Source organism: Cynocephalus volans, chromosome 6, assembly GCF_027409185.1.
Source record: "Cynocephalus volans isolate mCynVol1 chromosome 6, mCynVol1.pri, whole genome shotgun sequence".
NCBI lineage: Eukaryota > Metazoa > Chordata > Mammalia > Dermoptera > Cynocephalidae > Cynocephalus > Cynocephalus volans.
In genome coordinates this window covers 27,652,076-27,723,829 of record NC_084465.1, presented here as the reverse complement: position 1 = coordinate 27,723,829, position 71,754 = coordinate 27,652,076, and the positions used below count along the sequence as shown (strand labels likewise).

At 48.2% G+C, this 71,754-nt stretch overlaps 1 protein-coding gene across 1 annotated transcript; it reads left to right on the top strand.

The window, feature by feature from the left end:
* Nucleotides 1-41,670: 41,670 nt before the first annotated feature.
* LEP (leptin) lies at nt 41,671-43,812 on the top strand. Its single transcript, XM_063101311.1, has 2 exons — nt 41,671-41,814; nt 43,453-43,812. Exons 1-2 carry the CDS (start codon nt 41,671-41,673, stop codon nt 43,810-43,812), a joined length of 504 nt encoding a protein of 167 aa, XP_062957381.1.
* The last annotated feature ends 27,942 nt before the right edge of the window (nt 43,813-71,754 follow it).

Sequence of the window (71,754 nt, the reverse complement as noted above, 5' to 3'; positions counted from 1 at the left end):
ATGTCAGGATAAAGGACAGAGAAGGACCTATATAGTATGGAGAGATTTGAAATATAGGTCATGGGGTCCTCATTTTCTAAAGGGGGCAGAGGATGGGTTATGACAATTACAGGTGGCTGTGGATTCCCACCCTGCTGATGCCTGGTGACTGGAGGATCACCACTGCAGCAACAGCGAGGCCACAGCAGGTCAGGGATGGCCACACGGGCATCATCTCCCTGTCCGCCACTGAGAGATGCTCTCTGACCAGGAAAAGGTGAGCTCCAGGGCCCCTCTTCATCAAGAATCCTCCCACTCAGCCCTGGTGGCTGTTCACACCGAGGCAGCCCAAGGGGAGAGGTGTGCTGTCAGGTTCTCCCAAGCCCTTTACCTGTTACAGAGCCACAGCTCTCAAGAGACAAAACACCTAAGGCTGGTTGGTTCGCTCAGTTGGTTAGAGCACAGCCTCATAACACCGAGGTCATGGTTTTGGATCCCCATACCAGCCAGCCACTGAAAAAGGGAAAAGAAAGAAAGAAAGAAAAAAGAAAAGAAACGAGGCACCTGGAAAATCCCTTCCCCTTTCAGAATCCTTTCCTATGCAGAAACTGCTATGGGCAATTCTAAGACAGCACGTGAGCTGGTGTATAGCCCACACTGAATTCAAAGGTGCTACCTGAGTGGGGCTGGGGGCTTTCTGTGCAGGTTCAGGAAGGAGGGCTGGGTTTACATGTCCAGGAGCAATTACTGTTTGGTGTGGGAGGGTAACTAAGCCCCTATCTGGGGATAGCCAGACATCAGTTGGAGAAGGCAGGAGAGCAACAGGCAACACCTGTGGGGCTGACTAATGCCTGTGATCGCTGGAGCTCCTGCTCTAGATGCTACCCTGGCCTCCCAATCCCACCCAGCTGCAAAGCAGGTCTTGCTCTGCCACCTGCCACCAGGTGGGGAATGTGTGTGCAGCTCAAGGGTGGCATCGTGTGGTCATAGTCACGTAATGCACCCCCCCCCCACCCAACCCCAGCCCGCAAAGAGCAACAAGCGTGGTCTCACTCCATGCTGGACTCTGTTCTAGAGCTGCAAGTCCTGCAGGTCTTTCCCAGTAGAATCAGAGCTTCTGTGAGAACAGTCCCAAGGGGCACAGAGGTTGAGAGGGGGTGAGGGGGGAGGCAGAGAGAAGAGGAGGTGGGAGGGAAAGGTCGCTGGAGGGGAGGAGCCCCTCAGTGAGGGTGTCTACAGCCCAGACTGCTCTCCCGGGTCTAGGTCACCTTTCAAAGGGAGTTTCCGGGTCCACGTTTCAGGCATTTGACTGCCCTTCACTTGAGCCTCTCAGTCGCAACTCAAATCCCTGCCACCCCAAGAGATCTAGTCCCACCAGAGGGAGAGGGGCTCAGGAGAGGGCATTACTCAGAAAAGGCTCCCGTTCCAATGTAGTTCTTGTTGTTTATAAAGAAACAATACTTATTGCTTACAGTTTCAGAGACTGGGAAGTCTAAAGTCCAGGGGACACATCTGGTGGGGGTCTTCTTTGGTGGTGTCTTTACAGCAATGCAGGGGTCTCACATGGCAGAACAGAGAGAGAGAGAGACTTTCGCATGCTCTCCTTTTAAAGTCCTCAGAACCATGGCCAGGACCACAATTATTAATCCATTCACTATGGCATGGTCCTCAGAATCTAATCACCTCTTCAAGACCCCACCTTTCAATTACCATACTAGGATTTCCCAACCTTGACAGTTACAATGGGGATTAAGCTTTAATGGCTTTGGGGGGCCATTCAATCCTTGGCTCCCCAAAGTTTATGTTCTTCTCACAGGTAAATACATTCATTCCATCCCCAAAGTCTTAACTTATTTCAACTCAAAAGTCCAAAGTCCAAGGTCCCATCTGTGAAATCAAAACAAGTTATCTACTGCAAAGATAGAGTGGCAGGACCAGCACATATTACTGGCATCCGGGTCCCACTGCTCTCTGTTCAGAAACAAGACTCATCAGTCCCAGATGTTGGTGGGAGGCAGGAAGTTTATTATCAGATGTCTGAGGAGACAGACCAGAACTGTCTCCCCACTTTAAGTTTTCAGTGGGGTTTAAAGAGGAGCTGAGGGAATGCAACGTGGGAAATGAAAAGCAGGAGGGAGGGGGATGTGCAAGGGGCCAGGTGCAGTCTCACCAAGACTCGTCTGGCTTCTGTACCTATCCTTGTTGTGATCTTAGGGTCCTGCTGGAGGGGTGGCATAGCCTAGCTTTACTGATGTCTTCCTTGGTTTCCCAGAGTCTGGACAGTACGTTCAAGTCTGCAGCTCCAGGCTCGCTAGAAAACTACGTTCATGTAAATAATGTCATCTTGCCCCATAACCAAGGTCCAGAATATCAAATAACCACGGGAAAAGAGGGAACTCAGAGAAATGCATCCCAAGAAAATAACTGAGTCTTTTATAAACTTTTTAGAGCCCATATCGTTTTAGGTCCCAACATGGCTTCAGTCCTGCTCACTCCAACACATAGAGTATATACTCCCATTCAAAAAGGGAGAAACAGTCCAACAGGAAAATTTTGAGGAACTAGCAAACTTTTTTCCCAAAGCAGCTGCATCATTTGCATTCCCACCAGCAGTGTACAAAGGTTCCAATTTCTGGGCATCCTCATGAACATATCCTTTTTTTTTTTTAATTGCCTCTGGGTCTGAAGGTCTGCAGAAACATTACGTCTTGCTTTGACTTCACTTGCATCTATAGGGTCTGTAATCTTTGTGTGGAGCTCATGAGGCTGGAAAACAAAAGACCCTGCTCTCTGTTCCCCCTTCAGAATTAGGAAATCAGAGGCCGGCCCGTGGCTCACTTGGGAGAGTGTGGTGCTGACAACACCAAGTCAAGGGTTAAGATCCCCTTACCAGCCATCTTTAAAACAAAAAAAAAGAATTAGGAAATCAGTCTCATCCACACTCAGAATGTCCACAGAGCTATTTTTTAGAGATTTTTCCAATATTTCAAAAAGCCTGATATAACCTATACACTTCCTCACAGTAGTGTCCCTAGATTAACTGTAAAGTCAAATGGCTTAATTTTGACTGGAATTATTGTTACCAAACCAAGAGAGGTCCATCATCTGCTGCCCAAATAGCTAAGAATTCTCTAACGCCAAAGTTTGCAGTGTTAAAGATTAGCATTTATTTGGATGGCCATTCAAAGGAACACGATGGCAGCCAAAGGGGCTTAATGACTTCATGCTCCTTCACCACTTAAAATCACAAGCATTTGCAGAGCAAAGTCATGGGTGGGGGGCCCAAGGAGTCATTTGGGAATCCGACTGGTCAACGGTGAGGTCTATGGAATTATTTCTGTCATCCTGACTAGGGTCTTCCTTAGTTCCTTTGAGTCTGGAGGTGTACAGACTTCAAAGCAGGCTTGCAGTTGTTTGTCATCTGCAAAGACAACTCATGGAGAAGGATTACAGATGTTATCTCAAGCCATAAGGCACTCATTTAAGGAACAAACATCCTGACCTTTCAGATCAAGTCTTAGCCTAAGGAAGTACATGTTTAGTCTACACTTATCTTATTGCCTGACTCCCATTTCTTTTTCCATCTTCACGTGACCATCTTCGTTCTGTCTGTCTGTGTTCAAATTTTCCTCTTAAAAACTCACTGGTCATGTTGGATTAGGGCCCATCCTAACCCAGGCCCTGGGGGAAAGAGGAGGGGCACAGGCCGGGCAGGGCTGTCCTGACCTAGGGCCACCAGGGCCTTGGAGAGAGGGAGGAAGGAGATGGGAGGTGGCACAAAGGGGGCGAAGGGAAGTCCAGAAAGAAAGGGAAGAAAAGGGGGCATGCGAGGCAAAGCGGGAAGTCTCTCCAGGTGGCTGATGTTCAAGGTGCCAGCAGCAGACCTGCGCGAGGCGTCCCCTGTCCCCGGAGACCGAGACCTAGGATGGCTCCGTGCTGGGCCACGCTGATGGAGTGGCCTCATCACTCCAGCCACCTGCCTTCTCTGGGCCTCAGTCCACATCTAACTGTAACCTAAGTTCCAGGCTCGCCTAAATGCCCAGGCGCTGGCTGCCACTAAAAGGTCCGAATCAGGAAGTGAACCTGTCCTAACCCTTCGTTCTGAGTCCCTGTCTTTGCAGTCGGCAGCAGGAAGTCATGAACCATGAAATACCAGACCGTGCTCATCTGCTAAAACCGAAATACAGGCCCCAGAGACGAACTCTGGTGAATCTCCATCCACAGAGGAGGCGGGATCACCACACCTACCTGCCCTGTTTTATGTCACAGGTCAGCCATGACAGGAAGTCTCAATTAGCCACCTACGGACTATAACCTGTATTAGCTGAGGGCTCAAGGCCCAAGTGACAACTTCCTGAGGTCCTGCTGTTGCCCAAAGGCCACATTCCTACCCTTGTTCAACTTCAAATTTGGCTTCAGAACAGTTTAGTGAACTATGTCCCATAGTCAACCAATCCAAACTGAACGAGTTTGTATCCTTCCTTTACATGAGAGGACCTTGATGAGAACTTGGGCAGGAAACCAGGTAGGAACTTTGGCTCTGTAAGATGACCCCTTTCCCTTGCTTGGGGAGACACTGCTTTGAGAGCGATCCCCAGTGTTCTCCTTACTTGCAAGTAATAACATCTTTTCCTCCTACCCTGGTTTTGGTGGCGTTGCTGGACCCCATGAATGTGCCGGATGCCTTCCAGCTCTAATGTTAACTACAATCTCCTCCCCTCCCAGACCCACCCCCCACTCAAGACAGGCAGGCAAGGACTGGGCCCCAACAGCTGTCCTTGAGGGTGTGGACTGCTGAGAGCACAGGAAGGAGCTTCTGGGCTCGCCCTCCAAGCAGGGAGGCGGGCTGAGCCGGGAATGCTAGGCTCTGGTAGGGAGGACGAGGAGAAATTACCAGCAATGGAAACCTGCAGGTTTCCCCAAAGTACAATTTGAATAGAAATGTCAAATACACTTGGAGTTATTATACTCTGTAATCCTCATGACATATGATCCCACACACCAACGCGGCAACATCACAAGTGTGTACGGCAATGCCGCCGAGTGCTAATCCTGCCTGTCTCCTGGGACGATTTTTCTCATCCAAGCGGAGCCTACAGAGTCTCCTTTACTCTTCCCGGAGGTGGTCTCTTCCAGGCTGGACCTGCAGGAATGGGCGAGGGGAGAGCAAAAGTCAAAGAGCTTTAGGAATGAAGCTGGCGTGTCACTAGGAGGGGAAGGGACAGGTGTCATTTGGTGCTTTCAGTTTTGCCTAATCTGGGGTATACCCCAAGTCCTCTGGAGCTGGGACCCCCACATCAGCATCTATGTTCTGGGCGCTCCTTCCTGTCCCCACCCCCACCATCCTTTCCTTCTCGCTCATTCCTTTTCCTTTCCTTCTTTCTTTCCTGACACTATACTGTACAAAGAGACCACAGTTCATCCACTCAACTACTCATGGACATTTAAGTTGTTTCCGGGTTTTCGCCATCACAAATGATTCTGCAGTAAACATCCTTAAACGTGTTTCTCTAGAGTAGATCCCCACATGCAGTGCTGCTGGGCCACTGGGAGAGTGTTCCCAGTTACACACACGTTGTCGACTTGCTCACTAGCTTGGCTAACCTAGTTCACACCCCCACCAGCGGCGTGTGCTGCATCCTAAAATGTCCCTTGCTCAGTGTGCAAGAACGTTGTGTTCTCTCCTAAAGGCAAAGTCAATTATAAGAATTTTCTCTAGTTCATTCCCCACCTTTGTTCTCCTAACTCTACTTTGCCTTGAAATCTTAAATTCTTCAGCCATGACTTATGTAGCCACTAGGGTTTTCCAGAATCTGAACCTTGTAGCCAAGAAGGGATGACTGGTATGTGTGTTAAGGGTGGAGTGGTGTGTGTGTGTGGGTGGGTGGGCGTGTATACACGTGTGTGACTGTGTGTGTGTCTGTGTTTGTAGCTTTGTACCAAGGCCAAAAAGGAAGGATTGGGAAGGGCAAGACTTCCCACAACATCTTTTCAACAACGCATCAAACCCAGGAAAGAGAGGGTTCCCAGTGTGACCCAGAATCCACCCTCAAGCTGTAGGTCCTTTCCTCCCCCTTATTTGTTGTGGGTCGGGGGGAAGAATTGTCCCAGAATGGCACCCTATGGTTCCATCTTCCCCGCTCCCCTATCACCACAAATTCCAAACATTTCTGCAGGCTATGTAAACCCACAGAAGAGGAAAAGGGGTGTTGTGTGGAGGATGGGCAGTCCTGTGTGTTCATCTGGGGTAAAGGGCTGTCTTGGCTCCACGCCTAAGAGTTCTCTGTCCACACCAACGACCGCTCCTGCCTCTGGGCCTGCGGGGTTGGGAGAGCTGCCAAGATCCTAGACTGGGCAGTGACAGTGGAGACCCCAGATCGTGGCACTGACCAGATCTCTGGGCCCCAGGGCCACAAAGAAATGCTCTGGAGTTCCTGCCCTCACAGGCCCCAGAGCAGGAAGCCTTCAAGGCCTCTGAAATTGACCTAAGGGGGGCGGATTAAAGAAACCACCGCAAAATTGAAACTGAAGTGAATTAAAAAGTGCAACGCACAGTGAAGTGGGAGCAGGGATGGCCCTGACCCAAGGACTATTTGGGGACGGGAATTCCCCCCCCACCAGCACCTGAAGTGTGGCCTGCAGGAGTGTTTGTTTGGAGGGGGCATCTGTCCTTTATCAAAAAGATTAAGCCCCCAAACCTTAGCTTCCTTGTTCCACGGACTCCTTTTCTTCCAGAACAGCCTGCCCTCTGGGCCACAGATGGTGGCTTCCCCGGGAGGACGGAAACCTCACCTCGAGCCCCACCTGCCAGCCAATGAGGGCGCACGGAGGTGACGTCGCCACAGTCTGTTCCCAGGCTCGCCGGCGACACGCCACGGCCCATGTGGGTAAAGAGCTGGTGGAGGGCGAGTGAGGGGCAGCAAGGTTAAGCAATGAACAATTGCGCCACAGGGTGTTTCTCAAATTCTTGTCTACTTTTAGAAAAAGTATGCAATCCATTCAGTGGGCGCTTTGATTCTTAAACAGCTACAGAAAATGTTAAAAAATGCTGTGGGAGAATATGGACCTGCCTTGGCTTCTTTTTTAAAACAATAGTTAGTAATTGTGCTACGTGTCCTTAAACACCTGCTCGTTAGTTTCCTCATCTGTCATGCCAGGGGAAAGTACGAGAAGCTATCTCTGGAGATTCCTTCCAGTCTGACATTCTGTGATTTGACAATTGATGTCACGCTCACATTCCTAATACGTGGGCTGTGTCTGTGTGCCAACACCACTAGCCAATTCTGTTAGTGTGGACATAATGTTCTCCCCAATCAATTCTTTGGCACGGTGTAGATAAAACAACCGGTTAATTGGCACCATTTTTCATTTCACACCTGGTTGCTCTGGCATCATCTTGAGCAGCAGCTCTTCAGTGGCGGAACCCTGACATGCTTCATGCTGCAGCAGTTATGAGGTGTGTCATAGGCAAGTGGCTAGTAGTAATAAAATGCTGAGGTTTTCAAATGATTGATGACCCTTTTACCAATTAGAACAGATTCAATGTATCCCTGTAATAATGCCCCTGCCACTCGCTTGCATTCCGATGTGCCTCTCTGTATGGAAGAAGCAGCGGTGGGGTTACAGTCGCCAGACAGGGAAGGCTTTTGGCCCTGAGCCTGCCGGATGCCCATGGGAGGGTGTCATGTGTCATGCATGTGAACGTCGTCTATTACCTGCCACACAGCATTTCAGAACGACTGATGGAAGCCTCTGATACATGGTCAGACACCAAGTCATTGGACACCCAGGCTGTGGGACAGTCTGGTCCAGGTGTGGACCACTGCCAGCATCCTATGATCCAGATGCAAGCCAGTGAAGGGAGCAAACATTCAGCCAAGTACGTAATGAAGGGACTGTTTATTATGCCTGTCTTTTGGTCCAAAAATATTATTTCACCTTATTCTGTTCATAGTTGAGAAAGGAAGGGAGCGTGAAGTAGTGTTTGTTGAGCATTTAGGTGCTAAGCCCCATGCCAGACACTCATGGCAGGTTTTAATGCTGCTCGCCATGAACTTTCTATTCTCAGCTGTCCGGTGGGATTGCACTCCCTCGCTCATGTGGTTTGGAAGAGTAAAGTAATCTTCTGGCCAGTGAGTTGTGGGTAGAAGTGACGTGTGTCGATTCAATGCCAGGGCATTTCGTGGCTAGTTTTAGACCCTCCAGAGCTCTCCCTGCGTCTGGCATGGGGACTGGCAACAGTCTGGTGGCTCTTCCGTGGTCAGCCTGAGTCCTGGGGTACTGTGGAGCACAGTGCCCGCTGATTCACACCTGTCACATGTGAGAATAAAGTAAAACTTTGTTGTTACGAGCCACTAGGATGTTGGGGTCGCTCGTAACTGCAGCACAACCTAATCTTGTGCTGACTGATGCAATGTTTATATAACATAGTAACATAGTAGAAAATGTGAGCTTTAGAGTTTAAAAGACCTAAGGTAGAATCTTAACGTTTACTGACCATGGGCAAATCTGTTCACTTCTCTGAGTCTAGCTTCTTCATCTATAAGATGATAGTGGTGATTACTATCTCATAATGTTCTTATTAGGTTTGGAAACAATATTTATAAAATACTTAGCACAGGATGTGGCCCCTAGTAGATGCTCATTATAGTTATTTTAATTTCATGTATTTTTCAAAACAGCCATGCAAGTAAAGACAAAACATGGGAGAGTAAAAGAAATGATAATTCATTACTGATATTTCAAGTGTCATCATACATTACAGAGAACACCAGCCAGAGACCCCAAGGGCAAGTAAACGTGGGAAGTCATCTATGCCTACCCTCCCCTGAGCTCAGAGAAGCCCTAGAAGGGAGAGGAGCCCCAGAAGATGCCATTTACAATTTATCCTAATTCCAGAGGAAAGGCAGATTCCACTTGTGGGAGTCATTACTGACACCTTCAGCATGTAAAACAAGAATATGGTAGTGGAGTAGGTCAGCGTCCCTGTGGGTCTCACTGAAGCTTGTTTTCCTACCAGCGAAGGTCTTTCCCAAAGGTCCAATGAACTAAAAGTCTTCCCTTAAATCAGCCTATTAGTAACAACACGCCCATTCCAGTTGGCTCACCCGGGACCCACGAGTAATCTGGAGAGTGGACTACAGAGGGGGAGAGAGAGGGAGAGAGAGGGAGAGAGGGAGAGAATCTACGAAGCAGGAGGGGGTTGGGGAGCCTTTTGCCCACCTCATCTTCTTCCCTCCCACCCAGCCTGGCCTGATAGAGGAGCAGGAGCACTCAGGGAAGGTGGGAGCACCATTCCAATGCTGTGTGTCTCTTCTCTTACTATGCCAGTTGCTCAGGAAACTGTCAAATTCCAAGGTCAAAGCCTGCTGCAATTCCCACTTACATTTAATTTAGTGGAGTATGTTACCTCCAAGCCCAGTTTTTCCAACGTCTGCTCCCAGATCACTGTTTTTCTCTGAAATGCCACATCCTGGCCATGAACTTGGAATTATGAACATTCTATGGCCTGCCCTGTGGAACTCAATTCTGCCTCTGGGATGAAAGCTGCCTGGACACCCTCACATACATGGAGTGCAGGACCCAAGGAGAAACTGAGCACCACCTTGACCTATCATCAGCAGGAGGTCAGGCAGGAAGCACTTGTTGAGGCCCCCACAACCTTTGTTGAATAAAAAATAAAGAGATGTTCAGTTCTGAACAAAGCACCACATGCTTGGGCAGCTGTTGCACCTGCCATCAGTCTGACCCTGACTTGCTCTTGATTAACTGTTGACTTTTCCCATGCAGATCAAGGTCCCATGGGAACTCCCATGGCCAGTGGGTGACACTGACCTCCAGCAAATGGGTGATTCTTCTAAGTTTGGAAGGTTTACCAGAAGTGTGTATTAGATATACATGGATTAGTGGCTTGTGCTCAGAGATTAAAGCATGATTAGAATGGAAATAACATTGTGAGATTGAGTCCTGGAAGGGCCAATCAACCTCATTTTGATCAAGGTCCCAGTTTATACCCCTGACCCCGATTAAAATCTACAAAATAGAGGCTGCCTGGTTAGCTCAATTGGTTAGATCGTGGTGTTATAACATCAAGGTCAAGTATTCAGATCCCCATACTGGCCAGTTGTCAAAAAAATAAAATAAAATCTACAAAATGTGCTTCTGTGACCATGAGAGGGACAAGCGGTGGTGTGCTGGGGACATTCACAGCGGCTCGTGAGAGCCAAGTGTAAAACGCTCAGGAACTTTATGAGCCAGGTTTTAAGTCTTTGGTAGCTTGAAATCTACTGTGGTGGGAGTATTTACATCATGGAAATTGGTACCCTACAAATCAGAGGGATTTTGGGGGAGTTTTTTTGTTGTTGTTTTTCCTTTGGAAAGTTAATTTATCAAGGTATGTGTGGCTTCTTGCAAAACCATTGGAAACTGCTATTCCTGGGATGGGATCAGAGGTATCAGTTTTGTGTATAGGAAGGACATAGCCTTCTGGAACGTTAGGCAGCTTTGAGGACTCTTAAAAAATAACTTCTATGGGCTGGCCTGTTAGCTCAGTTGGTTAGAGCACGGTGTTGTAACATCAAGGTCAAGGGTTTGGATCCCCTACCGGCCAGCTGCCAAACAAACAAACAACAAACAAACAAAAAAACTAGCATTGACAGAAACTTTGATGAGATAGGAGGCTGTGGCTTTAGTCACTGTGCTGAGATTTTAAATTTAAAAGCTTCAGCTGAAGTGAAAATTACATGTACATGTTGGACTGTATAGAACTATAGGAGTTTGTAGTAGTGTTCCGTAAAAAGCCTTTATTGAACTCTCAGTGGAACCATGGTCTCTTGTTGATGTGGCTTCCAGGGAGGTAGTGTCTGTCCCCCAAACCTTGGAGAGAGGGGCTGACACCTGGACTGCAGCTGACTGTGCCCCATGCTATGGGGGACTGCTGTAGGATGGACGGTGAGCTTTGGATAATCTATGTTATGGGCTGAATTATCTTCTCCCCTCAACTCATGTGTTGAAGTCCTAACCCCCTGTATTTGAAAATAGGGCCTTTAAGGAGGTAATTAAGGTTAAATAAGGTCATAAGGGTTGGACCCTAATCCAATTTGACTGGTGTCCTTATAAGAAGAGGAAATTTGGATGCACAGAGACACCAGGGATAAGCATGCACAGAGAAAAGCCACTTGAGGACACAGGGAGAAGGTTACATCTGCAAGCCAGAAAGAGAGACCTCACCAGAAACGAAGCATACAGGCATCTTGATCTTGGACTTCCAGCCTCCAGAGCTGTGAGAATATAAATTTCTAATGTTTAAGCCACTCGGTCTGTGGTATTTTGTATGGCAGCCCTAGCTAATACAAGCTACTATCCATATTGCTTTTCTTTTCTTTCTTTCTTTTTTTTTTTGGAGGTGGGGGAAGGAGGCTGTAAAACTGATGAACAAATAAGAACAGAAAATAAGCAATCCAGATGGCCAGTTAGCTCGGCTTTACTGAGAAGGGCTCCATTCACACCAAATGCTTTTCCAAGCCCTTCTCAAATACCCAGGATGAAACAGGCTGAACTCTCCCAAGAATGACTCACCGCCAGAACCCAGAGCAACTCAGCAGGGTAGTCCTTCCTGACTTTCTGGTCCTCCTTGCCACATCTACTGATGGAGGACTTGGCTCTGGCTTTCTGAAGTCCAATCTCCTCACCTTCTTACTGTCTTTTCCTGCACCATGAGGAAGAAAGAGCACTTGGTCACCTGGGGACGGAGTAGGAACCATCGCCAAGCGAGACTTGTGACGGGAGATTTCAGACTCTCAGCATGTGCTTAAACTGCAGGGAACAGGGCTTTGCTCACAGGTGGTCTGAACCCAGGAATGAGGAGCCATGTAATGCTGGGGGTTTGCCACACTGAGTCTGTTCCGTGACATTTGGGCAGTGTTTCTTTGTGCCTGGCTCCCCAGAGACCTCCACCTCAATGGACTGAAAGCTCCCTCAGCACTTTTCCATGTTCCCATTCCCTGGGATCTTGCTGAGCACAGCAGGATGCTCAGGTAGAAGTTACTTTGTGCCTCTGTGTGGCCTTCTGGAATGGTCTGCTTTGTACCTGCAAAGGTATAAAAACCTTATCAGGGACCTGGCTGCTAAGGGAACTTTCTGTGGAGATCAGTGATAAACTTAGCAAAGAGCTGAGGCTGAGAAAGGAATTCAGGTAAAGAAAACACTCATGCTGATCCAGAAAACAGCAGTCATGAGTTTCAAACATTCTGGAAACATCACACCTTACTATATTTACTCTGTATTTACTCTCTCTTTCTTTCTGCAGACTACAAGGAAGCAGGGCTGAGACAAGGACACCCAAAAGAAACCAAAGCCTTCTTCAGAGAAGTTGTATGGGGTCAGCAGGGCGTCTTTAATTAGACATCAGAGGTCAAGGCTGGAGAGAGGCTATGGGCCAGGACTCTTGACAAATCTGACCAGATTTGGTACACACCTAAGAAAATGTAAAGATTCAGAGTCAATTAATTCTACCCTAGCCTAAGGAGGAAACAGAATTAAACTAAATAAAGGACAGCACTAGTAATATTGGCTTATGCTAAGATGTTTGTATTTCTTTGGATCTAACTCCAACTACACATCCTATTTTAAACTAATATTTGTTATTCTTTGTTATTGGTTATTTTAATAAAAAGCTCTATTTAAATTTATTTTAAAACTACCAGTGCCGCAAAAAGAATGCTTTAATCACTAAAGTTTGGGGGCCAAGCAATTCAAACCCGCTGACTCCCTGGCGGCTGTTTGTTCCAGGCACAGGCAAGGAGCCTCAAAGGAAATAAACCGTCTGTGGGTACTAATATGAATCTATAAAGTTCTTGTAACTGTCACAATGCTTGATCAGTACTTATTGATAAACCACATCCTGGAAAGAACAAGTTTTAAAAGCCTGAAAATCCGGACAGCACCACTGTCCTAAAGATGAGTAACAATGAGTGGCCGACCAGACACAGCATGTCCCTGGAGTGATGTGGCTGTGCAGTAGGTATCAATGGCAGTAAATGGTTCAGCCTCCATTTGTTTAGATGGAAGAGGAGGAAGGAATGTTCTCCCAAACCCTCACACACTCAAAAAGCACTTCAAGGTCTGCAGTAGTGGAGAGTGGAGGCCTTCTGTGCAATGTAAAGTCAGACCCCTTGGAGGTTTGGAGAGCCTAAGGGGCATCCTTGGGATTTTGAGATATCCTGTGGCTACTCGTTTGGTTCAAAGATGCAGAAAAGGAAACACAAGATCCCAACAAAGAGATGACAAGCTACTCTGTGGGGGAAACTCTTATTTCTCACCGAATATCCATGTGCTCACTCACATTTCTAGTCCTCTCCTATTAATTAAGGGTCATGTGGCTGATAGGAAAAGTGGCAGATGCTTCTGGGCTGCAGCATGTAGGACTGGCACCTAACACACCAACTCTCTTCTCCTGCCCCAGGGGCCATGGGGGCTACATGTCAAGATGTCAGGACAGGATGTGTTGAAATAGTGTTTGGGATCTTCTCCACCAAACTGAGCACAAGCCTGTGAGGTATAAGGCTTTTGAGGGTTCAGAGCTAGTTTGCTCCTGCAGTTTAGCCTCACCTGATCTAGCATATGCAGACCTCATTCCTGTGTCAACCCAGCAATCAGACTAGAAGGCAACAGAACCACTCTCTACCAATAACCCACGTGTGACTTTGAGGGGGTCACTCTTCTCTGGGTGTCGTTTTCCTCATGGAAGTTTAGGGAGTTCAGTAAGTTCACCTTTCTGCCCCGTCATTCTCCAGTTTTGTATTTTTGAAAATTTCAGTCTAATACTGGCTGAGAAGTTACTAGTTGCCAGTACTAGTATCTGTCTATCCCTATCTATTTATCTACCTATATCCCTCTCCATCCACCTATGTATCTACTCGTTGATCCATCCAACCTCCCATTACTCCATCCATCCATCCATCCATCCATCCATCCATCTTTTTTACTCCTGTTTCATTATTAAAGGAGTTGGGACAGCTTAGTGTTTGGGACTCAGCAACTTACCTCCCCTTCCCTGTGTTCTGAAGAGAATCCCAGGGACCCCTTACTGTGATGGTTAATTTTATGTGTCAAACTGGCTGGACCACAGTGCCTAGACAATTGGTCAAACATTATTCTGGCCATTTCTGTGAGGGTGCTTTGGATGAGATTAACATTTAAAACCAGTGGGCTTTTAACATTTAAGCCATTTAAAGCACACTGCCCTCCATAATGCAGGTAAGCCTTGTTCAATCAGTTGAAGGCCTGAAAATAACAACACATTCTCAGACACACCCATTTGTGCAGAAATGTAGGATCCTGCTCTGAACTTCCTAACATAAACATAAAAGGGCACACACCCCACACATTCATAAACACACACTAAAAATGCAAGGTGCCACTCAGAATTTGCCAACACAAAACAAGCAATGTCATAGCACCTGCACCTTGGCACTGTCCCTCCTCACCTATAGCCCTGACCTGCCCAGAGTCACCCAGTGACCCCATGGCCAGTCAGCTTCTCCTGCATCGACCCCACTATCTCCATCGCCGCCCTCCAGGATGGCTCCCCTCCGATTGATTACAAGTAAACACTCAGAGCGTGGGAAGAGCAAGCAGCAATTGTGATGTGCTTTGCAGACCCCACCCCACCCCCTGCCGCCCCCACTCCCCAATTCTTTTTTTCTGGATAACACTTAGCAGTAAAGGCTAATTTATGAAGTCTCTAAAGATGTGAACTTCTGCAGAATTGGCTGCAGCTTCTTGTGGGTTAGAGTCTAATTGGAGTAGAGCAGAAGCCGGGAGCTGTGCTGGGGAGGGGAGGGAGGGAAGAGGCCACAGTGCGGGAGCCACACCAGGCCAGCATCTCCAAACAGCTTTCCTCCCCTGCGGAGCCGAGAGACACAGGGCAGGGACAAGATCGTCGGGGCAGGCAGGCAGAGGGGTCAGGAGCTCCGTGGGGGAGGGATCCCCACCGCTAACACTCTAGCCAAATCCAGAAGCTACTCGAGTGCTGGAGGCTCCTCAAGGTGCTCCGTCCACCCTTGCTCCCTCCTAAGGTGGCAAGATCAAATCCAGCTTAAGTCTGCTCTGCTCTTTGGATTTTCTCGTGTCATGAGTCTATGCCTGCCCCTGGAGCCAGACATTCACATCCCTCCCTTCCTCTCTCTTCCTCTCATGAGGGCCAAAGCTGAATTCTGTAAGGACGATTACGCATTAAAAATAAGAGGCTCAATTCTCCATGTTGAAAATAATGCAAGAGGCCCCACCCCCACCCCATCCCACTCCCTTTTCTTAGAGAAATTACTTTAGACAACTTGTAACTGGAAGTTCTTTCTCTGTTTCTTTGAAATGTACATAAATCTGAGGCTGGCCAGTCAGCTGAGTTGTTAGAACATGGTGCTGACCATGGTCTGGGGTTTGATCCCTGTCCTGGCCAGCTTAAAAAAAAAAAAAGTCCAAGTGTGAAATATATGTGAATCTTTTTAAAAAGCTAAATAAAGGGCCGGCCCGTGGCTCACTTGGGAGAGTGCAGTGCTGATAACACCAAGGCCACGGGTTCAGATCCTATATAGGGATGGCCGGTTAGCTCACTGGCTGAGCGTGGTGCTTACAACACCAGGCCAAGGGTTAAGATCCCCTTACCGGTCATCTTTTAAAAAAAAAAAAAAAAAGCTAAATAAACCTCTTGCCAGTTTTAGTACCTAGGCACATCTTGAGAACCAACCCTTTGAAATGTAGTCATCAAAGAAGGTAACGCCCCATCTCCTATTTTCTGGGGAAGGTAGGAGCCTAACTTCAGCTCCAAGGTGCAAAACCACCTCTTGACATAAAGAAATGAGTTTATTTTTCCTTTGGATAAAGGCAATTAGCAAACACAGGTGGCCACCCCAATATCCAGGTGAACCTAGAGTAAACTACATGTGACAAACGGTGCTGTAAAGTCCTCCTACCTGAAGACTGGTTACTGTTTATCCTGAGAACACGCATGTCATAGGTTGCATCTGGTGGGCTATCTAACAGGGTGGGCTTCCTCGCTGCCCTTGCAGTCTCCTAGCAGATTGCCTGTGATGGACATCACATTCTGGTTGAATGCTTATTCCATAATAATCTTTCTCTTCTACCTTTGTGAAGAGGTTATCTAGGTTGAGAGGAGATTTTGTTTTCAATTATAGTTCCCCAGCAATTCCCACACTTTCCTAAAGAGAGGATGTGGCAATGCCCTGCCCAGGCCCTTCAGGAGGAGGGAGGTCTAGGCAGCACCACGGGCAGGGGAGTGTGGGGGAGGGGTGGGGGAGGGACACGCAGGTCCTGCAGAGGTCAGACCTGCTGGGATAACGAGCCTGGGTGTCATCTGGAAGACACAGGCTCAATCTGTCCTGGACTCAGCAGCTGGTCCCAGTCCCCCAGCCCCCAGCCTGCCCGCTTTCCAGGGCTCTCTCCCTGGATTCACCTGCTGTCTTTTGTGTGTTGACTGTTAAACTTCTTTTGTTTTCCCTTTTAGTAGTTCTTGTCCGCCTTGCATGCAGAGCCTGTGTGTAATGAATGCAGGAACCATGAAGGTCCACAGATTTTTCTGTCTACTAAGTCCCCTTTGTTTCCTCATTCATTGGACCCCATTCATGAATTTTTTTAAAAAATTGCTTTTCTAGGCAAAGACTGAAGTGTACTTTGCTTTTTCTGTGAAGAAATGTTAAGTAAATTTGTCAATGATTTTGCTGGGCAGCATTGAATTGACTTGATGGCAGGAACTCTCTTTGAAGCGTTTGATCTTTTTGCACACTGGATTGTTGAATGTTGATTCTTTTTCTCCTTTATCCTTGCTCTCTGAATGGGAATCCCACAGAAGACGGTCCCTTGTTGCCCTGTGCACTGCCTGATGACCTGGAGAGACGACTTGGTTTAAGCCTCTGAACTAATTATCAACAATGGCTGCACTTTAGAATCACCTGAAGAGCTTTAAAAGTAACTATGCTGATGTTCAAACACACTGGACCCCCCCACCCGAGTCTCTGCCTTAATTGACACAGGGTGGTGCCCCACGCAGCATCTGTCTTAAAAGTTCCACAGTAGGTCTGGGGTGGGGGGGTCCAGGATGGGGGCCCCTGTCACTTATGTCAGGTGCTCCTGTGAGTTCAGAAGCCTTGAGTTGAGGGCTGAGAGGCAGCACAGCACAGGTTGGGATCTCTCCACCCTACCACTCATTACTGGGGGGAACTTTTAAAATATACTGATACCTGGCATCAAATCCAGCGATTCTGATTTTATTGGGCTCGGTTGAGACCTGGGCACCAGGAGCCTCTAACATATAGCCAAGGTGAGACCTACTGGGACATAGGGAAGAGCCCTGCCTTCCCAGTCAGCCTGACCAGGACTAGAATCAGGGCTCTGCTGGGTGACTTTGGACAGGTTAATGAACCTCTCTGAGTCTCAGTGTTTTCATTTCCAAGAGGTTGACTGCAGCTGTCTTCTGTTGGAGTGAGCAGAACTAAAGACATGTTAGGACCTAAAACTGCATGGGCTTGTAGGCAAATTTTAAAAGGACACAGTTTTTTTTTTCTCTCAGCATGCATTTCCCTGAGTTCCCTCTTTTCCCACAGTTATTTGATATTTTGGGCCTTGGTTATGGGGCAAGATGACATTATTTACATGAATGTAAAGTTGTTTTCCAGCCAACCTGAAGCTGCAGACTTACAGGTACTACCCAGACCCTGAGATAAGGACAGGAGCAGAAACCAGACGGAGTCTTGGTGAGACCTTGCACCTGAGACCTTGCAGGAAGCCCTCGCTGCTCACGTGCCCCTCCCTCCTGCTTTTCATTTCCCATGTTCCATTCCCTCAACCCCCTCTTTAAAAAACACCTCCGTAAATCTAAGTCTTTGAGATGGGATAGCCTACTGTCTCCTTCAGCTGAATACATCTGCTTTTCTAACACTAACCATTAGACTTCTGAGTTTTTTCCCTTCCTTCTCAAGAGGATGGGTAGCCAGACCTGAGTTCAGTAACACTTCCACCAGCACAGCCTGGGTTAACTATCTCAATAATTCCCCCTTGTCAAAAAGTACAGATTTGCCACAGTAACTGTGTCACCAAGAAAAATTCAGTTCTTATCAATAAGAACTGCTTTTTGGGATGTGGAAAAGAAGATGCCAGGGCCTGCCTGTCTTTCCAGTCTGTGGCAAGTGTCATGACAGTGGCTCCTTTCCTTGTTTCATGAAATCCTACTTTAGGAGGCTGGCTCTTTTGAATCAAACTGTAGTTAATTAAACCCTCCCTGAAACTCACTAGGGGAACTCTTTACATATATTTAAAGTCATGCATGCTAGATCTTATTGGAAAGAAATTAGCTGTTTCCTGTTAGAAATAATTACATTGTATCACAACATAAATAGGAAGCAACTTAGCTCAGGAACTGAGCCTTGAACTTAATGTCAGATCAATGGGTTCCAGATGATTTGGCCAATGCACCTCACCTCTTCCAGCCTCCATTTGCTCAACTAAATTTTGGATTGTGATTCTGAAAAGTGGGGTTGGAAATGCTGCTGCTGCTGCTGCTGCTGCTGCTGCTGCTGCTGCTGCTGCTGCTGCTGCTACTGCTATGAAGACTGTGCAGTTCCACAGTTCATGCCTGCTGCCAACATCAGCACTGCAGAGTGTGATGGAGAGGCATTACAAGAACCACGTTTTCCTAGTGGGCCCTTCCATCACACTTTCTGAACCTGCTATTGGTACTGCACTCTGCCAAATGTAGAGAGGGATAAAATCGATACAGAAGTTCAGAGAAGTCACGCATGTCACTAACTCTAGCACACAGCAGCAAAGAGGTCCAACTGGGGCTCAGGGCAGTCTTGCTAGAGGAGGTCGTCTGTATTTTAACTGTGCATTGAGGAGGGGTGGAGTTTGGGTAATGGGGCAGGAACCACCCTCGGCCCAATGTCAAGGATGCCAAGGAGCCCAGGATGTGAGGCAGGCAGCAGTCAGTTCCCAGAGATCTTGGATTACTTTTAGGATATTCCTAGAGGTGAAATTGCTGGTCGAGAATATCAAATTTTCAGCCTCTGGTACACATAGCTCAAGTGTCCTCCAGAAAGGATGCTCCAGTGTGCACCTTGCCAGGCAGTAGGACATCAGCAGCCTTGATCTGAAAATGCAGGAAGAGGAGGAGGTGCAGGGGTTGTGAGTTGGGTGGAGTTTGTCACATCCATTCAAATATTCACCCATCACTGGGCTGGGTGTAACGTGCAGAGGCGAATGAACACACTCCTGCCCTCAGTCTGCTGGGAGAGTCAGACCACAGCCCAGGACTGTGGGAGATCTCAGCATTCCCTAGAAAGCTACAAGCAGATTTCTGAGCTGAAAAGACACTGTCCTTTCTGGGTTCTCCCTCTTTGAGGCTCCACACTCACCTCCATGGAATTATTCTCATGGTTCTGCCGGCTCCCTTTGGTTCCCTGACTCTGCAAGGCAGCTAAATTCCCTGGCTGTACGTTGGCTGACTCTGCTTTCTGCCACATTCCTTGTCTTAGCCACTTTCCTTCAGCACTGCTTGGTGGGATCTGCCCAGCTCCCTGCAAGGGGCTTAGCTATGCCTTCTCAGGCTCTCAGGTAGGAAAGCCACCATGGGGAGTTTCACCAGGGAGCCTTTGCCATGGGCATCCAAGGCCTTAAACGTATGCATATCTGTTGGCCCTGCTTTCAGAAATGATCCTAAGGAAATATGCATGAGTATTTGCAGACATTTATCTATAAGATTATGCATGAAAGCCTTGTTTATGAGAGGAAAAAATCATTGAAAATGATCCAAATTTTCAACCGCAGGGTTTAGTTTAACAATTTATGGTGTATTCACACAGTGTAGGCATTATAAATTACATCATAGAAGAATATTTAACGACATGAAAAGAAACTTAAGACAAGTGTAGAACAGTGTATAGTGTGATCCTATTTCTGATAGAAAAAATATATATACATATATAGAGACACAAGGAAGAGAGAAAAGTTATGTGTCAAAATATAAAACATTTGTGAATTCAGATAGTGGAAGTATAAGAAATTTGAATTATCTTCTCTGGATGTTTTCTATGTGAACTCTTCATTACTTGTATAATCAAAAGATACTCTATTTTTTCAAAGCAACATCTCCCAGGCACGGGACAATGACTCGTATTTGAGACATGTGCAAGTTGGAGCTGGCGCTGGGGGGCCGCACTACGGGAGCAGGTCCAGGCTGGAGAGGCCTCCAGCTGCTGGGGCACAGCTCACCCATGCATTCCTCCACAGGGGCCATGCAGCAGCCCTGCCTGTGCAATGTGCTACAGGAGAAATGCACTTGGCAGCCTTGTCTCAGCCCTGGGCAGACAGATCTGACTCCTCAGCTCCTTTACAGACCATAATGGGACAAATCAGAGCTCAGGCCCAATGGTGGCACAAAGGAAGGACGGGTGGATTTTCTGGTCATTGCATTCCACTCAGCTGAGCAGGAACATCAAGCTCCTTCCCTGCCCGACAGCTTAGCCCATGCAAAGCAGGCGCCCCTTCACGCCACCTTCCCAACTAACCCCACCAGGTGTAAACTTCCAATGCCCCTGCTCTAGTGAATAATTAACACTTGTAGAGTGCTTTATTGGTAATAGTAATAACAGAAATGATCCTGACAACAGCCCTAGAAGGTGGTACTGTAATGCTCTCAGTACAGATGAGGCAGAAAGAGTGTAAGCAACTAATCCAAAGTCATACACTAATACATGGCAGAGCCAGGACCCAAACCCAGGCAGCGTGGCCCCAGGGCCATCCCTTGGAGACATCATGCCATACAGCCTCCCTAGCAGACACTTGCTTTCACAGTCATGTTTCCACAGTGATTTTGAGTTGCTCGCAGGTTTTTCCTGGAATACTGCCAATTCCTTCAGGGTGAGAACTATGCCTTTCACTTCCGTGGGACCACCCAGAACCCAACACAGTGCCTGGTATACAGCACCTTCCCAGGCACTTGCTCTCTGAGCACCCGAAGCCCACCTTCTTTACTACTCCAACTGCAGGAGAAGTGGGTGAATCCTACTGAGCTAGACTCTTGCTGCTAGAGGTTTGTCTATAGGTGATCACACAGCCAGTCTGGTAAAAATCCTCTTTATGGACAAACATCTGGCTGGAGACTTGGGAAACTTCAGGATGTGTTAGGTCCCAGCTATCTGTAGGGCTCAAGGCTTCCTGCTACCCCTCCACAGCATCTTTCCAAATACCTGTTCAATCCCTGTACCTGGGCAGGATCCAGCTCTGCAAAGGATCATGGCCTGAGTTCCTCCACTCCAACAGGAAGAGAGACCAGGTAACAGAAAGGGCCTGCAGCCTGGAGGGTGATCCAGTTGCAGTCAACCTCCTGTCTATCATTTATTTCTTCAGGGTTTCCAGGCTGGATTCTAACCCAGGATGTGAGAGTCTGTCACCAAGTCTGGGCAGATCAGTACAAACATTTTAACAGGAGTTATCTCAATATGGTGGGATTAGGGATGACTTTTTTCATGGCTTTGCTTCTCTGCCTTTTCCAATTTTCTGCAATGAACATGATTATTTGGGCAATTAAATAAGGAAAGGCAGAGACAAGACACTGTCCTTGCTCTGTCCCTTGCAGGACTCTTTCCCCGACCTTACACAGGCTGCTAAGATCCAAAGTGCCCTCCATTTCATGTGGCTTCCTCAGACCTCCATCTCATCTTCACACCAGCCAATTCCCGTCCCCACTCTCTTCTCTCACACCCTTCAATGCATACTAATCTGCTCAAACCTTGCAGATTCCAAAGCATTTCACAGGTGCCCACAATGCTGATTTCGTGAAAAGTCCTCTTTCATGTCTTTGCAGATGATGCCTGGATCATATTGCCATCATTGGATCCTCATCTGGACTTTAGCCCCAATGAACTGTTCAACAGCTGCAAATGGATTTCCTAAACAGCCACATTTGCAAGAGGCATGTTAGTCCCACGCTTTCCCCCACCCACACTCAGTCACCTCCCCGGCTCGTCTCTACCAGCCGCACCATCACTGAGCTCTAGGTGTGAATGTTTATGGAAGTACAACTGCATTTTCTCCTACAGCTGGTCATTCAGTTAACAGGGCTCTTGTTCTTTTCTCCAAAAGGTCTTTTGGATTTTTCTTTCCCCTCTCTCCTCACTACCCCTCACTTATGCTCCTGAACCGCTGCTGAGGTCCAGGACTGTATCTTACTCTTCTTTACATTTCTGGGATCTAGCATAGTTCCCAGCACACAGTATGCCCTCAGTGTATGCTTCTTGGTTCAATAAATGAATGCATGAACAAATAATCTTTTATAATTTGTCACTTTGATTTTAGTTGTTTCCCTTGCAATTCTTCATATATATCTCCACCAGCTGAATTTTCCAAAATGGTGACTTAGCCATGCAAATCTGGTGCTTTTAATGGCTCCCGCTGTCTGTGAGCCCCTTTCAAATCCAGCCCCTCTATACCTTTCTTCGTGAAGAATTTTTTCTCTCACTCCCTGAGGCTCCCTTCCAGCTGACCTGGCCCCTCAGTGTGCTCTCCTGTGGCCCTTGTTTTGTTGCCCTTTGCTTTTCACTGCTTAACAACTTTACCTCATGTGCTGATGCTCACTGCTGGCTTATTTTTTCACAAGTTCAATGTGGCACGCCCTCTCCTGTGAAGGACTGATTACAGTAATGGTCCCAATCTGTTCCCATGTCCCTCCCTTTCTTGCTGCTATTGGGTCATGTCCTACCACAGTTACTCTGGGCTTCACCATGTGACTTGCTTTGGTCAATGGGGAACAGCAAATATGATTAGAAAAGTGCTTGTCCCACTGCGGTTGGCCCTCTTCTGCCACTCCTGGGAACCCAGCAACTGACACCACGTAAACAAACCCAGGCTACCCAGTTACCTTCATCCTCTCAGCTGACAGCCAGCCGACCACCAGACACATGAGTAAGACCATATTGCTGGACCCATGGAATTATGAGCTAAATAAATGCCACTGCTTTAAGCCACTAAGTTTCAGGGGTAGTTTGTTATGTAGCTCATGCATCTGTAAGACTGTGTGTTTGTTGACTGGAGGAAGAGATGCCATTAAGATCACCTCTTGAAACTTCCCAGGTATAGCTACAGACATTCTGATGGAGGTAGGAACATATGCACTAAAATTTTTGGTTTATATTTCATTATTTTGCTTAGGAAGGCCCATAGTGGAGGAGAGAGAGGGGATGGGGGAAATGAGACAAGGAAAAGACAGGAGTAAAGGCGAGAAAAAGAACACAATGTTACATCACCAGCATGGATCCTTCCTGGGGAACATCCCCCAGAGCCCAGCCAAGAGAGTGGCCATCCAGGAGCATGGGCAGTAGCCTGGCTGGGGGGGTGGGGTCATTTGTCCAAGGGACTTGGTTTGTTCACCCACTTCCTCCTTTGCACAGGCACACATGCCCCGTTGCAAGACTGCCCAGGACTTGGGTCTTATATTATTCTGTTTTTGTTGCTTATAACAAAGTACACTGAACTGGGTGATTTATAAAGAAAATGAAATTTATTGCTTACAGTTTCTGAGGCAGAGAAGTCTGAAGTCCATCTGGTGGTGGCAACAGTGACCCAGGGGTCTCACATTGTCAAGACGGTGGAAGCAGACAGAGCAGAGAGAGAGAAAGACAGACTCTCCTCTTCTTTTGAAGCCCTCAGAACCACGCCCCTGACCACCATTTTTAATCCATTCACTACTGCAGGGTCCTACAATCCAATCACCTCTGCAAGGCTCCATCTTTCAATTACCATAATAGGATTTCCCACCCTCTTAACAGTCACAGTGGGGGACAAGTTTCTAATACATAGAACTTGAGGGACACAATTCAAGCTTCATTGAGTTTGTGGGGGGACATAATTCAATCCATTACAGACCTGGAAATGTCTGCATCCTGAAGATAAGGTCCCTGGCTTTCTCATTTCTATCACGCCCACCGACTCCAGCAGTCATCACTGCCTGTTGAACTGATGCACAGCAAAGCCAACTGACCCACCCAGAGACCAAATCTAAAGCCTTTCCTCTTTAGGCAGCCTAGTGCTCCACTCACCACATGAACAGACCCAGCCTGCAGGCGGAGAGCAAACTCTAACAAGCTGGGTAACCTTGTGTTTTCATATAACCTGAGCCTTTAGAAAATGGGGACCCCTTAAGGAGCAGCCTCTTCCTAGAAAAGAGTAGGCATGAGCGAGTCAGCATCTAGATATGGTTGTGTCTGTCCCCCCCCACCCTCCTCCACCAGGAAGGCCTCTTCGAAGCTGTATTAGTCTGTTTTTTGTTGCCTATAACATAATACCTGAAACTGGGTAATTTATAAAGAAATGAAATTTATTTCTTAGAGTTTAGGAGGCTGGAAATTCCAAAGTCCAGGGAATACATCTGGTGAGGGCCTTCTTCTTGGTGGAAACTCTACACAGAGTCCCATGATGACTAGGGTGTCACATGGTGAGAATGGGCTGAGCAAGAGAGAGAGCTAACCTTCTCACTTTATAAAGCCATCAGAACCACACCCATTATTCCATGAATGGATCAGTCCATTTACGAGGGCACAGTCCTCACAATCTAATCACCTCTTAAAGTTCCCACCTTTTCAAATGCCTTAACTGGATTTCCCACCCTCTTAACATGGTTACTATGGAGATCAAGCTTCAGTGAGTTTTGGGGGAAACATTCAATCCACAGCAGAAGCTCAAAGCCTGAGCCGGAATTACCCAACTAAAGCAAAAAACTGAAACTCCGTTTTTCAGGGAGTTGAATAAATACAATGGATCATTTGTTAGTGAGCAAAATCATCAGGCAAACCAGAAAGTCGAGAAATAGGTCAGATCCCAAAGTGGTGAGAGGTCATAAGTGTGGGTGTGGTCCCATGGAAGCCAGCAGACCTCATGGTGGGCTGTCTGTCTATCTGCAGCACCTCTGGGCAGTCTGGCTCCCTGGCCCTGCTCTGCCTTGTCAAGCTGCAGTCTTCACCATGGCTTGTCAGAAGTGTCTTAACATGAAGTCACTGTCATATTCAGTCAGGCATTTATTTCATAGATCTTTATTGAGGGCTTACTGTGTTATGTGCCAGGCACTGCTAAAAAGTAAAAATACAAACATGTGCTCAGAGCTTTGTTTGATAGTTCATGGAACACTTACTATGTATCAGTCCCTGGGACTGGGCAGATACAGTCTTGACCGTCATGGAACTTACATTCTCATGATGGAGACAAAAAAATAGATTAGTTATTAACTCATTGATTGGTTGATTATAGCTTTTGATTGGTCCTATGTAGAAGTAAACAGAGTGCTTTGATAGATGATAACAGGGAGAACATCAGTCATTGGCAGAAAGAGCTCAGAGCATTCATGCATCACACATCACGCATCTGACAGGTATTTATGGAGCCCCTACTAAGCATCAGTCACTGTGCAGGGGCTGGGAACGGTGAGACAAATAAGATATTGCCTTTGCCCTTGAGTAGCTCACCCCTAACAGGCCACGTACATACAAAAAGGACGAATCCAGTCCACACACACACACACACAAATAAATATTTAATTCTAGAAAATAATAGATCCATTATTTAACTAAATTATCTATTGCTTTGTAGTCCTATCTACAGGCCTGTGTAGACCCCACCTCAATATGGGCCAAAAGGCGTATTTCATATAAGAGAAGCTGCTTGAGATTACCTGAAATCAGAACAGAGATTTAAGAACAGAGATTTAACCTTTGCCTGCCTTTCTTTTCTCTCAATGGGGTACCACTGATCACTCCACAAAGCACAGGCTCCATGAGCTTCTCTTCAGGCCCCGGAGCACCCACGTGAGACTGCAGCTCATGGCTGAGACCTGTAACTCTCCACTGTCATCGGTTCAGAACTGCAGAGGCCACCTCCACTGAGAACTGTGGCATCTAATGATCATTTTTTGTATCTGTAAGGAGGAAATGTTGTGTAAAGATGAGAACAGGCCAGGTGACCAAAAACAGGCCAGAGTCAGGCTCTGCCACTAACTTGCTGGGTGAGTCCCCGTCCCTCTGATCTCAGCGTCCCATTGATAACATAGAAATTAAAGCCTGCTCTGCCTTTCTGTGGGTTACTGACAAAATCCAATGAGATCATGAAAGTGCTTTGAAAAATAAAAAGAATTATTCAAATTCAAAGGGCTGAACTTACTTCCTTTTTTTTAATTGTGAAGGTTGTCAGAGTTAAAACAAAAAGGATTTTTTTTTTTTTTTTTTTTTAAGATGACCGGTAAGGGGATCTTAACCCTTGACTTGGTGTTGTCAGCACCACACTCAGCCAGTGAGCGAACCGGCCATCCGTATATGGGATCCGAACCTGGGGCCTTGGTGTTATCAGCACCGCACTCTCCCGAGTGAGCCACGGGCCGGCCCCACAAAAAGGATTTTTAAGTTTTACTATTTAATATTAAAGTCGAGTCTATCAGAAGTTAGATAACACACCACAGTTGAGTACAGTAAGCACCCTTTGTTACACACCCATGAGCCATTCCGTCTCCCCTTCCTCCAAGTTCGTGAAACCCCAGTTCTTTCAGGAAAGGATGGAACTTCCACTTCATTTACTTTGATCTACCCCAGCCCCAGCGGAAGACTTATGATTGGTCTAAATCAACCACAGCAGTCACATTCCATTTTGCCAGTGATTGGTCTAGAGGAGGGCATATGTCCCAGTTCTGGCCAATGAGAAATAAGGGGAAAATTGTACTTCCTTTCCTTAACTTGAAAAAAAGAATTTCCAGAAGAGAAAACCTATTGCTTCTGCCCTGTCTTTCCCACTGGTGATGCTGCTGCACTGCTGCACCTGCCCACCTTCAGTCTGCTGGTTGTGAGAGATAACTAAAGGCTGTTCATGCTTAAGCCACTGGGACGTGTGGCCAATTGCCTAAGTAAATTGGTGCAATCTCTAGGGAATGTAACTTGGCAATATATTTCTGTTTTGAATGGACCTACCCTTTAACTCAACAATTCTACTTACCAGAATTTCTCCCACAGATATACTCACATATTGCTCAAATTAGTATCTTTAAATTATGTATGTAACAATATGGTTAAATAGATTATGGTGCAGAATATATGCTGACTTTAAAAAGACTGGCACAGCTCTATGTATACTGGTAAGAAATTATATTCTAGATATGTTAAGTGAAAGAAGTAAGTAATAATGGTTGGAGCTGGATGACAGGCAAATGGAGATTTGTTATGCCTTTTCCCTTGTAAATATATTGTGGAGATTTGATAATTTTCAAAATAAAAAATGTAAAGACAAAGGGCAGGAACAGTAGTGTGAATAGTATGAGATCATTTGCCTGGGGTTTTGTTTTTTAATCAAATACATATATGAAGGATAGAAAAAGAATATCCCTGGAAGGACATGACAGAAACTGGTAACAACAGTTACTTCTAAGGAGGGAAGGAGGACTTGGAGGTGGGAAACTGAACCATCATATCTCTTTGACCCTTTTGAACTTTTTAAACCCTGTCATCTATTATTTATTGGAAGATAAAATAGTATTTTAAAAATCAATCAAATGCAAAAAAATGGATGGATGATGAATAGATGCAGATATGCAGTCCATAACTTCACAGTGTGGTCTCAAGTGCTGCTTGAGTTCTGGCAATAACCCCAGGTCCCAGCCCACGTGGTGACCCCAAAGAAGGTGATGCTGAGACAGGTAAGCCCGAGGCTGCCACGCCTTGCAAATAAGCTAAGACTTTACTTACAGCAAAGTTACTGAGGTATTGGGGACCAGAAAAAGCTTGATTACATCCAGCATCACCAGCAAGTCAGTGCTACAGCCTGTATATGAAAAACAAAACAGAACAAAACAAAACAAAAACCCAGCAATTCTGTAGGATGTAAAAAATTTCTCTTTAAAAACTAATTTCATTGTGGACATTTTTAAAAGGCACAGAGGTGCAAAAAGATTAAAAATCATTCCTAATCCCATTCCCAGTAATGACAACGTTATATTTTGTTGTGAATGTGTGCGTATCTGCACATGTATGGTCAGAAAACATGTTCCATTTTGTAATCTGTTTCTTTCCAGTTTACAAAATATAATTATTTTTCTTATATCATTAAATATTATTTTTCAATATAATTTTAAATGTCTGCATATTACTCTAATGTGGCTTTTCAATCATCTTACTGACTTCCAGTATCAGACATTAAGTTGGTTTCTGCCCTTTTTGGTGGTGGTATAATTATAAATCATAGTCAATGCTAACAACTTCTGACTTCTACACACATATATATAGCTCAATTTCCTTTCTTCTTTCCTTCCCTCAGTAGTATGAGGGTACTTCAAAAAGTTCACGGAAAAATAGAATTGAAAGATAATACAAATCTTTCCATGAACTTTTTGAAGTACCCTTGTGCTTATTAATTAAGATCGAAACAACCAGGTTCAAACAATGCAGCAATAAAAGATATTTCTAAGACATCTGGGGAAATTTGACGTAGACTAGCTCATGATGTTAAGGAATTACTATTGTGTGATAATGGTCTTGAGCTTATATAAACATTCTTTCTTATTTTTTAGGAAGCTCTGAAGTATTTAGGGATAAAATGTCATGATGTTTGCAATTCGCTTTAAAATACTTTGCCAAAAAATAAATTAAGGAAATGTGGGAAGTAATAATTGTTGCTTTCTTGTACCCCTAGTGTTGGGAACCTGGTCTCCTCTGTCCAGAGAGGTCCCACTTGGCTCTGCCACAGCCACTGGTGCACTGTGACCTGCAGCAACCACAGGAGAACACCTGGACACCCCAGAAGCTGGGAAATGGACTCAGTGGACTCTGAAGATGTGGCTGTGACCTTCACCCTGGAGGAGTGGGCTTTACTGCATCCTTTCCAGAAGAAACTCTACAGAGATGTGATGCAGGAAACCTTCAGGAATCTGGCCTCTGGAAAAAAATTGGAAGACTAGAACATGGAAGATCAATACAAAAATAAGGGGGGAAATTTAAGCAATCGTATGTTAGAGAGACTCTTTGGAAATAAGGAAGGAAGTCAATTTGGAGAAACCTCCAGCCAAATTCCAAATTTTACTCTGAACAAGACAATTTCCGCTGTAGTAAAACCATAAGAATGTAGTTTGTGTGGGAAAATCTTCATGCATCATTCATCCCTTAGTAGGCATATAATATCTCACACTGGACATGAACCATACAAGTATCACGAATATGGAGAGAAACCATATAAATGTAAACACTGTGGGAAAGCCTTCAGTATTGTAACTCTTCAAAGACACGAAAGACTCACACTGGAGAGAAAACCTATGAATGTAAGGAATATGGGAAAGCATTTATTTCTCTCACAAGTGTTGGAAGACACATGATAGCCCACACTGGAAATGGACCTTATAAATGTGAGGAAAGTGGGGAAGTCTTTGATCATCCAAATACATGGAAGAACTCACACTGGAGAGAAACTCTATGAGTATAAGGAATGTGGGAAAACCTTCATTTGTCTCCCAAATGTTCGAAAACACATGATAGCCCACATTGGAGATGGACCTTATAAATGTGAGGAATGTGGGAAAGACTTTGACTGTCCCAGTTCATTTCAAATACATGAAAGAACTCACACTGGGGAGAAACCCTATGAATGCAAGGAATGTGGGAAAGCATTCATTTCTCTCAAAATGGTTTGAAAACATATATGCTGCATGCTGAGATGAACCTTATAAATGCAGAGTACGTCAAAAAGCCTTTGAGTGTCCCAGTACTGTTTGAATACATTAAAGAAATCATACTGGAGAGAAGCTCTATGAATGCAAGGTGTGTGGGAAAACATTCAGTTATCACAGTCCTTTCAAAGACATGAAAGAATTCATAGTGGAGATAAACCCTGTGTAGAGAATGTGGAAACACTCATTTATTGCACAACCTCTGAGTGTGCATGAGAATGCAGCATGGAGGGAAACCCTATAAATGTAAAGAATTTGGAAAGTCTTTAGTTTACCTTCTGGGTTTTGGACTTGTTTGGGAACTGTCACCTTTTCCTCTTCTCCTGTCTTCTCCCTTTTGTAATAGGAATGTCTAGCCCATGCTTGTTCCACCATTGTATTTTGGAAGTGCACAGCTGGTTTGGTTGCATAGGTTCATAGCCGAAGAGTTTTGCCTTGGTGTGAATATTCCCTCACATTTCACTCTTATCTGATTTATGTGATATTGGGATGACACTTTGGAATTTAGGCTTAAAAGTTGATGCAGGAATGAGTTAAGACTTTTGGGGCCTTTGGGATGGAATGAATGCATTTTACATGTGGGAAGGACATGAAATTTGGGGGGCCAATGGGTGGAATATTTGGACTGAGTGTACATGTTCCCCCCAAATTCATATGTTGAAACCCAACCCTCAAATGTGATGGTAATAGGAGGAGATACCTCTGGGAAACAATTAGGGTTAGATGAGATCATGAAGATGGAGGCCACATAAATGGGATCAGAGTTCTCACGTGAGTTCCTAAAGATCTAGCTTTGCTCTCCACCATGCAAGGACACAGTTCCTCAGCAGACATTGAATTTGCCAGTGCCTTGACATTGGACATTCCAGCCTCCTGAACTGTGAGAAATAAATAAATTTTTCTTGTTTATGCCAATAATAATAATAATATAATTATAATAAAATCTAGGCAATGAGTATATTGTAGTTCATTATACTATTGACTAGTTTCCTGTATGTTGGAAATTTCCATTTCAAAATATCTTTTAAAAATGAGATACTTTGGGCTAGGTACTGAGCTATGAACTGGGGGTATAGCAGTGAATAAAACAGACCCCTACCATCTTATGGAATGCAGTCATTGGAGAGCATGTTTCATTAGGAAATCTCAAATGCAGTGTGACTAGTGCCTCCTGATCTGTGTGAGCCTGACTTTCCTCATTCCCTCCACACCATCATCACTGCAGGTGTATTTATCCAAGTTTTAAAAATCTACTCTCCCAGTGGCCTCAAGTCTAGAGGAATCCCACATGCCAAAAATCAGCTCTGTGGTGTGTGGTACCCCTGGGGTTCAGTTCAGCAAAGTTTTCCTGGACACCCATGTTTGCTTGGCACTGTGAAGATACCAGGACTTAAATAGTCCACTTACAACCTAGGGCAGGAGATGGAACCGGCCACTCACCCCAGCAGGGAGGAGGGGAGTTGGCTGGAACTGTAACCAGGACGAGCTTCTTCAATGATGGAAAGAGAGACCCCAGTGGAATGGGGGAGATTCCACCTAGAGAAGGGATGGATGAGCAGCCAGGCATCCCCACGAGGGACGGGCAGGAAGAAAGGCTGGGAGGAGCCAAGGCGCGGTGTGTGTATGTTCCCTAGTTCAGGGGCTGGCAAACTTCTCCAAAGGGCCAGATGGTAAATACTTCAGTCTCTGCAGGCCAAGAGGCAAAATCAAGGATATTTTGTAGCTATTTATACAACAAGAGAGAAAAAGTCTCCACAATTTTTTGTTGACAAAATTCAAAACTTATCTATAGACACTGAAATATAAATTTCCTATAATTTTCACACATCAGAACAAGTGGTATTATTCTTTTGATTTTTTTCAACCATTTAAATATGTGACAACCCTTCTTAGCTCATGGGTGGTATCAAACCAGGTGATGGCAGGATTTAGTTCCTGGGCATGGTTTGTGGATCCATAGTTCTTCCATGATGGGCTGGTTCTTAACAGATCGCTTTGTCCTGGGAGCTGCTCTTGGCTGCGGGAACCGGAATGGGCGTGATCCAGTCGTTCGCTGCCCCTGGGACCCTGGCCCGCGTCTGTGCCTTACCAGCTGCAGGTTGTGCGGGAAGCCACTTAACCTCCGCGGACTTCATGTTCTCATCTCTGAAGCCCGAGGGTAGCACCGCACTACTCAGAGGCTGCGAGAGCACCGCTATGGCTGGGACATCCCACCTTTGTACACAGGAAATACCGGTTGCAATGGGGACTCCTGGCGCGTCGGGAACGTCCTCAAAGGCCGCAGGGCCAGGTGCCGTCCTCAGCGAGCGCACGGCATGCAGCCTTGGAGGCTGACCCCTCTTAACCTGGGGACTCGTGTCTCCCGGGGGTGCCCACCGGAGACAACCCGCCCTTAGCCTTGGAAGCCGGCTCTCCGCGCGCCAGAGCAGGGCTGGGGCGAGCAGCCCCCTCGTTCCGGGCGGGGGCGCGGGGCACCCCGCGGGCCGCTCCCTCTAACCCCGGGCTCCCCGGGCGCCCAGGGCCGTCGGGGCTGAGCGCCGCGGACGCCCCGGCCTGCGACCCCCCGCCGGCCCCGCGGAGCCCCCATCGCCACCCCGCCCCGGGCGCACCCCGCGCTGCTCCTTGCGCCACACTCGCGCAGGAGCCTCTGGAGGGACCTCGAAGATTTCTCGCTCCTGCCGGCCACCCCCAGACTCGGTGCAGCCCTCCCTCGAGGCCCGGCGAGGCCGCCCGGTCCCACGCTGCCCGGCGGGGCGGGGCGGGAGCCGGCGCTCCGGGTGTGCCCGGACCTGCCCGGGACTTGCGCAAGTTGTGCTGGGGCGGCTATAAGAGGGGCGGGCGGGCATGGGGCCCGGAGCGATCGCCGAGCCAGCCGCTGCGAGGTAAGGCCCCCGCGAGCTCCCTTCTCCTCCGCCGTCAGTCTTGGCAAGCCACTGGACCCCACCCCACCCTAAACCCCCGGGAAACTGAGGCAGGCGGGGGGCAGGGCGGACGGCTTGGTTCTGGACCGTGGTAGCTTTGCACCGAGTTCTAGCCAGAGGGAAGGCGGGTGGGAGCTGGGGAGCGTTGGATTCGGGGCTGGGCGTTGGATTCTGTTCCTCGCAGAGCCAGCTAGGGCCCCAGGAGACTGTCACAGCCGTCACCTTCGTCGCGTCCGCGGAGCTGACATGCTTTGGAAATTGTCCTGAACACATCCCCGAAGACCAGGGTGCCCTCCGCCACCTGGAGGGGATAAAGTTGGAGGCGGGGGGACTCGGGTGTGCGGATTCGGGTTCTGAGGACTAGAGTACTTGCTCTACAGGTAACAGCTCAGGTGTCATTTTCCGGCGAAGGTCCCCCTCTGTGAATGGGAGGGGCTGTGCGAGACCAAGGCCCGGGAGGACAGCCACGGAGTAGACGTGGGGAGAAAAACTGTCAGAAAGAACTCCAGTCTCCCGGAGAAATTGTGCTGGGTGTCACCACATGTGGCCTCAAAGCCACGCGAATTGACTTCTTCACAATAAATACAATGGGGTGTCTCTGGGGGACAGAAAAGAGGGTCAGGGAAGGGCTTGTCACCCGCTTGTTTCTCACTGTGAGCACGTTTCTTGCCAAGACCACTAAATACACACTGTTGAGACCCCCCGGGCCCACCTCTAGCCTTCCTTCTGTCCGGGCTTGGCGTAGATTTCATTGCGGGTGTGGCTGCGTTTACACTCCTGTCTCTATAACTTAAAGATGGTGGAGCTCTGGAAAAGTGACACCTTAAATACAGTTAGATCCGAGTAGCATTAGTGGCCTAGTTGTCATCTGAGAATAGCAGCTTTGGAGAGGACAAGACGATTAGTTTCTGTTGGAGGGGTGGTCTTCAGGGTAGGTGGGCAGAGGGCAGGGACTTGGCAGTGCCATCGCAGGAGCACAGGCTCACTGACCGTCCTTTGCTGTGTGGGAGCTGGGCTCTGTCAGCTGCACTGTGTTTACGCTTTAGAATTCTGAGGTGGGCAGCGGCAGCTGGCACTGGGGAGAGAGAGTGTCCCAGTCTCTTTCCCAGCAGGACGGTCTGCGGAACCAAACGTGGAAGGAGGCAGGCTTCTAACAACCCAGCTGCTCCCATTCCAACGCCCACATGATCAGCAGGGAGAAAAGGCAAGGGGAAAACAGTGGATGCTTTTAGATTCTTTCCTTTCTCTACGATTGAGGACACTGGGCTGAGGGGAACATTTCCATGTTGGCCAAAGGAGCATCTTTCTCATAGTTGGTTCATGTTATACCCAAAATAACTCTTCTTGGTATTTGGGGGAAATATTTTCCTCCCCCTCCATTCAGGGAAATGGCTACAAGCACCAAGATTGGGTTCTGAGCAGGGAGATTGCAATGAATTCCTGCCCACCAGCCCCAGGCGCATGCCTCATGTGTCTAAGTGGCCCTTGCAAGGGAGGGCGTGGAGGTGCCTTCCGGGAGAGCTCTCCTCACAGAACCCAGGTCATTGTCCCACCCCAGCCTGGATGCCACCTGGGGGGAATGGGAGTCATGGAGAGAGAAGGGGCTCCAGGGGAGTAGAGCCCTCACGGTGTATGCATCCGTCAATAGCATCTGTGTGATTTAAAGGAAAACCAACCCAAATTCCCCAGCACTCAGTCAGTCAGTCAATCAGTAGACAGGCTGCGTCCACACAAGGGGTAGGTGTATTAGTCTATTTCTGTTGCTTATAACAAAATACGTGGAACTGGGTGATTTATAAAGAAAACAAAATTTATCGCTTACAGTTTCTGAGGCTGGGAAATCCAAAGACCAAGGAACACATCTGGTTGTGGTGACAGTGACCCAGTGACCCAACATTGCAACATGGTGGGAGCAGACAGAGCAGAGAGAGAGAGACAGACTCTCCTCTTTTAAAGCCCTCAGAACCACACCCCTGACCATCATTATTAATCCATTCACTGCTGCATGGTCCTACAATCCAATCACCTCTTCAAGGTCCCACCTTTCAACTACCATAATAGGATTTCCCACCCTCTTAACAGTCACAGTGGGGCCAAGTTTCTAATACATAAAACTTGGGGGACACAATTCCAGCTCCAATGAGTTTGAGGGGGGACATAATTCAATCTAGTACAGCAGGATTCCAGCAGCCACAGTCCATTCTGGCCTCCCAGCAGAAAGCCTTGAAGTTCTTTGTCTGCAAGGTTGTCTGAGAGAAACAGAAAGAGAGGCTGCTTCTGCTTAAGAACAACACACCTGGTGCCTGGGCCCATGGACTTTCCACTCCTTCCTCCCATGACTACAGATGTGCTTTGCTTCTCACAACTACATGTTACCGTTTTGCCTGCTCAGTTTGTTCATTAGCTCTCTGGAACTGAATCTATAATCAACATCCAAGCTGACATTTCACTGATACCATGAAGACTTAGTCCCCATGGCATTTGTGCTCTGGGGTGCCCCAGGCTGGGGGATGCCAAGGAAGAGAAGAGAAGCCACAGAGGAGATAGAAGGGCAGAGCCCAGAATGCAGGAGCAGGAGCCAGGCTCACGAATCAGTCCCCGCAGGGAGCACCCAGGGATGACAGGCAAGATGGAGCAGAGCTTAAGGAGCTAGGGAATCAGGGCCCACGTGGGTGCTAGAGGATATGGGGGTGAAGGAGGCAGACCAAGTTTCCCAAGAAAGGGAGGCTTGACACTGAAGCTTTTTCTGTCTTCATTAAGACAGCTCCTTAGGAATTCCTGCTGGGAAAACGTGAATTCTAGGATGTGACTTTGAGGTAGGAATAGGTGAACCATTATAGATGTAGGTTACCCCAGTTAGCCAATGAAGATCAGGGATGGGAAATATTTCATTTATTCATTCACCAAGTATTTAATGAACACCTGCTCTGTGCCAGGCCCTTGGTAGACACTGGAACAAGTGCAGGCATCACTGATTGGTCATGGCACTGTCTCCCTCTGAGTCTGGCTGGGGCTTCGAATTGCCCTCATATGGCACTCAAAGGAGCCACTAAAAATTGATCAGAATTGACAAAAGAGTTGAATCCTATTTGTTATCCTTGTTGAGATAAGAAATAAAGGTAATTTCTGATGAACAGGAAGAATGTAACCCCACACCAACATCCTGGCTACTGCTTAAGTATGTTAACATGATTTCTCAAACAAGGCTTTTGCTTGCAAATAAGAGAAAATTCCTCATGCTAACTCAGTGTTTTTCAAACTGTATATTGTGACCAACATTTGAAAAAAGAACTGAGACTTTCAGGAGTGCATTGTCTATAGTAAGGATGAATTTTCTTTCTTTTTTTCTTTTTCCCATCTTGATGTATCATGTCATCATGAAATTGGAATACTAAATCAATATTGCTGAGATTTCCCTCATGTCCTGTGCTTTTTAGTGATCAATTCTACCGAATCAACCTTTATGGTTATCAATACCCCCATCACTTTAAACTGTGTTTGGGTTGCAAAAGAGGATTTATTTTTTGCACCTGGTAGGGTGAAATTTATTTCTTGATACTTATTTCTCTTACACATGTGTGTTTACCTGTATGTCTCCTGAGTGAAAAATATATTCCCAAAGTTGAAAGCTACTCAAGTGAGTATAAGTGGAAAAGAGTCTCTTACACTGGAGGCTAAGGACAGGGAGGGCCATCAAGCCTCATGAGGGCCATGAACCAAAATAGTTACGAAACAACAAGAAGGTCAGGAAGGAATCCCGGCAGCGATCATAATCCACCTCTTAGTGGCTGTGTGGACTCTGGTTCCTCTCGGCTACTCCATGCACCTGAGGCCAAATGTGGCTACCCCAGAGCTTCCAAGCCCTCAACAGAGATGAACTTTGAAGCCCTACTCTAAATTCCTGGAAGAGGAGCTGGCTGACCCAATCAGGGGATTGGAGGAAGAAGGGACAAGGAAAGGAAAGAGAGAAGAGGCTCTTGGTCTCCTGCCTACCAGTGGTCAGGAAGTTGTGGCCACGGGAGCTGGATCGTAAATAATAACATGGTCACCAGGGGTCGTGTTTGTGTGTGTGTGTGTGTGTGTGTGTGTGTGTGTGTGTCCTGGGTAGGGCAGGTCCCCGAGCAGGTCCCTACTACACGTGGAATCAAGCCCCAAAATGTCTAGCTCTCCAGTCTCACACACTCCATCCTCTACCATATTGAATTCTCCCAAACCCACCATGGTTTTCCCCAACTCCCCAACTTGACCTGGAGTGTCCTGCTTCCCATCTTACCCTTGGGAAGCTCCTGGCCTTCAGGTTCTCGGCTCACACATTGCCTCCTTTGCAAAACTCTCGTCCCCTCTTCAGAGTCACCCGATGCCTGCCTGTCCCTCCAGTTCCACACTCCTTTCCTCATAACTTCCTGAGTGGTATTTAGCACAACCTGGTGGTTGTGTTAAAATGAGTTGTTCAAGCTTCTGTCTGTTCCACTAGACTCTGGCAACTTGAAGGACCAATCTTCTTCCAGTCTTCTCTGTCTTTATTTCCTTTTTTGTCTTTTCCTCATCCCCAAGGCCCTTCCAAATTGGAGTTTTGGAGAAAGGAAGGAAGAAAGGAAGGGTGGGAAGGAAGAACGGGAGGGGAGCCCAGAGGGAGCATTTGTATGGGGAGAGGGCTTGGATTAGCCAAAGCTTTTCCTCATAATTAACAGCAAATACCACATTACCTGAATTTAATTCACACCAGCATGCAAACGACTACCAGTGAGGGATGCAAAGAAACTGCTGTCTGGAGAAGAGAAGCAGGGAGAGAAGAGTGTGCTGGGTCCCCTGCTAATCTCTGGTACTTTTGACCAGAAGACAGGCAGAGGAGCTTGGACAGGTCAGGGCTAGCAGGCTCTACCCATGAGTGCCTGTGCGACCTAGAGCCCTCCCCAGCCCCCACTGTCCCCCAGCCCACCCTGCTATGCTGTCATGGGAAGGCTGTGGGCAGGCCTGTCCCTGACTCAGCAAGTCGTCCAGCCTAGATCTAGAGAAGCTGCCAGACAGCTTTTGCACCCTCCTTAACATAGAGGCCCCCTGGGGTGGAGGGAAGGTGGGGGAGCTCAGGTCTGGAGCCCCCAGCTTCTTTGGGAAATAGGAGGCAAGCTTGTCTGTGGAGAATGAGAAGGCGGGGGCGGGGGTGTGAGTGAGTGGGGCTCTGCATAGAACTGCCAAGTGGGGACAGGGGCGAGAGTCACCTGAGGATGAGCAAAGGTGGGGCAGGTGCCAAGGACCCAGGTGAAGTCAGACAGCAGGGAACCGTGGTGGGTCAGTGGTGCGGTGATATGAGCCTCTCGCTGGCCTGTTTCCATGTTTTCTGTGATTTCATTGTATTGTCTAGTGCTGCCCTGGGGGCTCCACTTTCTATTTTTTCTCTTTTCTTCTCCTGTGCACCCATGGCAGGGGATGATGGTAGAGATGATGGGGAATGGCTGGGCCTGATTAAAGGAGGATGGCAGCCTGCAGAGAAGCTAGTGAGCGAGGTGGCCCAGGGAGAGAAGGGCGGGTGGTGAGAGGAGACCGCAGAGCGGGGCTGTGAGGAGCCGGGGCAAGGCCCCCACCCGGGGCGCGCACGTGGCCCAGCCCTCGCTGCCCTCCCTGCCTGCCCCAAGTGCCCCCACCTTTTCCAGGCTCTACCTCAACCCTGCGCAGAGGAAATAAAAGAGAGAGGATGCTGTATCATCATTTCAGCGGTTCATCTTTTAACTCATAGAAAATGACAGCTCCTGAATGTTCAAAACCGCTTTGGAAACTTGTGCAGAGAGAAGGCTCTGTGGGCCAGGCAGACGGCTGGCGGCCCCGTCCTCCCTGCTCACCTACCCCGCTCCCCACCGTGGCAGCTCCAGCCAGTGCTCCTGGGTCAACATGCACAGCCGAACTGGACAGGCCACCTGAACGTCCCACCAGTACTAGCGGATCAGCATGTCCCCCACCACCTCATTCCCAAACCTCTCCTCTTGCCTCTTCCAGTTTCCATCCCCATCCTTCTAGTCCTCCTGGCTGAACACACCGCTCCTCAGTTCTGCAGAAGGAAGCCTCTTCTCCCTCCCTGGCACTCACAGCCTCCACAATCCTAGCCCGAGCTGTCACACCCTCTGCCAGCTGGGGGCCCTCATCTCCTGAACCCACCTCAGCAGGGCTGCCCCGTCCCTCACCTTCACAATTCCTACCCATTCTCAGGACCCTTATCAGATGCCACCTCCTCCATGACACCTCCCTGCTTCCTTAGCTGGAATTCATGGTGACAGCTAACAGGTATTGGGGAAGCTGGGAATTATATTATTTATTCTGGATGACCACAACCCTGTCTAAGACTTGGGATTTTCTGTTACTGGGGAGGAAGAGAAGACTAGATATTGGGGACAACTAGTACCCTCTACTAAAGAGGATTGTGTATGTTGATGGGTTTGTGTGTGTGTGTATGTGTGCATGAGCACATGTGTGTTGGTGGGGCAGGTTCTTGCCCTCGCTCTGGTCTCAGATGCATCTGTTACCAGCTCTCTCTGCAGCCCCACGGGTCTCCCCTAAACCCGGCCCCTCCCCTTAGGCAGCCTCACGCAGCGGCAGCCTCTCAATTCCATGTGTCCAAGGAGCTGCAATTTACTTTGGGCGTCCACTGGCGCATGTTGTCAGTGCGATAAAGGGGCTCGTAAAGCTGCTTTTCCATTCAGGTACGAGAGGGGGCCGTTTTGTGAGAGCCACTATGACAGAGTTAATCTGGTAATAAATCCTCTTGGGAAGGAGGGTGTCATCAACACGCGAATCTTAGAAAAGGAAGCAACTCAATCCTGTGCTGCAGGGAAAGGCCCAGAAACACCAGGCACACGGTGGAGACAGCCTGTGGGAGGCTGCGGGCCAGACGTTTGATTCAGGGTTGGCTACAGGTAGGGTCGCCCCGGCGTTTCAATGATGCCCAATAATTATAATAACTTTTAGGAAGACAGCATTGACTGACTCTCCCCAACACGCTGGACACACACACCGTGGGCAGGGACTTCACAGATTCATCTCATTTCCCCCTTCGTGCCAAGCTGTGGTGTTAGCTCCATTTTACCAATAGAAACTGATGCTTTAAGAGAAGCTACGCGTCTTGCCCAGAGACCCTCAGCCGATAAGGGCAGAGCCTTCTGCTGAAGCCTGGGGGCCTAACCACTGGGATTTCCCACCTTTGCTAGGGTTTCAGGGAATAGTATTGAGGATTAGCACTATTTGACTCTGTTCCACAAACATTTGGCCTGTTACTCAGGTAACAAGTAGTTAGTAGAGGAAGTTCTACTTTTTTAAGAGAAAAAACAAGCACAAAAACATTTGAAGTGCCTTCTCCCAAATTACTTAGTACTTTTCATATTTGAAGATGCTGTAGGGGTACAATTTCACAGCTTCATCCTAGAGCAGGGTATTTGTTCCCAGGTGCTATATGCCCAGGAACTGCCCTTGACTGGGAATTGGGGTAGTTTGTAATTTGGACTTCTCCTTAAAGACTGGGGAAGCTGGTACGGTCTGGTGGAAAACCCTCCAGCCTTTCCGAGTCAGGCAACCCTGGGCCTGACCCCCAGCTCTACCACCTACCTGTATCACTTTGGGCAAGTTGACTCTTCCTCCTGAACCTCATTTCTTTCTCTTCTGTAAAATTCAGATTAAAAAAAAAAACCTTTGATCAAGCATTATAAATAACATATAAACAGAGTGCTTGTTTTTATTATATTGTCAGAAAATGAATTATACTAACATTGCCACCTACAGACAGAAAATGTATCACCTGTTTTCATCAAGACCCAGATGAGGAAGAACACAAAAAGCAGAGGTTAACTTCATTACCATCTCCAGAACCTTCATCCTAGTATTTCCTTACACGTTACTATAGTTTCAGGTGCACACACGCATACTTAGCATGGATCATTGGCCACAGACTTGCATATACTTTATTACCTTTTGCCTCAATGGTAATATATCTCATTACCATCTCATACATGTATCTCAATGTATCTCATTAAAACTTTGTTGCTCAATCAAGGATCGGCATTTTATTAATTGTAGAATTTATGGTTCCAAGACTTTGAAAGTTTCAAACATTCTGGGTGAATGTGTTCTGTTCTCTCTTGCCTCTGTGCCTTGGCTGGTTAGGGCAACCAACCACTTCCTACTCTTCCCAACCCCTCCTCAGTCTCTACTGCCCAGCTCAGGCGAAACTTCTTCCAGGGAGCCCCCTCTGCGCTCCTGTGATTTCTCATACTTGCCCTTCTTGCAAAGCTCTTCTTCCTGCACCAGAATAGCCTGTATTCCTTGTTTGTTTGTCCTGCTGAATAACACTGCATCTGACATGTTATTAGACAATCGGTAAGTGCTATTTGGATTCAGGCTCCCAGTGGCAGAGAAAGGAAGTAATCAAAGCACTTGATAAAGGCCATCACAGAGACATCAGCAGGCTGCCATGGGAGAGGAATGGAGAGGACATGTGACAGCTCCTCTCATAATAGGGGAATGATAGAGTACATTTCACACCTTTAAGCTCTCACATACATTATCCAATTTGAATGTCATAAAAGCCAGGAGATAAGTATATTATAGGGATGAAGGTAGAGTTTTAGTGGTTATGCAATATGCATAAGTTATCCAGTGAGTAAATGACTGGATTTATACCAGACCTTAAATGTCTGTTCTGTTTCCCTGGAAGCACTCAATGAAGTCCACATCATTACCACCATGTCCATTTGATCACACCCTGGCTCACTGCTCTGTGTTCTGCAGGACACATCATTGTGGTTTTATTGATCAGGCAATAATCCTTTTTCCAAGGGGTTGCATTTCATTATGTCCACATAATGAATTGACTTTGACTTTGAGGAGGTAGTACCCAGGGCAGAAGGCAAATCCCATTTTCATCCACATCCAGTTATGTGGTTGGTAACCGGGCAGATGGGTATTCTGAGATACTGGCCCCTGCAACGTGTGGTTCCTTCTGTTTGCAGGCCCAAGAAGCACATCCTGGGAAGGAAAATGCGTTGTGGACCCCTGTGTGGATTCCTGTGGCTTTGGCTTTATCTGTCCTACGTTCAAGCGGTGCCCATCAAAAGAATCCAGGATGACACCAAAACCCTTATCAAGACAATTGTCACCAGGATCAATGACATTTCACACATGGTAAGAGGGTCTGAGGGCGACAAGTAAAACTGTGGCTAGCCCAGCACTGGCTTCTAGTGGGACTGGAACCAGATAGTCTAAGAAGCCTTTATTGAGCACATTCTGCATGCTAGGCACCTACTGGAAGCTGAGGAGGATTTGAAAGCACAGGGCTCCAATTCTTTCTGGTTGTTTCTCTTAGCCTCTCTGCCTGCTAGGATTCAGGGGTGAGTGGTTCTAATCCTAAACCACCCTAAGAGCATTTAACTTTGCCACATGTTTCCATTTAAAAAATCACAGGATTCTCTGATATCATGAGGCTATGTGTGTTTATTTTCACTCTACCACAGGGAAGCCCGGACCTGAGAGGTTAGCTGAGGCACATGCAGTGGCACGTGAGGGTTGTGGTGGCCGTGACTCCTTCCTCCACACAGACCGTTGCCTCTTCTCCTCCTCTCCCCTCTGTCTCCCTACCTCTCCTTCCTCCCTGCCTTCACTTCCTTCAATCCCAGTGCCTAGGACCAGAAGAAGCTGCAAAGTCCCTTGTGTCCCATTGGCAGGTGACCAGACTCCAAGCAGCATCCCCTCTGGGCCTCTGTCCCATCTCCAGATGTGCTTATCATTAGGATTCTTACAGTTTCAGCTGAACTCAGGGCCTGTGATGCTTGTCCTCATTAGAGCTAGCCCTGCCTTTCAAGAAGAGTGAGTTTCCCAGATGAGGTTTATATTTGGGATTAGGAAGACTAAGTGTGAATCTTCACACTTCAGCTGCCCATGAGATATTAAGCTTAAGCCTTGGTTTCATCATCTAGATAATGGAAATATCAGAGTCTTCACAAGGTTGTTACGAGACTTAAATTAGATAAAGCAAGTGAAAACGCCCCCAACATGGAGCCATCTGGAGACTTCCACATCTACTGGCCACGGTGGATGTCTAACAGTGGCCTTGGGTAACCAGGGAGAAGTCAGGTGACCAGGAGCAGGGACTACTTAGAACTAGATAGAGTTTGGGGCATTTCATAGAGAAAAATCCTTATGTCTCCTTCTTTCAAAGTAGTTAAGCAGCAAGGCTGCACCTGATAGATCCAGAGGGTTCTACCTGGATGGTGTCGAGAGTAAGTGCTGTGGCAGTTGGGATGGGGAGGCCCCCTCCTGTTAACTAGAGTCTATGGAGCAGAGGAGGCAGTCAGGGCACTCGCTGGAGGCACAGCCTTGATCGCTAAGGAGGTGGGACTGCGTGGAGAACCGGGCAAGAGAAACTGCCTGGGATGGAGTAGTCCACTGAGGGGGGAAGGGAGCGAGGGTCAGTGGGGATGGGGGTGCTTACGGAGGATTTAAGATGCCTCGGGAAGAGACTCATCTGAATAAGAAGTAGGGAGTCGTGGCTGGTTCTTGAGCAGAGGCCATTTGGAGGAAGGAACAACTTGAGAAGGTTGGTCTGGAAGTGGAGGGTAGGGTGGTCAGGGAATGGCAGGAGACCAGCTACGTGGCTCAGCAGTCACCTGGCACAGGAAATAAGGGCTTGGATCAGGATGGAGGGGAAGGGGGAAAGGAGGAACGCTGAGAATGAGCCTCCATGCTCATGGGGAAGGTGGAGGGCTTTGCAGGATGACTTCTCCCGCTTGCTGAGCACTTGCTCTCCTTCTTCCTCCTGCACAGCAGTCGGTCTCCTCCAAACAGAAGGTTGCTGGGTTGGACTTCATTCCTGGGCTCCGCTCTGTCCCAAGTTTGTCCAAGATGGACCAGATATTAGCAATCTACCAACAGATCCTCACCAGTCTGCCTTCCAGAAATGTGATCCAAATATCTAACGACCTGGAGAACCTCCGGGCTCTTCTCCACCTGCTGGCCTCCTCCAAGAGATGTCCCTTTCCCCGGTCCAGTGGCCAGGAGACCCTGGAGAGCCTGGGTGGTGTCCTGAAAGCCTCGCTCTACTCCATGGAGGTGGTGGCCCTAAGTAGGCTTCAGGGGTCTCTGCGGGACATGCTACGGCAGCTGGACCTCAACCCCAGGTGCTGAAGCCTTGAAGGGCGATCTTCCCCCAGGGACCACACTGAGGGAAGAAACCTAGGCTTCCAGGTGTCTCCAGGAGAAGAGAGCCTTGTGTGGACATCCCTTATCCGACTCTGTCCATTTCTCTCTCACTCTTCTAAGCCACCCTTCCAAAGGCATGAGACTCCAAGACTCCATGTTGCTTGAAGCCAAAGGTATATATATATACATGATCTCATTCTCACCAGGAAGGGGGTCCATCCAGCACAGTGGACTCTATCTGTGATTCTCACCAAATTCTTCAGCCATTGACATGAGTCATCCTGTCCCTTCCCCATCCTATCGTCCTCTCACTGCATGCTTCAGTGTAACCTGGTGTGATTTCAGGAGTAGTGGGTACCCAGAGCCTTTTGACATTCAGAGCAAGATCCTATCCGAGAATTCTGGGGAGCACCATGAAGGCTATGTCCACACACAGCTGGAAACTCCCAAACAACATAAGTTGGAAGCACTTATTTTACTTCTTATGCATTTTATTCTGGATGGATTTGAAATAAAGCATCAGCTTTTCCAGGCTCTTTGGGGTCAGCCAGGGATGGAGATGCTCCTGGGGTGCTGTTTCCAATCCCTTCAATGGGAATGGCTGAGGCAAACCCATGGTGAGTGACTTGAGGGTTGGGATCGTTGGAGAAAGAGCCATGGAGGTGACTCTCAAATTGGTTCTCTCATAATTTGTTTTGTTTCTACTGTGATTGATTTTAAGTTACAGTGTTTGCAATGGCATTTGCCCTGAGTCAATCTCCAAGGGCCAGATTATTTTTAAAAGGTTAATTTTGTCAAGTATAATATGTAGCTGTGTGCACCTGGGGGAGGAGAAGATTGGCAGGAGGGGGAAGGATCCAGACTGTGTTTTCTGAATAACACTATTGTGGTGGGCTCTTTGGAAGGGATGAGGTGATTTTCTCATCTCCTGCAACTACGTAGGGTGGTTTCCATGGAAATAACAAAGGATAACTCTTTCAGGAGGGTTGCGGTTCTGCCAGGTGTGCATGGAGAAGAGGTGCTGAAGCTGAGGGTGTTTGTTGGGGCAGTGGTGAGCTCCGTCCTTCTGCAACAGCTAGAGAGTGGTTTTTCCAATTAGGGAGTGAGGGTCCCACATTCAAGACAGTACTCCCTAGAGCGGGGTTCCTTGGTGTGGCCTCCCAGTGGTCCAGGGTTGATCCCACACTGGGTCCGTAACAGCAGTGGCCCTGCTTGGGGGTTGCATGCCAAATTGTGGTTCTCATCTGATTGGCTCATCGAAAGAAAGGCCATGTTTCCCACCCATTCTGGGGGGATTTGTATCCCAGTGGGAAAGCAAAATCCTTTAGCAGATTGTCCCAAGACCTGGACGAGCACTGCTGGGCGGGCGTCAGAACCTCAGACCAGGCCTACGCTTTCCGCTAGAGGTCACGTTCAGTAGATGAACAAAGAGGCTTGGACGTTTTCACCCCACTGCCACTGTGATGTAGCCATCACACTGTGGGTGGTGGATCTAGCCAAGGAAACTTGAATCAAAGCAATAAATTGTAAGACTGAGCACCTGCCTCGTGCTCAGCCCTGACTGGTGCTATGGGCTAGAGAAGATCACCAAGTAAATATTAAAATCCAGTCCTGCCCTCAGTGGTGAAACCCCACTCACCATTGTGCCAGGGAGGACGTTAACCTTGGCAGCCAAACAGCTGATAGCACTGTGCAGTCATCAGCAGGTGAGAAGTGGCATGGGCTGAGGGCAGCAGAGCCCAGCAGCCCACGGGCTAGCCCTGCTTGCACTCTAGCATTTTTATACTTCTCAAGACACATTAGCATCTATTACTGTGTAGCCATATCCCTTTGAAGCAGGATAACTGAGAACTTAAAAATAAGAAAATGCCTAAGACCGTAACAGCCAAAGGTGGCAGGAGCAGGACTAGCACCCAGGTCCTCTGACCCCTGAGTGTCCCTAGAGCCAGATGATGCACTCAAGATGCAGATTGGAGCAGGAAGGCCAGGAGCACTTTCTGGAAGAGAGGAGTTTTGAGGCAGATTTTGAAGGAAGTGAAGACATGACTTATTTGCAGTCAGGTGGCTATTCTGTTGGAAGCTTTGGTGTGTCAAGACACGGAAGGGAGGGTATGATCAGGGAGTTACAGCAAAAGGCAGAGAAAGAAGAAATGGGAGGGAAAGGGATGTGTTGAAGGGACCTTGAGGGATGAAGTGTGATATTAAAAGAATTAAGAGTCACACATTCTAGGGCAGAGGCTTGTGTGATGGCCAGGGTCAGACCTGCCTTGGAAAACGTGACTTAGATAGTCGTGCCACCTAATCAGGCTGAGAAGTTTTGAACCTTTTGCTCACAAAACCAGGCACTATGGCTCCTTCCCAGAGTGTGAAATTTCCCATGTAAGTGGTTGCCTTTTTTCATAATTCAAAAAATTTTTTTCTTTTGTTTTTTAAAAATCTAAATAAATTACTTTGCCCCCTGGTCTTTGATTTCTGTCGCTTTTTGTGCAGGGGCTTGAGGAGAGCTGCTTGTGTGTGACAGGACAAGGCCTGGATGGCCTCCATCCATTGCTGAGGTCAGCCCCACCCTGGGCTTGGCCACAGCCAGCCACCAGTTATTCAGGCTAAAGGATTACCCCAAGGCACAGAACTGGCGAGTGGGCACATTCTGCACCGGAGTCAGTGCGTTTCTGCAAATCAGCCTTGAGAAGCGCCAAATCCTAAAACAAAAACAGAGAAAGAACAACCACCACAACAACAAAAAACAAGCAAACAACCAAACAAAAAACCCCAGTGAGAGACCCAGCCAGGTCACAGAGGAGAAAAGACAGAACATCTCTCGCCACAGGCACAGAGCACAGGCAATCCCCCATGAAGTACACGTAGGACCTGAAAGTTTCTACCCAAGTCCCCCTATATCCTCACATGGCAGAAAGAGAGCAAGAGAGCTTTCTGGGGTCCTTTTTATAAAGGTACTAACCCCACTCATGGGATCTCCGCCTTTATCTAATCACCTCCCAAAGGCCCCACCTCCTAACATCATCACATTGGGGGTTAGGATTTCAACATATGAGTTGGGGGGGGAATGTAAACATTCAGTGCATTGCACCTGTGTTCTGTATTGGAGGGAAGGGGGCCCCAGGCTTCTGAATGAGGGGAGACCACAGATGGGGGACTGTCAGATGTGGCTGGAATAGCCGTGGTCACCTGGTAGCTTGAGGAAGTGGCTGGCCTCTGTACCCGCCAGGACTCCTTCAGTTGCAAGTGGCAGAGACCCAAGGCAAACCACCCTAAAGAGAAGCAGAGAGACTGCAGTGGCCCACGCTGCCGAGCAGCCCCGGCGCCGGTGCGTCTCTCACACCTCCTGCCCCTGCACTTATTTCTTCCTCTGGCAGCCCCTCCCTCTCTGTGTGGTGGCAAAGACAACCACCAGCATCTCCAGGTTCGGGGATCCTTGGTGCCCAGGATTGCGGGAGACGAGTGCCCCTCTCAGTCAGGAGTGTCAGCAAACATTTGAAGGAGGGCCCTTACTGGCCAAGGATGGGGCAGCCCCACATGAACCACATGGACTGAGAAAGGAGGAGCAAGAGTCCCACCATGAGATGCCCAGAACAATAGATAAATAAAGCAAAGCAAACGTGTAAAAAACAGAAAACACTTACCCGCTACAACATTTCCTGCTATCTGGGGTCCCCCGAAGTTCTTGACAGCCTAGGAGGATGTTGTGCCCCACTTCGCACTCCTGGGCAGCACCTGCTACAGCCCACCCTCCCTGCCGAGCAAGCCCAGCCTGTCAGCCCCTGGGTCCTGGTCCACACTCCCCTCGCGGGGCAGCCTAGTTCATTTGCTGTCAGTTCTCAAGAAAGCAACAAACTCTTCGTTACACAGCACTGTCTTTGTAGCTTCCAGCCATTGGCCCAGCATCCAGAATGCCTTCCAGAATGACCCAAAATATGCCTCTTCCCCGCTTCACAACAGACCTTCCAGTATTTGAGAAGAGGGCTCTCACCTCTCCTTGTATTTCCTAAGTGGCATCATTTAGGAAACAGAGACTTGCAGAAGCTGCATAATGTGCCTAAGGTCATGTAACTAGTAAGTGTCAGAGCAGGGTATCAAGTCCAAATTGCTGACCCCAGCACTCCAAGTGCCGTCTTAGGGGATGCCACAGACCCCAGTCTAAGCTTGATGAATGGAGTCACAGAGTCCACAAGGAGACGGCGATGCATTCTGAGTTACCAGTGCAGGAACGTACCCCCTCTCCTACCCTCCCACACACTCACTTGCTCCCAACTCCCTGTTCTCTTAAGCACAGGGGGAAATGGTGCCCCAAGGAGGCTTGGCTCTAGAAGTCAGAGGGTCTGGGAGCCCTGGGCAGGGCACCAGGGCAGGAGCGGGATTCCACAGAGAATGGGGTGGGAGAGAGGTGTGCAGGTGGGGTCTTTGTAAAGGCAGAGGGGTGCTGAGAGTGGGGAGCACACAGCTTCCATTTACCTGCCAGGCACATCCCCGGATGCCCAGCCCTGGTGCCACTGCAGGGTCTCTCCTTTTCCCCACTCCGCTTCTCAGAGGCCGCAGCTGGCCACTGGCATTGGAGGTGGTTGGGGAGGAAGCAGAGAGAGGGCTCTGGGCTAGAAAAGTTTTCTGTTCTAACTCTGTCTTGAATCCCTGTACGGCCTTGGCCAATGTCCTTCACAGCTGCAAGTATTCATGAGCACTTAGCATGTACCAAGCCATGCACCTGCAGCTTCTCATTTAATCCGCACATCAGCCCTATGAAGTAGATATCCACGATGAAGAGACTAAGGCTTAGCAAGCTCCACTCTGTGCCCTAGACCAGCCCAGATGGCACCAGGACTCAAACCCTGGTAAACTGCCTGAAAAGCCAGGTCCTGAGCCATGACCATATGCAGGCTCTGTGTCCTTATCCCAGAAGGGAAGGCAACTGCAGGATAGGCTCTTGTAGTTCATCTATACTGTGAAACCCCTGAGGTGATATCTCAGGGAGGAAAGGAGTCTGGGCTCCAGAATATTGGGATGGTGAGGGGGGACTGTCCAAGGGTGTAGAGCTAAGCTAAGTCCTCATCCCCAGGAACCTGGAAAGGTGCAGGTGCCATGATCCACCCTATCGCCTGCCTGCCTGAGGTGGGTAACAGGGGCTCGGATACTACGCACCTGCACCTTGGAGGGCCATCTGGGGCAGTCTGAGCCGTCTTGTTTCAGAGTAGTCTTGAGACTGAGAAGTCCCCTGACCTCGAGAGGGGCTTGGGAAGCCATCCCATAGTAAAAGGGGTCTTTGGAGCAGAGGCCTGGGAGATCCCACCGGGGTACTCACACACACAGGACCCTTGACAGTTCTCAGAGGTCCACCGCATCTGGAGCTCCTTGACAGGCTGGTGGGACCCTTGCTGTTCTGCAGATGTTATCTGGTCTTTTGTGGAGGTGACTCCCCAGGATCAGCCTGGAAGGGCAGGTTCTTCAAGTTGTCCTTCCAGATCTTTTCCATCCTTGAGCATCCAGCTCACATCTGCCAAACAGCTGGTAGAACCTGGGGGCAGCATCTGGCCATGTTGAACCTTAAAGGCAGGACTTTTACTCGGTCTAGTGAGAAAAATGTCAAGTCAGCCCAGTAGGCTTTTCAGAAGACCCCACCCCAGAAGCTTTCTGCATAACAGCACACAACCAAAAAAACTACACACTATTGAAGCAATTTGTTCCAGGCTTTTAACCTCAGGATCTGAATCCAGTGATGTCTGACTTACACAGATCCACCTGGGTTAAGTCCACTTGTCCATTCTCGTTCTCATCCCCACAGGGTCTTGCCCCTGGGAAGTCACCCTCTCAGACCAGAGGATGGAAGAATAGAAGATGCACAGAAAGGTAAGGGAGTCCCCATGTCCAGCCCTCACCTCAACCAGCTCCCAGCCCAGGGAGTGCTTAGTCCTTAGGCAAGTGACTTAACCTCTCTTAGCCTCGGTTTGTCATCTGCACAAGGAGAGTAATAAAGCACCTTCCTCATCGATCTTTAGAAGATTAGGTGACAAAATGTTTGGGAACCCCATGACTGAGATACAGAAAGTACACAGTGAATTATGTTGTTGTTGTTATTAACGAGTCAGGGAAACAAAAGGAAGGATAATTGCTGCAGCAGATGCTTTTGGTGGCCTGGCCTGCCTCTGAGTTGGCCACAGCTGTGGCACACAGTTCCATGTGGGGGCACAGTGCTCCCCACACTGAGTGGCTCCACTTTCCTGCCGTAGGGAGCCCACAAGGGGCAGCCTGAAAGCAGGGGAGAGTGAAGGCCCCAGAGGAGCAAGGCTCACCCACTGGGCAATGGGGGTCTGTGGGTAAATGCCCTGGCCTCCCAGCCTCCGCAGGGCAATTGTGAGCCACACTCTGTGTGGGATTGAGGCCCTGGTGCCCATACCAGGAGCCAGATTGGTAAGGCACTCTTTACCAACTCTTCCCCCTGCCCAACCTCACTCTCCCTGATCCTCACTCCTGCTTCCCAGGACACCTCCCAAGTAAACCTTGTGCTCTGGAATCTTCGTCTCAGGCTCTGCTCTTGAAGGAATCTGAAGTAAGATAACCGCAAAGAAAACGGAGATAGGTTTGGATCCTGAGAGAGCCATGCAGCAAGGCTCCAGAGAGGTGCAGGAACCACACACCAAAACCCAGAGCAAGAACCTGCGGCATCCTGAGGGAGGAGGCTGAAGAGACGGGCCCTTGGGAGGAAGGGAATCCCCTTCAGAGAAGTCACCTTGAGAGGGGACAGAAAGCAACGACAGGAAGAGGCATCTCCTGAGATGGAGGAAACTCACGTTTCATAAAGGAAGAGGGACAAGGGGAACACAGAGCAAAGAAACACATAAAGTTAGACATAGCCTGTGGTAACTGAGGGGCGCAGTGCCCAGCACGGTGCGGATGCTCCACTCTTAGTTCATGGCCAAAGGAATTGAGACTTTTGCACAGCAAACCCATTATTGAACATGTAAGCAAGTTCTGCAAAAAGCCTGAAAACAGTCCTCATCGTTAAAGGTTAAACTTATCAGAATTCTGCTCATTTTCTATTTGCTCAGCAAACCTCTTCATTTTGAGTTCAAATATGATATAGGTCCAAACCAACCATAAAAGACAACCTTGAGACAATGAGGGAGATCCGAATGTGGATTCCATTTTAAATGATGATAAGGAATTATTGTTAATTTTATTAGGTGTGATGGGTGGCATGGTGGTTATTTTTAGATACTTCCTTATTCACTGGAGATGCAAACTGAAGTAGTTAGGGTAAAATGGCATGATATCTGCGATTTACCTTAAAATACTTCAGCAAAAAAAAAAAAATACACACATACACACACACACACACATATAATATATATGAGGTTAGTTAGATAAGCAAGATCAGCAAAATGCTGGTGATTGTTAAAGCCAGGTGATAGTTACACAGCAGTCCATTGCACCAGGCCCTCTACCTCTAGGTAAAATTTCCAGAATAAACATTTCCTGGAAAGGTTCAGTTCAGCCCAGCCCCCCCACTGCCTGGGCATCCCGCATTCTTGGGCAGGACGGAGCGAGTGGAGGGAAGGGGGAAAATGAGAACGTGATACGGAGCCGAGTTGTATTTAACTGCCTGGCAGATGTCCCAGGGCCTTGGGGGGATGGCAGACTGTCAGTGTGGGTGTGAAAGAGTGAACAGAAATTTAGCAAATCAAACAAGAAGAGAGTGGTAAGAGCCAGCTGCAAGATGCTGAAGAGGCAAGTCCCAAGGTGCAAAGGAAAAAGGCAAATGAGCAGCTATCAGGGCCTCAAGCTCTGCCCTGTCTCCACTGGGCCTCGGGTGTCCCATGGAAGCCGACTTCCCTTCCACAAGGGGGGATTGTGGGGTCCTGCTTTGCAGCCATCCTCCATATTAAATACACTGTGTGGGGAGAGAAGCCCTCAGACCATTTGTGAAGGCAAATGGGATTCCTGTCTCCTTTCCCATGTAAATGATTGTAAAATGAGGCACCTATCCCTCCTTTCAAAACCTTGCCCCTGGGGACCTGGCAGCAGCCTGGGGCAGGCTCATGCCGTGTCTCCCTTGCTCACTTCAGGCCTCTCCCAGTGCCAGGAGCAGACCACGCTTCTCACCCCACCTGAGTTCAGGAGATTCAGAGTGCAGAATGGGACAGGCCGAGGGACCTATTCAGAAGGCGGGTGAGGCGTCCGCCTTTGGGCTTACCTTTGGCCAGCCTCAGCCAGCCCTCTCTGCACTGATGGCTGCTGAACCACAGCATCTCAGGCAAATGTCCCCAAGAAGTACCATAGATCAGAAAACCAACCCTGAGGTTGCGATGACTGCCCCACCCTTTTTTGGCCATAATTCCTGAGGAAACACCAACCCTCACATCTTTGTCTTTTCTGTGTATAAAATGTGCACATTTCTCTGAGGGAGACTAGCAGGTTCAGTGTGAGCCACAGGGAACAGAGCCTCCCCCTCCACAAACCTGAGACTGTCACCCAAGAGGAAGCCCCTGCTCCCTTCCTCTCTCGGCTTGGACTTTGTTTCGGACCCCGAATCTGGAACTGGTCTGCGCAAACCAGCAATCATCTGGGGATCATGGAAACAGTCTAGGAACCCCCTCCATACTTCAGGATGGAGGGATTTAGGGTCATTCCCACCCTTGGGGGAGCATGGGGGGTGTTTATCATTTATCTCATTTATTGGATAATGGAACTGAGGCTTAGGGGTCTCTCAAGACTTGCCCTAAAACAAGTCATATCTGAGGATTAGAACCTGAGCCTTCTGACTTGCAATACCCAAACAATGTGTGTGTCTGTGTGTGAATATATAAATATATATACATTTATATAATTTTTTCCACCCCCTTCCTACTACACACATACAGAGCTCTAGCTGTCTTCTGTTTACCAGCCCCTCTTCCATCAAAGGGACAGCCATAGAAAAAGTACTCACTGGCCATTTCCTTATCCTAATGTTGATGAGCTTGCATGCACAGGGAGTAGATGCCTGCACGGCTATCCCTAGGGTTTGCCTGCAGGTCTGCCCACCCTCCGTATCAGTACTGCCTGAAGCTCCCTCCGTTAGTCACCTGTCTGGCTGCTTCTCTTGGGTGAAGAACTCTTTAAGCCATAGTCATTGTCTCCCACTCTGCACCCACCCACTCTCCCTCACTTCCATATATTTTACTTATGCATTTGTTTATTAACATCCTCCCCCCAACAAGAATGAAGGCTCCCATCAGGCAGGAATTGTCTTTTTGGTCTGTTTTAATTCCCACCATATCCTTAGCACCTAGTCCAGCTCCTGGCACAGAGTAGGCACATACCTGTTGGCTGAATGGGTGTCCTATGTCAAGAGCCAACCCCCATGTACCCTTTGCCTTTGGGCTGTTAAGTTTAGGAGCAAAGGAAGAAGTGTGAGGGGAGAGGAATTCTTGGCAGTTTGACCACTTGGATGATCCCAAGCCAGACATGGTTGCTAAAGCCTTGTCATGTGGACAAGATTGGAGGAAGACTGGGGGTTGACTTGCAGTAGAATTTAGCAGAAGACCAACATCACCTTAATTTCACAGCCGGAGCTGTCTACAATGGGGGGCTGTGCAAGGACTACCGTAGCTATGGCGCTCATGTGTGAGTGGCACCTTCTGGCCCCACCCCCAGAGGTGACTCTGGCCTTGGCCATGTGACACAGTTGCCCAGTGGAACAATGGCAAATAATACACAAGTGGAGGCTGGAAAAGGGCTTGCACATGGAGGCTTGTCCTCTCTCACTGCTGGGAAGCCATCAGCCACCATGTCAACAAGCCCAGAATAGCCTCCAAGAGGATGAGCAACCACGTGGAGAGGGGCCCCAGCCATCCTACTTGTATTGATCATGTTTTTTATTTTCTGTATTTTCTGATGTTCTGACATCTTGGGAACTCATTGATGCTGGAGGGACTGATCCTCCCAGAGTTAGCTAATTTCTGGAGATAGCAAACAACTCAGGGGAGCATGCCTTTTAAATGCAAACCAATCAGTTCATAGCCCACATCCCCAGTCACCTCTTCCATCAGGCTGTCATGCTCAGGGTCACTATCCCCTTGCCCTAATCACCCAGGGCCGGGTACCAGACAACTAACAACAGTCCCTATGCCGCAAAGCTCACTGAAACTATTCAAACCAGCCAATCCTAAACTTGCTTACTCTGAGTTGCCTTGCAACCTTGTGGTTGAACGGGTGCTTGGACCATGTCAATGGGAATCATTCTCTATCTCTCAGCTCTACCTCCTCCAACATCAGCTTCATTCCTAGGTGGTAGCAAAGGTGACAGCTGAAACTCCAGGCGTATGCCTTCCAGCGTGGCAGCTCTCCAGGAAAGAGAACTTCTCTGTCCTAATTATTCCAGCACAAGTCCCAGAGCTGACTTTCATTGGCCTGGGTTGGATCACATGCCTATTGCTGAACCAATCACTGTGGCCAGGAGGATACAGAGCTCTGATTGGTCAGATTTGAGTCAAACCGGGGAAGGGGTTAATCCCACCTGGAATGACAATGCAGAGAGGGTAGTTCCTGAAAGGAAAGGAGGGTTCTGTTACCAAAAAGAGGGAGGGAGGCTTGGGAAGGCAGAAACAACAGATGAGTCTGCCAGGAATGCTCCGAGCTTCCCTTTCCTGGCCTCTGATTCCTGACAGCCTTCCAGAACCTTGTCCCAGTCTGGGTGTCCCAGAAGGGAGAGGAGACTCACTTGGACCCTTCCCTTTCACACTGAGAACCGAACCCCACTCTGACTGGCTCCTGACTAACCACACAGCAACAGATAAAAAATAACGTCTCACCCAGGGCTTGGAAACGTGTGGGATGATTGCCCTTGGCTCTCTGACATCTGCTTCTGATAAGGATGGAGAACATTTTTGTTATTGGTTATATGGGATTGGGCCTTGATATTAAATTTTCCCAGCTGTCATCCCTCTTGTTGGGGTTGTGTCACTGGTCTTTTTGCTTTGTCTGGGGTCACTTTTCCCCAGTGGGAAAGTTGGTTCTTTTTGTCTTCCCTTATAATGGAGCTTATGTTGCTGACACTTTATGTGTGAGGGATGGCTGTCCTGGTCACTTTGCGATAAGCGTGATGATCATAACGATCCCTTGCAGTGGAACAGCACCTCGCCATCTATAAAGGGCTTTACACACATTGTTATATTTGGTCCCCACAACAAGCAGGGTAGAGGAGAGCAAATGGTATTATACTCACTTTCTATAGAAATGGGAATGGACTCAGAGAGGTTAAGCGACTGGCTAAAGGTCACAGAGCTATGCTGCCTTGGGTAGCAGGAAAATATGGGCAAGGAACAAGCAGGCATTTATTCATGACTTTATTTCTTTAACAAGATTAAGCTTTATTGCTGCAAAGCTAATCAGGGCTAACTCCCCAGCTCTGCTTCTTATTATTTCAGCACAAAAACTACAGTTGCTCAGAAGGACAAAAACACCAAGCCACCAACAATCATGCCTAGAGCCCAGCCTAGTAAGTCAGCACCTGGGCTCGTCCACAAGCTCATCCCAGAGATGCAGCCCCAGCCTGGCCCCTGGAGAGCAGCTGTTGGCTCAGGGCATCACCTCTCTGGCTCAGCCCTCCTGTGGAACTCCTTCACCCCTACCCAGCTCCTTCTCTCCTCAAAGGGGAGAGAGCTGGGGCCATGGTAGGGCTTGGACTTTGTCACAAGAGATGGGGAGAGAGGGTCAAGTCTGGTAGGGCCTAGATGGCTGGGGACATCCCAAGTCCTCAGTGGAAACTCTAAGTTCATATGCTGGGAGCTTCCCTTCCAGGGCCTGTCCTGTCCCCACCCATGTCCTTGCCTTTTCTGTGCCCAGCCCCTGCACTGAAAAGCCCAATTAAAGAGACAGCTGGTGGTCCTCCTTGGTTTCCACATGACTCAAAAAGTCTACTTGTTACGAAAGAAGAGAGCTAAAGTCACCAGAGGAGACAATATCTCTGCCGTCCCTTCCGTCATGGGAGGAAGAGCCTCTGGGAAACTGGGGACCCCCTCCCTCCACTCCTTGCCATGACCCTAGAAACCTCTGGGCAATCCTCTCTCATCTGGACACTCTGCCTGTGTCCTGAGTAAACAAGGTAACAAGGTTAATGGTACCCCCTACAGAGTGGGCCCTTACCCCTGCCCTTCCAGAGCTGTCTCTAGGAGTCATTGTGGAAGTCCTGGGCACTCAGCAAGATGCACTGGCCAGGGGGCAAGCAACCCAGCCACAGAGCACTCTTGGAAACCCACTCTGCATTGGCCCCAGACCCCATACAGGCATTTTAGTAAGTCAGAGCACTTTCCTAGCATTGTCTGAAGTGAAGGGGACGTGGCTTATTAATCCCTTCCCTCCCCAGTGTGGGCAAAGGCTTCCCTGGCTGGTCAGGCTGTTTGCTGCTAAGAAGCTTCTTTTCTGGAAGGTCCTGCCAGGCAGCAGAGAAAAATAGGAGATGCCAGAAATTCATCTATCTGATAGGATTTGTTTTTCCCCCATTGGAGAAAAACCCAATCACATCCTCTCCCAGTTGGAATAACTGCATTATGTACCCCCCATAAGTGGAAAAAGAACAGCAAGACTAATCAAATGACATCACTCTGGGAACCCAATGCATCCTAGTGCCAATCTTTTTGAAAAGCCCTATATGGGAAGCTACAAATTCAATTTGTCTTGTCTTGGGGGAAAGTGAGTTTTAAATATGTTGGATCAAAAATGATATCAACACTACAAAGGTTACTCAAAAAATTAAAAATAGAACTACCATATGATCCAGCAGTCCCACTACTAGGTATATATCCAAAGGAAATGAAATTAGCATGTCAGAGAGATGTCTGCACTCCCATGTTTATTGCAGCACTATTCACAATATCCAAGATATGGAATTGACCTAAAATAGATGATTGGATAAAGAAAATGTGGAATACTATTCAGCCAAAAAAAGAAGAAAATCCTGTCATTTGCAACAACGAGGGTGAACTTAGAGGACATTATGTTAAGTGAAATAAGCCAGACACAGAAAGACAAACACCACGTGATTTCACTCATGCGTGTAATCTAAAGAAATTGATCTCATAAAAGTAGAGAGTAGAATGGTGGTTACAGGGGCTGGGGGGCAGGTGGGGAGGGGAGGTTGGGGAGGTGTTGGTCAAAGGACACATAATTACAGCTACACAGGAGGAGTAAGTTCAAGAGATCTGTTGTACAGCATGGCAACATAGTTAATGATGATACATCGTATTCTTGAAAAGTGCTGAGAGAGTGATATTAAGTGTTCTCACTACAAAAGTAACTATGTGAGGCAATGCATTTGTTAATTAGCTAGATTTAACCATTCCATGATGTATGTACATTTCAAAACAGTATGTTGTACACAGTAAATACATACAATTTTACATATTAATTTTTAAAAATAAGTAAATTTGAAAAAATGTGATATGTACCAGACATCAGTAACTCAGAACAAATGCCTTGGGAGAAAAATTACCCTGAAAATGCTAAGTATTCAGGTTGCCAAAGAACTGGGAATTTAGGCTACAATCCAGAACGGAAAGTCCACAGTGGACACCCACATGTCCTTGACTGGCCCCTGAGGACCAAGTGCCTCAGACAGAGCCCTGGTTTCTGAGGGCTGGCCTCAGCGGCTTCCTTCAGGGACACCCCCTGCCCACCTCCTGGGGACCTGCAGCTTCAGCATCTCCCTGCTGGGCTGTGCTGGCAAGGCCTGAAAACCTCGGGTCTGCTTTTGGAGCCTGACCAGGTGGGGGAAGGGCTGGGGAGTGAGAGAAGAGGTCCAGTTTTCACTGGTTTCCTAAGCCTGGAAGACACTGTTGCTATTAAAAAGTCAGCTTTCAAACCATGGAGAGCACTGGCTGTTCTCTTCCAAGACTAGGTGGTGGGGTAGAAAGCTCCTGAGACTGGACATCAGGAGATCTGGGTTCTCATCCCAGCTTTGCTGGTAGTTGGCTAGTGCCAAGGGTCTTGGACAAGTCACTTCCTCTCCATGGTCCTTAGTTAATAAAACAAGGAATTGGATTTACATGACATTCATGGTCTCTTTTAATTCTATGACTAACATATTTTTTTTCTTCTCTGTCTTTCTTTAAAGAGTCTGTAGAGCATGGTGAATAAGAGCACGTCTTTCAAATCAGCCTGCATGAGTATGGATCCCAGCTCTGCCACTTTCAAACAACATGACCTTGAGCAAGTAACTTAACCTCTCTGTGCTTTCTTTTCTCTTCTGTAAAATAAAGATAATAGTATCTTTTTTTATAGCCTTATGAAAGGATAAGATGGATTAAGATGCACAAAGGACTTCAAATAGCTTCTAGCACATAGCTATTATTTATCAGGCTCTGTACTAGGCATCACAGATACAGAAATGATCCAGACAGCCCTGCTCCCTGGTCTCCAGGATAATATTGGTTTCTAGCAAGATTACTCAGGAGCTCCTCTGGTGGTCACATGGTTGCATCTGTATTAGTCTGTTTCTGTTGCTTATAACAAAATAATTGAAACAGGATGATTTATAAAGAAAACAAAACTTATTGCTTACAATTTGGGAGACCGGGAAGTCCAAAGTCCAGGGAACACATTTGGTGAAGGCCTTGGTGGTGGCTGCAATGATGGCAGGGTATCACATTGTGAAAATGGTGGAGCAGAGAGAGACACTGCCTCATGCACTCTCCTTCTAAAGTCCTTCAAGCCACTCCCGTGAGCACCATTTTTAATCCACTCACTAGGGCATGGTCCTACGATCTAATCACCTCTTCAAGGCTCCACCTTTCAATTACCTTAATAGCGTTTCCCATCCTCTTAACACTGTCACAGAGGGAGTCAAGTTTTGGGGAGACATTTAATCCAAGGCAGCATCCTTAAGAGTGCAGTGATTCCTGCATTCTGCCTTAGGCATGGGTGGCACAGAGCCAGTCCCCCTGCAGGACTCTGAAGCGCACACCAGCTGCCTGACTTCTCTGTCTTTTCCTTCCCTGCTTCTTTACTGCTTTTCCCTCCTGATTCCCCTTGAAGTCTAACTTCAAAGAGAATAGAAATAAATCGAATCTCCTGTAAGAGTGCCTTTCCTCCTCCTCCTCCCCCAGCCTTTTCTCTCCCTAGTTTTCTCTCCAGCCTCCACTTGTTCGTATTGCGTCACTCCGGCTCACAGCCTCGCTCCATTTGCCCCCTTTGGGGAGGTACGAGATCCCTCGGTGCCTCCCTGCCCTCCTAAGAACACACTCTGGCCTCGTTCTTCCTAGAACCCGACACAGACATAATCCCCTTGGTTGGTGAGGACACTGGCTGAGGGAACATTCAGCTTTGTTTTCCCAGGGGTTGGGGATGGGGGCCAGAGAAATGGCTCAGCTCCTGCACAGTCAGCGGGGAGGGTAATCGGGACTAATCTGGGCACCACCAAATGCAGATGAGTCCCCAGCCCAGGAGGGAGAACAAACAGCTGCTGTCCCGGGGGCCAGCTGCAGCTGATGGGGGTGCTGGGGAGAGGAATGAGGTGCTGGCACAGAACGGGCAGCCCCAGGGGATTCCGGACAGCATCCTGGAGGGCTGGGGCTGCCCAGCCGGCAAGGCCAGGAGGACGGGTTGATAGATGCCTTTAATAGACACGTTGGGGAGCTGGCAGGCCAAGTGTTTACTCCCAAAGGCACACTGGCTGTTCAAGGAATTCCCAAATCCCTTAGATTATGAAAAACAGGATTCTAGAGGATTCCTGTGGCCTCCACTGCCACTGTGCTCATCCCTGAGCTGCCAGGAGTGGGGGTGTTGGGGGAGGAGTGCACATGGCAGCCCTTCCACCAATCCTGGCAGGTCCTGGGTCAGGCAGATTAAATGATGATACATGGGGAGCTGGGGTAAAGATTGTTGTGTGGCAAACATGTCCTGAGTGCCTACTATGCTCCAGGAGCTATGCCAAGCTCCGGAGAAACAAAACCGAATAGGAGCAAATAGCTCATAGTCTAGTGGGCAGGCAGCACAGAGGGAAGAGGAGGCTCCCTCAGCTGCGGGACCCCAAAGATCCCCGTGCCCCTGCCACACCCTCCCCCAACCCTCTCCTCTCTGCAGTCCTTGTACAGTGTTAGTGGTTAACGAAGAGCTACTTCCAGGATCATTTGTTTAAAGAGGGAATTCTTGAAACCCTCAAGCCCTCCCATGGTAAAAGGGGGCAGGGGACTATAATGACAAAGTTTCAGGCATCCTTACAGACCTGGGGAGGGATTTGGGGGTGGTACCCAATAAATCACCTGCTGTCCTGAGGTGGGGATATTTGGGATCTGGTCCATGCCAGTCACTCTAACTCGGGAGCTAGGGCAAGTCACTAAGCTCCCTGAGTCTCCCGCTCAGGTTTCCTTCCACGTGGCTTAGAGGAGATGCTGTGTTTGACAAGCAAGGGGCAGACCCTGGGCACCACTGGCCTGACCCACTGGCGGGAGGCTTCCTGTCTTCATCTGCAGTGGAATGTCACCCACTCACATGTGGATGTCACCCACCTACATGTGTGCTTGCTGCTAAGTTTTGTATGGATCACTATTCCCATCCATTTATATGGAAGTAGTTGAAAATAATACAGGATTTCCTGAGGCTAAACAGAACAAGAGGCCCTTGCTACAAGGTGGGGGGGGGGGGAGTGGTAGATCTTTGTGATGCCCACATTTTGTGGCCCTGGACCTGAAAGGGCCAAGCATCTAAAAAGGCAGCTTCAGAGCCATCTAAAATAGGCTAGATGAGAACCAGGTCTCCCCGGGAACTGGGCAGGGGAGGCCGTGGGTTTCTGATGGACGTTTGCCAGTCCTTTAAGCTAGTTTATCCCTGACTTGTGCCCAGCGCCTGGTGGCTACCCAATAAACGCTGGCCCATCTCCCTGTCCCCAAACTCAGCCATGGCATGTGTCCGGCCCATGATGCCTCCTGCCCTCGGTCGGTTCCCAACGCCAGGTGGCACTTAGCCGAGGGACCCAGCCTTGTCCTCCATTCCCTGCGTTGAGGACACAAACTTACTTAGCTTCTCTGCTGCCCCTTCTGCCCTGCACAGAAAGTGCTGTGGCCACCGGCCGAGGGCCCTGCTCTGCCTCCTGACTCCCAGCATGGCTGAAAGGGACCGGCAGGAATTGAGGTCTTGGGCTGAGGGGCCACCATCTGGGGTCAAGGCTTTTCTGGCTTGGCTCCAGATGAGGAACGCAGCAATGCTGAAGAGTGAACAAGGTCCACCCTCTGGGGTACCAGACACCCGGATTCTAATCCTGATGCTGTGTGGCCCTGGGCAAACGTGTTCACTTGTCTGAGCCTCAGTTTCCTCACCCGAGAAATCCACATCCTAGGGTTTCGACAGTTGGGTCCATTCTAGATCTCCTATCCTGTGATTCCATAAATAGGCGTATCGGGTGGGAGGATTCCCGGTGAAATTACCCAGCAGCTGCAATCACTTGCCTCTTAGCCAACATGCCAATATAAGAAGTTTGGAAAACAAGTTTTATTTCGCGTGCCAACTCAGGTCTGTGGGTAGTGGCTATCTAGTGCTGTGCTGAGGAATCTGAAGCCATATCTGGGTCCAGCAGGAGCGGACGGCATAGGGTTAAAAGCCGGGCTCAGAGGCAGACACCAGGGTTCAAGTGCCAGCTCAGCGGCTCACCAGCGGTGTCATCCTGGGCAAGCTACTCAGTCTCTCGGGCCCAGGGGACGGTAACGGTGGCTGCCTCTCGGGTTGCTGGTGGGACTGGAACGAGGTAATGCCCGTGAAAGCCTCGCCCGGAGCCCGGCGCCCCATGCACGCCCCCGCGGATGGGGGCTGCCTCGGGTGGGCGCGAGGGTCTGCAGGGACGCGGGCCAGCGCGGAGCCTTCCCGCCCACGTCGCCCCGGCTGCCCGCCCTGTTCCTCCCAGATGTCACAAGGACAGAATCAAGTCGGAGGAACGGCCGCCCCGACCCATCCCGGCACCGCCGAGCTCTCCCGTGCCCCTCTCTCCTCCGCAGGGAAGGCGGGAGCCGGGGTCCGGGTCCGCGTCCGCCACCCCGGTGCCCGCGCGGCGGCTCCCTTTACTGCGCGCGGTCTGTCTGCGGGCGTCTCTCCTCTTGCTCTTTTTCCTTCTTCCCCTGAGTCAGCAGTGCCGAGCCCAGCGAGGCAGGTGGAGCCAAAGGGGAGAGGCGCGCCCCCGTGCCCCCCGCCTCTGCGGCCCCGAGTCTTCCAGCCGGCCTCGCCCAGAGGGACCCTTGCTTCTTGGCCTCTTTTCTGCCAAGGCAACCGATTGTCCGCCCCCGAGGGCCGGGCGAAGGGCGCGGGCCGGGCAGGGCCGGGCAGGGCCGGGCGCCGGGCGCTGGGCGGCGGCGCGGTCACCCGTGGGCGGGCGGGCGCCCCCTGCCGGCGGCTCCCCTCCCTGCAGCGCCTCTCCCCGCTCCCGGCTAGTTGTACCTGAATGACTTCGGCCACTTTAACAGGTGCTTTCCATTGAACCCACTTCATTCTCACTGTGATTCTGTGGGTAAGTCCTGTTATTAACCCACATTGTTATTGTCAGCAGCCAAACCAAGCAATAAACGATAAAGTAACAATCAGAGCACCAGTGAATTTTCATCTGAGCATTAAGAAATGAAGGGAATATTGGGAAAGTCCCTGCCCACAAAAGTATTACCCTACACTTAGATCTAAACATCTACCAGTCATGATTTCTTCGTTTGCATTCATCACTGCCCTCTGTCAGGCTTGGGCAGAGAAATCTAGCTGTCTGGACTTCACATGAGTATAAGTCATCTCATGAAAAATTAGGGATATACTTATGCTAAAATTTATCTATGGGGCATACTTACACTAAAAAAAATGATCCATTGTTAATCTGAAATTCAAGTTTAACTTGTCTGTTTATTTGCTAAGTCTGGCCATCCTCGTGGGCCCTGCACTGAGTCTCTTCAGGGCCAAGGGCCTGAAGTTGGATCCCCAGCTGGTACTGCAGAGGGGCCTCGTTTTCCTGGAGATGCTCTCTCCAGAACAACTACAGAAGCCCCAGCTGTGAAGAGCCCCACGTGGCCCCCATTTCTGCTCCATTCTTCTGGGCACACTCACTCAGGATCTTATCTCCTTCCTCCTTCCCCAGTGCTGCAGCCTGTTCCCAAATTCTCAAGATCACACTCCCACCCCTACCCAGGTAAGCAACTCGCCCCACAACTGCCTATCTAGGCTGCTGCAAAGGGAGCCCCCTTAGTATTGGAGCTGAGACCCTCTCTCAAGCTTGGACTTATGCGGGTCTTATGCAGCTTGGTGGGGCCCCCTTTCTTGGCCTACCAGAGAGAAAAGGGGGTCCTGCCTGAAGTGTACATCCACTGCCTCTCATAACCAATATGGGAGTGGGCGATGGAGTGTGGTGAAAAGGACTTGGAGTCCAGAGATGCTGGTTCTGCCTGCAGCTGAATGCTGTTCCGTGTTCACAGGCAATTCCAAACACTTGGAACTTCTGTTTCCTCATCTGTAAAATAGGGATAATAGTACCCAGCTGGGTGTGGAGGGAGGGGAGAAGAGGGAGGAGCCAAGGGTGACTGAAGCCAATGGGACTGGGGTTGAGGACACCGGGGACCATTTACTGTGATGGGGAAGCCTGAGGAAGGATAGCGGAAGAGGAGCTGAGTTCAGTCTGTTCAGGGCAGGTTGAGTTTGAGGCACCTGCAAGAGACCCCAGGGAACTTGTGGAGGAGGCGGTTGGCTCCAGGGGACAGCACCCAGAGACAGACTGGGTGGGCAGGAAGATCCAGGAGAAACCAGCAGGTTCACTTGGGAGTGAACGAGCTGCCCTGGGAGAGTGTGGGAAAGAGGGGCAGAGGGCCAGGTCCCTGGGGACCCCAGTACATGAGGTACAAAGAGATAAGAAGCAGAAACCAGAGCCAGCTAGAAGGGAGGGACATGTGGAGGCCCAGGGAGGGAATGTCCTGAGAACATGGTGGGGCCAGTGTGTGGGGATCAGGCAGGTAGGATTCAAGGATAGGTCAGTCAAAATTCAGCACCACAGTGGACTAAAGGGAAACCAGAGTAGATACAGAAGAAGCAGAAATAGATTCTTGGAACAAGTTTTTGAAGGGGAGAAGTGGGACAGGGGAGAGCTCAAAGGGATGCCAGGCCTGAGGGTGGGAGGGAAGCAAATTTGTTTGAATTCTGAGCATCTGAGCATCTGGAGAGAGAGGGAGGAAGCTGAGCTGAGGTTTCTAAAGAAGTGGGTGGAGCCAGAATTCAGAGCACCAGGTCCTCTGGCCTCAGGTGGGAGAGAGATGGGACTTCCTTTGTTGCCAGAGGGTAGAGGAAGGGACAGGGCTGAGGCAGGTGGGTTTGGATTTGTAGACCTGGAGAGGAGGAAAGGAAATTCTCACAGCTTTTGTTTTGTCACTGAAGCAGGGGACAAGGTCAAATATTTAGACTGTAGGCAAAACTGGAGGGGCTGACCGAGCCTAGGTCAGAAACTGTTCAGAGAGCCAATTGTTAAATTTCTAAGAATTTTGCGAACTGGGTGTTAAATATAGATGTTATTAAAAATTAAATTATAATAGATCCACACAAATATGCCCAACTGATTTTTGGCAATGGTACAAAAGGAATTCTATAGAGGAAGGATACCCTTTTCAACAAATGGTGTTGGAGCAGTTGGACTTTATCAAATTAAAAACTTGTGCTCTGTAAAAGATCTGGTTGAGAGAATGAGAAGACAAGCTACAGATTGGGAGAAAGTCTATGCAAATTATATATCTGTCAAAGGAGTAGTCTCTAGAATATATTTTTTAAAACTAAAAACTCAACAGTGAAAAAACAATCCAATTAGAAAATAGGCAAAAGACAGGAACAGACTTTTTGCTGAAAAGGGTGGCAAACAGCACATGAAAAGATGTTCATCATCATTAGTCGTTAGGGAAATGCACAATGAGATATCACTGCAAACCTACCAGAATGACTAAAATAAAAAATAATGATAACACCAAATGCTGGCGAGGGTGTGGAAAAACTGGATCTCTTACTTACTCCTGTTGGGAATGCAAATTGGTACAGTCACTCTGGAAAAGAATACAGCAATTTCTTACAAACATGTGCTTACCATATGACCCAGCAATTGCACTCTCAGACATTTATTCCATAGAATGAAAATTTATTTTCACACAAAACCCTGTATATGAATGTTCATAACAGCCTAACTTGTAACAGCCAAAAACTGGAAACAACCCAGATATCCTTCAATGGATGAATGCTTAAACAAACTGGTACATCTTTGGAATACTAATGGATTACTATGGAATACTAATCAACAAGAAAAAGAAATTAACTATTGATACATGCACCAACTTGGATGAATCTCTAGGGCATTACGCTGAGTGAAAAAAGCTGATCCAAAAAGATCACATACTGTAGGTTTTCATTTATATTACATTCTTAAAAGGATACAATTATAGAAATGGAGAACAGATTAATGGTTGCCAGGTGTTAGGGATGGAAGGAGAGAAGAAGGTGGGCGTGGCTTTGAAAGGGCAACAGGAAGGATCCCTGTGACGATGGAAATGTTCTGTGTCTTGACTATATTGAAACCAGTATCCTGGTTGCAATATTGTATTATAGTTGTACAAGACATCATCATTGGGACAAACTGGGTAGAGGTACAAGGTGTCTCTCTGTATCATTTCTTATGACTCCCTGTGAATCTACAGTTATCTCAAAATTAAATGTTCAATTAAAAAATACATTCAAAAGAGTTTTTATACTATATGATCCCATTTATATAGTATACTTGAAATGACGAAATCATAGAGGAACAGATCCTGGTTGTCAGGGGTTGGACAGTGGGCAGAAGGAAGTGGCTGTAGCTATAACAGTGTAGCAGGATGGGTCCTTGTGATGGAAACATTCTGTATCTTGACTGTGGTGGCCACATCATTCTACCCATAGACACACACAAATGAGTACATGTAAAACTAGGGAAATCTGAGCAAGGCTGATAGATTGTATCAAGGTCAATTTACTGGCTATGATATGTGATCATTGGGTGAAGAGTATTAGGGATCTCTCTGTATAATTATTATTATTTATTATCATATTTTTTTGGTGGCTGTCTGGTATGAGGATCCAAACCCTTGACCATAGTATTATCAACACCACACACCAACTGAGTGAGCTAACCAGACAGCCCCTCTCTGTATTATTTCTTAAAACTATTTGTGAATATACATATTGCAAAAATTAAATCATATAAAGTTATAAGTAAGTAAATTATATTTTAAAAGATAAACACCCGAAAGTCATCACTTCCTAATTCTTTCACTACATTTCACTACTATCTATTTTATTATGGTTATTTACATCTATTGTATCTGTATGGGGGCTAGCTGATGTCATGTTGGTAGCTTGAAATAGGCCATGGTGGGAGGCCATTTATCCCACAAGAACAGGCAGACACTACAAATCAGGGCTTTCCACACCTCCTCCAGCACACCGCCAGGGTGGCTCACTTGTCAGAGTCTGAGGAGGTAGACAGTTTTTGAGGAGGCCAGAAGCAAGAGCTGAAACAAGGGGAGGAGAGTTGCTGGGCACGGCTGTGGCTCCAGTTGAGGGTGGAGACCATAACTTTACAGGGATCTGGCCTGTCAAGCATCATGGAAAGCTGTTAGCTGCGTGTATTGAGGGTTGGGGTTTTGCCAGTTGCCCACAGGGAGGGACAAAGGGGAGAGGGAGTTTAGAATGTAGACAGTTGGGGCTTGAAACTAGAGCACGGAACCTGAGCAGGAAAGGGAGAGACGTGGAGGCAGCAGGGAGGGATGCGGACAGCACAGAGGCGTCCACGGGCTGGGGGTCTCAAAGAGCCTGAGGAGCCATGTATCAGGGGTACCAAGCTGGTGAGGTGAAAGGTAGGGACTGCAGCCAGGAGCACAATGACTAAATATGCTATTTGGCAGGACTGGCATGCTCCTGGGGACGATCTAAGTCCACAGCATGGCCATGGAAATGGACTGGAGCGGAGGGGAGGAAAGGGCCCCAGGGATAAGAAGTCACAGATGTAAGTGGCCAGCAGTTGGCCAGGTTATTTCCAGGGAAGCTGGTGTCTCCTGGGGTTGTGGCAAGACTTGGGGTAGAAGAGACACTGAGAGAGGGAAAGGGGAGAAAAGAGGGGGGGAGAGAGAGAAGGACCCAAGGAAAAAGAAAGAAAAGCATTTATTCTTAGCAGAGGCAAGAAAGGGAAACTCATGTATAAAGCTGGAGGGTGTTTGGGTGCATCATTTAGTGATATTGAATGTCTCTATTTTAATCAAAAAGACTAAAGGACTAGCTGGAGAATCTAAACCACACCAGGGGCCAGGCTAAATTCCTGGCTTTGTAGTTCTTATATCTGTCCCAAATCACAGGGACAAGAAATGAAAACTGGCCAGGATGGTCCCCCCAGTTCACAGGGACCAGCCCTGCAGGCGGCCACCCACAGCTCCCAGGCTCCCAGACTAGCTACTCACCAGGCTAGTCTGAGGGAGGAGGCTTCAAAGGCAAAGGGCACCTGAACTGGAAGGCAGGAGGTGGGACTAGATCGCAACTAGAAAATCTGAGTCCTCCAAGGACACAATGGGGACCCAGGAAATTCCCTCACTTGCCCCCAGGGACTGAAAGGATGGTGGAAGTTCTTTCCAGTGGCAGAAACCATGTCTTTCTTACTCAAGTGTGATTTGCTGTCTCTGGTAGAGTAGTATTAAACAGAATTGACTTTAAAAAGAGAGAGAGAGCATGTATATGGATGTTTCAACCAATGGGTTGGGAACCTGACCTGTTCCCCTTCCAGCCAGATTTTAAGATGGAGAGGGAAGGAGGTGTTAACACAATTAACTCTCCAATAGTGGACTTCCAGCTCTCAGGGGATGGTTTTCTAGTCTGTTGGTGGAGAATAGGCGGGAAGAGCCGTCCTTTCCTTCTCAATAACCCCAGGGTCCCCAGCTGCAGTCAGTCCCCTCTGTTACCTCAGGAGTTTGTCAGGGCGCAGTCAGTCCCCTCTGTTACCTCAGGAGTTTGTCAGGGCACCTGCTGAGCACTTGCCAAGTAGCTGGCCTTGTGCCAATCTATTGTTGTGTCCAGTTTAGAAATCAGCACCTTTGGGTTTCAAGAGGCTCCGGGGTGACACCACTGGCCAGGGGTGGGCCTGGCGCACAAGACTTCACACTGCACTGGGAGCCTGAGTCCATCAACTGACAGCTGCTGGCCACAACCCTGGACTGAAGTCACAGCGGGTAGCCACCTCTCACCTGCTCAGAGCTAGTACCCACGTTGGACAAACACCTGCCCCCTCTAGACACAAAGCCTGTGCCATATCACGTTTTTGTTCTGCTGGTAGACCTGGGCCTGAAAAATCCACAGATTCCACTTTGAAAAGCACTTCAATTAGGGGGCAAAGGGGAGGGGAGGAAGGAGCGAAGTATAGAAAATGATTCAGAAACAGCCGAACTTTGAAAAATGAAAGAAAAATCTCCTGGGCACTGCAGAGAAGTGCATTTTCAAATGAAGCTGTGCCAAGGGACTGGAAAATTGCTTATGAGCAGAGGATACTGGCTCAGGGAGCAGTTGAACTGACAGGGCAGACAGAACTGCTGGGGGGACAGTTTGTTCAGAGGCAACAAAGGGAACTCAGAGCACATTCCTCATCACTGAATTCCAGGAGGTCCCAAAACTCTACAGACACTAAATATGATTGACTCTAAATACGACAGCCACTAAGTACCTTGGCTGCAAAATACCACCAAAACTAAATATTATGGCCACTAAATACTACAGATACTAAATACTATAGGCACTAACACTGAACTAATACTACAGATATGAAATATTATGGGCACTAAATCCCTTGAAACAAAATGCTACAGATACTAAGTATTATGGGCACTAGATGCCACTGTAACTAAATACGAGAGCCACTAAGTACTATAGATATGAACTACTACATGCTCCAAATACTACAGCCACTGAATTCTGCAGCCACTAATACTGTAGCAACTGAACTCTACACCTCAGACATAAAACACAGGTATTATTACTCCAATAAACCAGACCTTAGAAAAATCAATACATTTTGTTAAAAGAATAACAGCCTTGGGCCCCTGAATTTACCTCTTGGCCCCATTGTCTGGATGGTCAAAGTAAAATGACAGTGGCTTGGTGGCCAGTTGGGGCTGGAGAGGGGAAAGGAGAAAGGGGTTAATTCTCTTCTGTGTGAGGCCAGAAGCCTCCCTCTCCTTCCTGGTTTCAGTGGGCCCAGCAATGCTTCCCCTGAGTGGGGGTCCTCTGTCTAGGCTGGACAGCCAGCTCACAATCCCCTAGTCCCCACCCCAATCTAACTCGGAGGATGTGCGAAATGCCTGATTTGGCCGTTCCTTTGACACACAAACCTGACAGCAACGAAGCCCCTGGGACGGCACTTGGTCCCACAGGGGTGATGGATTTGGGGGTGGAAAAGAGAAAGGCTTCTGTAAAGAGGTGATTTCTGGGCTGACAATCAGCTGGGGAGAGGAGGAAGAAAGTGGGCATTCTCAAGAGAAGACACAGAAGGGAGAAACTGCCTGAGTGGCAAAAACTACAAGCGTCCTATGTTGCTGCAGTCTGAAGTTTTGAGTTAGAAAAGCAGGAAAAGTTTGGTCAAGTAAGCATGGACCCAGTTAGGAAGAGCTCATAGTACGTCAGGCTAGAGCTGAGCCTCCACCTTGCAGTTGATGGGGAGACATCATGAGGGCGTAAGCCAGGGAAATGGGGACATGCACATGAGGGCTGTGACCGCAGCCAAGGATGGTGTTTGAGATGGCCAGTGTGGAAACCATGACCCCTGTCCAAGGCAAGGAGACTGAGGCTCCAATCAAACATGGGAGTGGCAGCAGGCAGGTGTGGAGAGCAGTCTTGAGAATCATCTGAGACAGACTAGCAGAGCGTGGTGAGGGACTTGGGGCAGAGGTGAGGGTGAAGCAGGAGTCTACAACAACCTTAAAGTGTCGCACTTGGATGATTTGGTGAATTGTGGTACCACAAACTGGGACAGATATTGTAGGAAAAAGAGTGAGTGGAAAGTGTTTCACTTATCTCTATTCCTACATTTAAACATCCCTGAAATGTGGCCTTAAGCAACGATTTATTTTGTGGATCAAGAAATGGACAGGGCTCGGCTGGGTAGTTCTGTTCCACAGGATTTCACCTGGGGTCATTCACTTGGCTGCTTCCAGACACTGGCTGGGCTGGAGGGTCCACGTGTCACTCACATGCCTAGCACCTTGGTACTCCTCCACATGGTCTCTCTGTCCAGGTGGCTAGGTTGGACTACCTCACAGCATGGTGGCCTCCAAGAGGGTGTATTCTAGGAATCAAAGGCAGATGCTAACCATCTTCCAAGTCTCCACCTCAGAACTTGCACAAAATCATTCTGCCACATGCTATTGGCTAAAAGAAGTCACTGATCCAGGCCATGTTCAGGAAAAGGAGAAACAGACTTCACCTCTAAATGGAAAGAGTAGCAAAGAATCTGTGGCCGTCTTTAACCCACCATAGCGGGTGCATGAATGCTGTGGTGTGCCACCAGGTTCCCCTCCAGGATGGAGGCACTGGTTTCTCTGAAGAAGTGTTGGCTGCTCAGAGTCAGGTCCCTCTCCAGGCATTGTCCTTCCCTAAAGTCATGCCCCCTCTCCAAGGGCAGTCCCCTTCCAATGACTGGTGGATACGATGGGTACCAAGATCCAGCCCCCTACATCTGTTGGAGACAACTGTGAAGGGCCATCCCAGATCTAGGGCTCCCCATAGGATCAGCCAATGGCTGTGGCACCAGTGCCATAGCTCAACATCTCCTGCTGCCAATCCCACTCCCTTCACTCCCTTGCAGGTGCTGCTCCTGAGTCCTCTCCAGTCATGCCCTGCACTCAGCATGTCTCCCAGGAAGCTGATCAAGGCTGATGATCCAATCTCAACCAAGAGGCTGAGCTCTGACTGGGCATGCAGAGGTTAAGGCAGCCCCTGAAATGTAATAAGAGCCTTCTGCAGGCCACAGGATTTGTGAGGCTAAAGTCTGAGGGAGAGGTCTGGACCTGCAATGGAGAGGATAGAGTGAGAGGGTCAGGGGGCTGGGGTAACAATCAGGTAAACATTTACTTAACCAATCAGCTCATATTAATCATTGGGGTGTTTCTGGTTTTCATTATTATAAATAAAAATAACTGCAATACATGTCTTGATACCTAAACTCTTTTATCCACAGTTTTGATTACTTTTTTTTAGGGTAAATTTTGAGCAACAAAATGATGAATTACAAAATATAAACATTCTTAGGATACCAGAATTTTCCAAGCTTCCTTTTTATGCTGCATTTAAACAGCATTCTACTTCCAGCCAAATTCCCTAAATTTACAAGAGGCCTGATTTAGGTAAGGTCATTGATTCAGCTGGAGAGTTAATTATTCATTTGAATTGGTTTGTGCAGCAGCCTCCAGAGAGCCCACAAGAATAGACTGAAAAGCTATTAGAACTAACAGGCGAATTTAATAAAGTGGCTGGATGCAAAATTCAATAGCTTCCTCATCAACTAGGAATAACCAGTTAGAAAATATAATGGGGGTGCATAGATGGGGGAGCAGAGATAGCAACAACAATAACAAAAATACATAGGATTTGCTGGGCCAGCAAGCGCTGGAAGCGGGAAACCTAGATCTTAACATTTCTGAAAACCCACAAAATAATTAATTGGATGAAAAAGCATGCCGTGTCCCTAAACCGGAAGACTGAATGTGCTATAGAGTTAACTTGTTGATTGAATACAATCCAATTAAAAGTCTGAGGAGATTTGTTGTTTTGTTGTCATTAAGCAAGCCACAGTTTTTCTAAGGTTTACTCAGAAGAAATCCATAGGCAAGAATAGGTGAGAAAAAAAATTTGAAGATGAATGAGGAGGAATTGTTCCTTATCAGATATTAA

What these genes read in the sequence shown, in the direction of transcription:
- LEP (XM_063101311.1), top strand. Translation starts at nt 41,671, where the DNA reads ATGCGTTGTGGACCCCTGTGTGGATTCCTGTGGCTTTGGCTTTATCTG. An exon ending in TCAATGACATTTCACACATG is followed by an intron (nt 41,815 to 43,452) that starts GTAAGAGGGTCT and finishes CCTCCTGCACAG; the next exon opens with CAGTCGGTCTCCTCCAAACA.